Source organism: Theropithecus gelada, chromosome 19 (genome assembly GCF_003255815.1).
Source record: "Theropithecus gelada isolate Dixy chromosome 19, Tgel_1.0, whole genome shotgun sequence".
Taxonomy (NCBI): Eukaryota; Metazoa; Chordata; class Mammalia; order Primates; family Cercopithecidae; genus Theropithecus; species Theropithecus gelada.
In genome coordinates, this window is record NC_037687.1 from 36,246,729 (window position 1) to 36,303,578 (window position 56,850).

The 56,850-nt window shown below is 51.5% G+C and overlaps 6 protein-coding genes across 12 annotated transcripts in view; 3 read left to right on the forward strand and 3 right to left on the reverse strand.

Moving 5' to 3' along the window:
- Nucleotides 1–5,717: 5,717 nt before the first annotated feature.
- CADM4 (cell adhesion molecule 4) lies at nucleotides 5,718–10,390 on the forward strand (the record flags this gene model as incomplete). The annotated part of the gene is made up of 8 exons (XM_025365912.1): nucleotides 5,718–5,874; nucleotides 6,200–6,352; nucleotides 6,600–6,734; nucleotides 7,225–7,389; nucleotides 7,513–7,603; nucleotides 8,147–8,319; nucleotides 9,158–9,286; nucleotides 9,947–10,390. Coding segments are annotated over 8 exons (1,113 nt in total), but the record flags the coding sequence as incomplete, so codon positions are not given.
- A 2,467-nt stretch (nucleotides 10,391–12,857) lies between these two features.
- ZNF428 (zinc finger protein 428) lies at nucleotides 12,858–25,427 on the forward strand. The gene is made up of 3 exons (XM_025368970.1): nucleotides 12,858–13,795; nucleotides 17,774–17,978; nucleotides 24,767–25,427. Exons 2-3 carry the CDS (start codon nucleotides 17,903–17,905, stop codon nucleotides 25,264–25,266), a joined length of 576 nt encoding a protein of 191 aa, XP_025224755.1. The 5' UTR covers nucleotides 12,858–13,795; nucleotides 17,774–17,902; the 3' UTR covers nucleotides 25,267–25,427.
- Nucleotides 17,710–37,271, reverse strand: SRRM5 (serine/arginine repetitive matrix 5). The gene is made up of 4 exons (XM_025368969.1): nucleotides 37,145–37,271; nucleotides 36,703–36,802; nucleotides 18,558–20,324; nucleotides 17,710–18,491 (listed from the first exon to the last, which is right to left on the reverse strand). Exons 3-4 carry the CDS (start codon nucleotides 20,272–20,274, stop codon nucleotides 17,938–17,940), a joined length of 2,271 nt encoding a protein of 756 aa, XP_025224754.1. The 5' UTR covers nucleotides 20,275–20,324; nucleotides 36,703–36,802; nucleotides 37,145–37,271; the 3' UTR covers nucleotides 17,710–17,937.
- Nucleotides 33,888–37,496, reverse strand: ZNF576 (zinc finger protein 576). 5 transcript variants are annotated; one of them, XM_025368973.1, is made up of 3 exons: nucleotides 37,303–37,496; nucleotides 36,703–36,802; nucleotides 33,888–35,059 (listed from the first exon to the last, which is right to left on the reverse strand). In XM_025368973.1, exons 2-3 carry the CDS (start codon nucleotides 36,785–36,787, stop codon nucleotides 34,632–34,634), a joined length of 513 nt encoding a protein of 170 aa, XP_025224758.1. In that variant the 5' UTR covers nucleotides 36,788–36,802; nucleotides 37,303–37,496; the 3' UTR covers nucleotides 33,888–34,631. The 5 variants fall into 5 exon arrangements, with proteins under 5 accessions (XP_025224758.1, XP_025224760.1, XP_025224759.1 ...); XM_025368975.1 differs by having other exon boundaries at nucleotides 36,703–36,799; nucleotides 37,303–37,403; XM_025368974.1 differs by having other exon boundaries at nucleotides 37,250–37,308.
- A 713-nt stretch (nucleotides 37,497–38,209) lies between these two features.
- On the forward strand, nucleotides 38,210–41,984 carry IRGQ (immunity related GTPase Q). Its single transcript, XM_025367440.1, has 2 exons — nucleotides 38,210–39,081; nucleotides 40,493–41,984. Exons 1-2 carry the CDS (start codon nucleotides 38,552–38,554, stop codon nucleotides 41,832–41,834), a joined length of 1,872 nt encoding a protein of 623 aa, XP_025223225.1. The 5' UTR covers nucleotides 38,210–38,551; the 3' UTR covers nucleotides 41,835–41,984.
- Nucleotides 41,985–52,536: 10,552 nt separating this feature from the next.
- Nucleotides 52,537–56,850, reverse strand: part of PINLYP (phospholipase A2 inhibitor and LY6/PLAUR domain containing) — a 9,613-nt gene continuing 5,299 nt past the window's right edge. Inside the window, exons 3-6 of one of the 3 annotated variants that reach the window (XM_025367441.1) lie at nucleotides 55,938–56,054; nucleotides 53,281–53,433; nucleotides 52,942–53,082; nucleotides 52,537–52,774 (exon numbers count right to left, since the gene is read on the reverse strand). In XM_025367441.1, the coding sequence (XP_025223226.1) occupies nucleotides 52,629–52,774; nucleotides 52,942–53,082; nucleotides 53,281–53,433; nucleotides 55,938–56,054 (557 nt within the window). In that variant the 3' untranslated portion in view covers nucleotides 52,537–52,628. The other 2 variants (XM_025367443.1, XM_025367442.1) reach the window with 2 other exon arrangements.

Genomic DNA, 56,850 nt, shown 5'->3' on the forward strand with positions numbered 1-56,850 from the left:
AAAAACTAGCCGGGCGAAGTGGCGGGCGCCTGTGGTCCCAGCTACTCGGGAGGCTGAGGCAGGAGAATGGCGTGAACCCGGGAGGCGGAGCTTGCAGTGAGCTGAGATCCGGCCACCGCACTCCAGCCTGGGCGACAGAGCCAGACTCAGTCTCAAAAAAAAAAAAAAAGAAAGAAAGAGAAAGAAAGAAAGAGAAAGAAAGAAGAAAGAAAAGGAAGGAAGGAAGGAAGGAAGGAAGGAAGGAAGGAAGGAAGGAAAGAAAGAAAAGAAAAGAAAGAAGACAAACATCCCATCTGACACATGTAATTCATGCAGCAAGTTCCCCAGGCACTTATCAGGTGCCAAGCACTCTTCTAGGTACTAGGGGTGCAGCAGTAAACCCAGTGGATTATATTCCTGCCTTCCTAGAATATATATTCCAGTCATGGACGACAAACAGACAGTAAACAAATAAGCAAATTAATCTGATAATTCCAGTGAAATCTTTGTAGAAGAAATAAAGCAATGGTGAGGAAATAGCAAGTGTTTTGGGCCAGGCGCAGTGGCTCACGCCTGTAATCCCAGCACTTTGGGAAGCTGAGGCAGGAGGATCCCTTGAGCCCGGGAGTTGGAGACCAGCCTGGGCAACAGAGAATCTCTGTCTCCATAAAAAAAATACAAAAATTAGCCAAGTGTGGTGGGAGGAGCCTGTAGTCCCAGCTACTTGGGAGGCTGAGGTGGGAGGATGAGGCAGTTCGAGGCTATGGTGAGCCATGATTGCACCCCACTGCACTCCAGCCTGGGCAACAGGGCAATAACCTGTCTCTCTCTCTCTCTTTTTTTTTGAGACGGAGTCTCACTCTGTCACCCAGGTTGAAGTACAGTGGCTTGATCTCAGCTCACTGAAACCTCTGCCTCCTGGGTTCAAGCAGTTCTGCCTCAGCCTCCTGAGTAGCCAGGGCTACAGGTGTGCACCACCATGCCTGGCTAATTTTTGTATTTTTTAGTAGAGGTGGGGTTTTGCCATGTTGGCCAGGCTGGTCTTGAACACCTGATCTCAGGTGATGTGCCCGCCTTGGCCTCCCAAAGTGCTGGGATTACAGGCATGAGCCACTGCACCAGGCTGACTTTGTCTCTTAAAAGAAAAGAGAGTGTTCTAAAGGTGAAGGGATGAGCAGAGAGGGAAGGCCTCTCTGAGAAGGTACTGATATGATTTGAGACCCAAATGGGAACAGGAGTCAGCCCTGGGAAGATGGGGGTTGGGAGGTGGGGAGAAGAATATTCTAGGCAGAAGGAAGAAAAGGGAAAAGGCCCTGTTGGGGGAACAAGCTCAGCATGTTTGAGGGACAGCAAGGCTAGCGAGCCCAGAGTGAAGTGAAGTCAGAGAGGGGCCAGGCCATAAGCACCTTGAAGTCCCCGGGAAGGGGTCTCTATTTTACTCTACATGTTATGGGCAGCCCTTGGAGGGTTTTAAGCAGAGAGATGAATTGATCTGATTTACCTCTTTGAAAAATCCATCCGGCCACTGGGTGGAGAAGGGCCTTGGAGGAGGCAGACAGGGATGCAGAGAGACCCACGAGTAGCCTCTTGCAGAGTCCAAGTGAGGGATGGATGATGCTGGATGAGAGTGAGGGTAGGAGAGGCAGACAAAGGTGATGAGATCTGGGATATGTCTTGGAGGTAGAATGGACAGATATTGCTGATGGAATGGATATTGGGGATGAGGGAAAGGGAGAGAACTTGAATGATTTCTAGGTGTTTGACCTGAGCAACCAAGTGAATGGTGGTGACATTTATTGAGATTGAGAAAATTTGGGGAGGAAAATATCTGGGGCAAGGATTGGACACGTTAAGCTTGATATTCCAGGAGGTGCTAAATAAACCTCAAATAGTAGCTCAAATACCCAAAGTGCTATAGCTTCAGCTATTCAGGAAACTGAGGCAGGAGGCCTGCTTGAGCATAAGAGTTTGAGTCCAGCCTGGGCAACATAGTGAGACCTCATCTCTAAAATAAATTTTAAAAATAAAAATACCCAAAGTGTTACACTCAAACATCAAAGAAGTCCAGAAGTAGGAGTCCAGGGCTGTTACAGCGCTCTTCAGGCACCTTCCAGCTCTTGGTTCCGCCATTCCCACTGCCCTTGTCCTCATGGTTCAATATGGCTGCCTAAATTCCGTGCATCACACTGCTAGTTCCGGGCGGCACAAAGGTGACTCAGTAGAAAAAAGGGTTTGTCCACCTGTTTCAGGAAGTCCTCCCAAAATTGTCATGCAAAATTTTGGCCTGTATCCAACTGGACAAAATGTTATCAGATGGTTTTACCTTGCTGCAAGGAGACTGAGAAATGTCTTTTTCTGCTGGACATAGTGCAACCATAAAATACAACCAGTGTTCTTTTCTTTTACTGAGGAGAAAGGGAAAAATGGATGTCAGAATAGGAAGCCAGAAGTCTCTGTCTCCATCCCCCAGAAATAATCTTTTCTACCCCTCAACTCCCAAATTAGGTTACCTATCCTCTTACAGAGAACGCAACACTTCTGATTACAGTGATTGGTTTCTACCTTCCCAAAGTCTTAAAGGGCAGGGACCCCATCTAACTCATCTCTGACTACTCAGCCCCTGAAAACCTATGTGATACTCAGGATATACTCCTGAATGAATGCAACCCTGAACCTGAATATAAAAGACATGGATAGTTATCCAGCACTTAAAGACAAACAGCCAGATTTAATCATGGCATTTTCCTGCTTCAAAACCTTCACCGGCCCTTAGGATGAAAGTCAATCTCCTAGGTTGGCATTTGAGGCCCATCACAAGTGGATCTCACAACCCCCTGCCAATGACGGACACTTAATCCAGACAGCCGGGAGTGGATATACAGATGCAGGATACAGAATCAGAGATTTGGACGCAGATTTTGGCGCTGCCACTCTTGGCTGTGAACTTGGGCAAGTCATTTCGTCTCTGTGGGCCAATTTTCTCACCTATAAAATGGGAATGGGAGCAGGATGCAGTGGCTCAAGCCTGTAATCCCAGCACTTTGGGAGGCCGAAGCAGGCAGTTCACTTGAGTTTGCGAGTTCGAGACCAGCCTGGGCAACACTGCGAAAGTCCGTCTCTAAAAAAATACAAAAATTAGCCAGGTGGGCCGGGCGCGGTGGCTCAAGCCTGTAATCCCAGCACTTTGGGAGGCCGAGACGGGCGGATCACGAGGTCGGGAGATTGAGACCATCCTGGCTAACACGGTGAAACCCCGTCTCTACTAAAAAAATACAAAAAAAAAAAAAAAAAAAACTAGCCAGGCGAGGTGGCGGGCGCCTGTAGTCCCAGCTACTCGGGAGGCTGAGGCAGGAGAATGGCGTGAACCCGGGAGGCGGAGCTTGCAGTGAGCTGAGATCCGGCCACTGCACTCCAGCCTGGGCGACAGAGCGAGACTCTGTCTCAACAACAACAACAAAAAAAAATTAGCCAGGTGTGATGGCGTGCACCTGTAGTTCCAGCTACTGGGGAGGCTGAGGTGGGATCACTTGAGCCTGGGAGGCAGACATTGCAGTGAGCTGAGAGCGTGCCACTGCACTCTAGCCTGACCTTCTCTCAAATTAAAAATAATAATAATTGGCTGGCGCAGTGGCTCGCACCTGTGATCCCAGGACTTTGGGAGGCTGAGGCAGGCAGATCACTTGAGGCCAGGAGTTCGAGACCAGCCTGGCCAATATGGCTAAACTCTGTCTCTACTAAAAACAAAAATTAGCCCAGCATGGTGGTGCATGCCTGCAATTCCAGCTACTTGGGAGGCTGAGGCTGAAGAATCGCTTGAACCTGGGAGGTGGAAGTTGCAGTGAGCTGAGATCGCACAACTGCACTCCAACCTGGGAAACAGAGCAATATTATTATTATTATTATTATTAATAATGCCTACCTTACACAGGGATTGTGAAGATTAAATGTAAGTTATATGGGTAATGCCCTTAGCACAGGGACTAACATTGCAAGTACCTAATAATTGTTAGCTATGGGGGTTACTGTTATTTTGAAGACAACAGATGATGATAGTGATGCTGATGATTAGTCTTGGCTTTCAGTTTTCCTAAATTCTTTCCTCCGATGGTGCTAGAAACATCCCCTTTCTAATTCCCCACCTTGTTTTTCTGATGGATTAATCAGGGTAGGTTAAACGCCGTAACAGACACCCCTGAAATCTCAATGACTTAACAAAAAGGTATATTTCTTGCTCATATCACAGTCCTATACAGGCAGGTCATGGGGGACAGTCAGTCAGAGACCCAGGTTCCTTCCGGCTTGTGATCCTGCCCTCCTCTAGGCTCCCTGGAGTCCTCTCTGTTCAGTCAGTGTGAAGGATTATGAGGGAGATGGGTCAGGCTGCAAGAGGTATTTCTCTTCCACCTACATCCCATTGGCCAGAATTGGTCACATGGCCCCACCTAACTATAAAGGATGCTGGGAAGTATAGCCTAATTCTGTATTGTATCAGTTAACTTTAGCAGAGAACAGATCACCCACAACTTAGGAGTTTAAAACAACCACCACCTTATTTGTTCATGATTCTGGGGTTCAGCAGTTTGGGGTGTATCAGATGGGCAGATCTTTTATTGGTCTCAACTGGGGTCACTTGTATGGCTGCTGTCATCTGGTGGGGCAGCTGGGGCTGGATGATCCAGGATGGCCTCACTCACACAGCTGGCCGTTGGTGCTGGCTGCTGGCTGGGCTTCTCTTTCACTGTGATCGTTCATCTGCAAAGACACTAGTCTGGGTATTTTCATGTAACAGTCTTAGGGCAGGAGTGGAAGTTACAAGGCCTCTTCAGGCCTAAGCTCAATATCACTTCTAGCAAATTTTATTGGTCAAAGCAACTCGCAAGTTTTACCCAGACTAGTAGGGGGACAGAGTGTTTTCTCAATGGGAGGAATGGCAAAATCAATTTGCAAAGGGCACGTCCAGGAACAAGAGAATATTACAGCCATCTTTGCAAACGGGCTACAATATGTGCCCAGGTGTGAAAGATGAGGCTTGGTGAACACACAGCAGTCTCCCACACCTTGTGAACTCCTGCTTACTCTTTTTTTTTTTTTTTTTTTTGAGACAGAGTCTTGCTCTGTTGCCCAGACTGGAGTGCAGTGGCGCAGTGGCTCAATCTCGGCTCACTGCAACTTCCGCCTCCCCGGTTCAAACGATTCCCCTGCCTCAGCCTCCTGAGTAGCTGGGACTACAGGTGCATGCCACCACAACCAGCTACTTTTTTGTTTGTTTGTATTTTTAATAGAGACGGGGTTTCACCATGTTGGCCAGGATGGTCTCTATCTCTTGACCTTGTGATCCGCCCGCCTCGGCCTCCCAAAGTGCTGGGATTACAGGCATGAGCCACTGCGCCCAGCCTTCTGCTTACTCTTTAAGATCCAGATCCAATGGAGCTTGCTTGCAGAGCCCTCTCTGGCTACCCATCTCTCTAGGCAATTCTATAATAGTCTCCCCTTGCTCTGGGCTCCTAATGTGCCCTGTGCTGCCCTCATTAGAGCATATTTTACTAAATCTTGACTGCAGCTCTTTTAGAGTAGGGAGCAGATTTCCTCCCTGTCCTGGACTCTAGCCTGCAGGAAATGTTCAGTACAATGAAATGAATGAGGGGAAAGAGAGGAATTGGAGGTTTGGATGGGAAAGAGGGAGAAAGAAAAAATTGAAATGCAGCTTTCAGTGAGTCTGCTATCCTGTCTTTTTGTCTAATCGTCCAGGGGCAGGACAGGAAGTACAGACAGAGAACGTGACAGTGGCTGAGGGCGGGGTGGCTGAGATCACCTGCCGTCTGCACCAGTATGATGGGTCCATAGTTGTCATCCAGAACCCAGCCCGGCAGACGCTCTTCTTCAATGGCACCCGTGGTGAGTGCTGGGGACCAGACTCCTGAGTCTTAAAGGAAGAGAGGACTGGGGCCCAGACTCCCATGTCCTGAAAGAGGACACACCCGAGAGTTTGGTCTCCTGGGTCTCGGAGAAGAAAGGGCTGGGGGCCTGGACTGCTGGTCCTGCAGGCAGGAGGACTTGACTAATGCTGGGTTCTCAAGGGAGTAAATAGTTGGACACCTCAGACTCATAGGTATGGCTGGAGAAATGAGGCAGAGGGCTGGACTCTAAGCTCTTGTTGGATGGGTGGGACTTGTGAGGCCAGGACTCCCGAAATTCACACCTTCCCCCTCACTCTCTCTAGCCTTGAAGGATGAGCGTTTCCAGCTTGAGGAGTTCTCCCCACGCCGGGTGCGGATCCGGCTCTCAGATGCCCGCCTGGAGGATGAGGGGGGCTATTTCTGCCAGCTCTACACAGAAGACACCCACCACCAGATTGCCACGCTCACGGTACTAGGTAACGCCCTCCCCCTTGTCGGGTGCATCCTCTCCTCCTTTCTTCTCTGCTTCTCTCTTCTCCTGAGACTTTCAGACCAAGACTATTTTTAACATCCTGGATGGGCATCTGGCTCCTGACCTCTCCCCTTTGACCCCTGCCACCTGGGACCCTGGTTCCCTCTGGTCACTGGGAAACGGCAGCTTGATTGCTTTGAACCCACGTTCGTGCCTTTTTTAACCCCTTACTTCCCTTCTTCCTGCGGCAGTGGCCCCAGAGAATCCCGTGGTGGAGGTCCGGGAGCAGGCGGTAGAGGGCGGCGAGGTGGAGCTCAGCTGCCTCGTTCCGCGGTCCCGTCCGGCCGCCACCTTGCGTTGGTACCGTGACCGCAAGGAGCTGAAAGGTAACCTGGGCCAAGTGCTGATGAGGGGTGGGGAGGAGGTGGGACTTAGGAGAGGTTATATGTGGTTATATGTGGAGAGGAGCCACAGGTTTTCACAGACACTGGACATTCAGTATGTAGCGGTCGATGTCAAGCGCAGTGGCTCACGCCTGTAGTTCTAGCACTTTGGGAGGCTGAGATGGGAGGATTGCTTGAGGTCAGGAGTTCAACCTGGCCAGCATTGTGAGACCCCGTCTCTAAGTATATATATAGATTTATGTTTATATATATAGCAATTAAATGGATAGACGAGAAAGCATGAGCGTGAAAGAGGGAAGAGCTTTGGGAGGAGGCACGTGGCCTTGGTTAGGGGAGGGGCGTAGCTTGGAGGACAAGAGGCGGGGCCTGTGGGTAAGGGGTGGAGCTTGGCAAATAGCCTGCTTTGGGTTGGCTTGGGTGGGTGGATGAAGCCGAAATCGCAGCCTGACAGTGTCTGGCCGGGGTGTGGCAGGAGTGAGCAGCAGCCAGGAAAATGGCAAGGTCTGGAGCGTGGCAAGCACAGTGCGGTTTCGTGTGGACCGTAAGGACGACGGTGGTATCATCATCTGCGAGGCGCAGAACCAGGCGCTGCCCTCCGGACACAGCAAGCAGACGCAGTACGTGCTGGATGTGCAGTGTAAGTGCCCCGCGGGCCGGGACCCAAGGGATCCCAACGCCAGCCACCCGCAACCCGGGAGGGTCCCCCTTGTCCCGCGTGATGGCTTGGAAACTATTCTCCCTTCTTACTTTTGCCTTGCAGACTCCCCCACGGCCCGGATTCATGCCTCCCAAGCTGTGGTGAGGGAGGGAGACACGCTGGTGTTGACGTGTGCTGTCACGGGAAACCCCAGGTGAGCGCTGGGGACCTGGAAGAACAGGGACCAGGGACTTGAACTGGGTCCTAAGGAGGAGAGAGCTGGGGACCTGGACTCCTGGATCCTGAGGGAGGAGGAATCTGGAGGCTCGGACTCCCCAGTACTGAAGCTGTGCAGCCTCGGACTCCTGGTTGCTGAGGATGGAATGGCGTGGGAGGGCTAATTATTATTATTATTATTACTATTATTATTATTAATTGTAGTGACGGGGTCTCCCTATGTTGCCCAGACTGGTCTGGAACTGCTGGCCCTAAGCAATCCTCCCATCTCAGCCTCCTAAAGTGCTGGGATTACAGGCATGAGCCACCATGATCAGCCTGGGCTAGAATTCCTGAGACCTCGGTGATGGGTGGAAGTAGGCCCAGGACTGTTGGTTTTCCATAAAGTAAAGAGATAGCAGGAAGCCTCTTATTTGGAGGTCCCTGCGGGATGACAGTTGCATGTCTATATTCTTGACAAGTCAGAATTGGGTGCTGGCACCTGGGTTCCTAACTTTCACTATACTTTATCCCCACCCAGGCCAAACCAGATCCGCTGGAACCGCGGGAATGAGTCTTTGCCGGAGAGGGCGGAGGCCGTGGGAGAGACGCTCACGCTTCCCGGCCTGGTATCCGCGGATAACGGCACCTACACTTGTGAGGCGTCCAATAAGCACGGCCATGCGAGGGCGCTCTACGTACTCGTGGTCTACGGTGAGGGCAGGGCTGCGGGCAGGGCTCAGGGCGGGGGCGGGGCGCCAGGTGGCGGGGGCTGAGCTTGGGCAAAGAGGCCACGTAACTCAGGGGTTCGGCAGCCAACAGAGTTCTTGTCGTTTTGGGACCAGACTGGCCCGCGGGGCTCAAATTCGGGTTGGCTGCATTCTATTGCAGATAACCGAACCTGTCTGCGCCTCAGTTAACCCATCAGGAAAGTGGAAATAAACAATAGCACCTATATAACAAGGTTGTTGTGAAGATGATGTGAGCTAAATATGTAAAGTGGTTGGAATGGGCTCTAGCACACAGCTGTTCTGTGTTTAGCTCTATGACGGTGGGGCAGAAAATTTGGAAGTAGTTGGAAACCCAGCACTTTAAATACTTGGAGCGTTTTAGACAAGGTGGGAAGGGACTTGGACCTGTTTCTTGGACTTTGTTTCTTAGTGGAGGAAGAAACTTGAGTCAAAAGAAAAGGGATGGCCGGGTGCGGTCGCTCACGCCTCTAATCCCAGTACTTTGGGAGGCCTAGGCCGGAGGATCGCTTGAGCCCAGGAGTTTAAGACCAGTCTGGGCCACATAGCGAGACCCCCGTCTCTGCAAAAGAAAACAAGAAAAAGAAAAGGAAAATGCAACATGACTCAGGGGAGGGGTAGGGCAGTGTACAAACCAACAAGCATCTGTAAAGAGACTACAAGGTGGCAGTAATTTTTGAGGGGTGTGGCACATAAAAGGGCGCGGTTAGACGTGTGCAGAATGGCTTAAAAGTTTCGCAGCGATGGGGCCAGACTGGGACCGTCCTCTGATTACCTTGCCCTGTGCCCTGTCCCTCTGGCAGACCCTGGTGCGGTGGTAGAGGCTCAGACGTCGGTTCCCTATGCCATTGTGGGCGGCATCCTGGCGCTGCTGGTGTTTCTGATCATATGTGTGCTAGTGGGCATGGTCTGGTGCTCGGTACGGCAGAAGGGTGAGTGGGGCGGGGCCTGGACTCTGCGGTTGGTTGGTTGTGGGGCTCGGAAAGAGGCGGGGCCTAGGGCCAGGGTAACGAGAGGGCGGAGCCTAGGCGCTGGATTCCAAATCCCCCTGCACCTGGGGCCAAGATGACAAAGGGAGAGGGGCTTTCGGCACAATACTCCGAAAAGGGGTAGAATTTAGAAGCTGAATAAAAAGCATAGATTTGTGGGTGGGCGCGGTGGCTCACGCTTGTAATCCCAGCACTTTGGGAGGCCAAAGTGGGTAAAGCACTTGAGAGACCAGGAGTTCGAGACCAGCCTGGGCACCATGGCGAAGCCCCTTTTCTACTAAAAATACAAAAAAGTAGGGGGAAAAAAAAGAGCATGGATTTGAATAAAGCAATTTATTTTCCTAATTGCTGAATTCGCTGGGAGCAGAGCAAGGAAATACCTCCAACAGAAGGGATAAGGGTGGCACTTTTGGTGAGCTTTTGGAGTCTTCCTAATTCTGCTGTTACCTCTTTCTCTGCCTCTCCCTGTGTGTTTGGTTCGGTTTCTCCCTCTTCCTTCGTCTGGCATCTGCCTTGTCTGTCTCCCTCTTCCCCTATATTTCTGTCCAACTCCTGGGTCCACAAATATGTCCTCCCTGCCCTGGGGGTCTGTCACCCCCTCAGGTTCCTATCTGACCCACGAAGCCAGTGGCTTGGATGAACAGGGAGAAGCAAGAGAAGCCTTCCTCAACGGCAGCGACGGACACAAGAGGAAAGAGGAATTCTTCATCTGACCCTATCCCCCCCACTGCCAGCTGCAAGGAACCAGCAAAGACATTTACCAGAGTCTGGGATGGTGGGCTTCTCCCCCCACCACTAACACCTCAGACACTTGGGCAGGGATGGGGGTGTTGGATGCCTGGTCTCTGCAAGGGCCAGAAGTGAGGGCCCAGAGGTCTGGGTCCCCCAGAGGGCAGGGGCCAAAGGTCCAGATCCCCCAAGTCCAGGGAGGGCAGTAGGGATTGGGTTGGGGGAAGATAACTGGGGGAAGGCCAGGGCCCCTAGGCTACAAAACCAGGTCTTGTGGGGAGGGGGTCAGTTTCTGGGAAGGGTGGGGTGGGCAGGGAAGGGGAACACAGATTTCTTTGGGGGTCCTAGACCCCATGCCAGCCATTGTAAGAGTTCCACAGAGCTCTGGGCACCTCTTTGCAAAGCCATGTTTGCACGGTGGGGGGATGGGTGGGGGGAGGGCGTGGAAATAGGGATTCTGTGTCTTTGTGTCATGACTTTGATGGGGGCAGTGAGGGAGACAGCCCCAACCTTTTTCTCCAATCCCCCTTCCCCAGGTTCCTGGGCTCCCCTTCTCTCTACCTTCTCCCCCAACGTCTGTCCCATCCATATTTGTCTCTCTGTCCACCCACTCCTGGGGGGGCCTTCCCCATCTCTCCTCCAGGCCCCCCGGGGAGGGGGAAAGGAGTTTGGGGAGGATTCGTGGTCTTTATGGTTTTATATATAATATATTAAAAAATCAAAAGTCTGTATGAAAAATATCAGATTGCACCCCCCTCTCCCCATTCCTGGCTTTTGCCCCCTTTTTCTTGTTAAAAAAACAAAAAACAAAAAAACAAAAAACCACACACACATTTTGTACGGGGCGGGGAGGGGAATGGGGAGGGGGTTTGGCAATCTCACTAACCACCATTAAACTGAGGAGAGAACAAGTGTTTGGGGTGGCCGTGTGTCTGTCCTGCTGTTGTACCATTGGGAGGAGAACTAAGGGAGAGGGGAGGGGGGAGTGTGATGGTTGCTGGTGGACAGTATAGGCCAGGAGAAGGTCCTGACCTCATTGAGGGTATCTCGACCTCCCAAGAAACCTGGGTTTGGCCACTTCTTCAGCCAAATAGTCATGGAGTCTTGTCTTTTTGATAGCAACTGAGCTACCCCATTCCATGGCCCGGACCCTTACCCTGGCTTCCCCATACCCCAGACATTAGTCTCCAAGGGAACTTTGAATTAAAGTTAAGCTCTCAAAACCTTTGCCTAGCTCCCTATCACCTCTAGACCAAGTCAAAGCTCTTTAGTCTGGCATCCCAGGCCTCTCATTCATTCATGTACCTTTTAGATGTATTATTCTAACTTTAAAAAATAACCTCTTACAACGTGCCAGGTGCTGCTCAAAGTTCTAGAGTCCATGGTGAATAAAACAGGCAAATGTTAGGTGTTAAAGACAGCTCTGTACTACTCTGAAATCTGATCCTGCTCTAAGCACTGAGAACCCAAAATGAAAAAGGGCGACTGCATTCTTACCCTCATGAAGCTTTCATGAGGAAAACACTTAGAACAAGGAAGCAAAGAAAGTTCAGATTGTGATAGGAACTATTAATATACATGCAGAGTATGGTAATGTGGTATGCCATTGTCATTATGGAAAACTTCAAACCCACAGGAGTAGATGGGGCAATAAAGTCCCATGTACTTTTTTTGTTTGTGTGAGATGAAGTCTCACTCTGTCGCCCAGGCTGGAGTGCGGTGGCGAGATCTCGGCTCACTGCAAGCTCTGCCTCCCGCGTTCACGCCATTCTCCTGCCTCAGCCTCCCAAATAGCTGGGACGACAGGCGCCTGCCACCACCATACCCGACTAATTTTTTTTTTTGTATGTTTAATAGAGATGGGTTTTCACCTTGTTAGCCAGGATGGTCTCAATCTCCTGACCTCGTGACCCGCCCGCCCCAGCCTCCCAAAGTGCTGGGATTACAGGCGTGAGCCACCACGCCCAGACTTTTTTTTTTTTTTTTTTGAGATGAGTCTCGCTGGGTGGCCCAGGCTGGAGTGCAGTGGCTCAATCTCGACTCTGCCTCCAGGGTTCAAGTGATCCTCATGCCTCAGCCTCCCAAGTAGCAGGGATTACAGGCAACCCCCCATCACCTCTGGCTAATTTTTGTACTTTTAATAGAGGCAGGTTTCACCATGTTGCCCAGACTGGTCTCAAGCTCCTGACCTCAGGTGATCCACCCGCCTCGGCCTCCCAAAGTGTTGGGATTACGGGCATGAGCCACCGCGCCCAGCCCCATGTACTCTTCATGCCAGTTACAACCACCAAGGACTCATGGCCAATCCCAATTTATCTGTAACTCCAGTCATATGTGTAAGCGCTATTATGGAGAGATCAGGAAAAACCTCTCAAATTGACATCTGTACCAAGATATGAATGGTGAGCACAAGAGCAGGTATTCAAAGGTCAGAGGGAAAAGCATTTTCAGGCGGAGGGAACGGCAAGAGCAAAGGCCCGAGATGGCAGAGAGAGTTTGGCTTAAGGTGGAGCTGGACAGGAGTGGAGGGAGGAGGAAGTAGGTGGGGTCAGAAAGATAAGCACGGCCAGACCAGCTGTATAGCCCTGAGGCCATGATAAAGATTTTTGGACTTTTTTTCCTAATGGGATTCCTTTGGGAGTTTAAGCCGGAATGTGACACTTCCAGGAAGACTGGAATGTAGTCATAGATCAACTCTAACGTGGTCTATAAGACCATTTCCCCTCTCCAGTTCGGTTCTAGGCATACTATGCTGCTCTTGCTTCCTCAAACCATGCGCTTTTTTTTTTTTTTTTTTGGCCTCTGGGCCTTGGCGCTTGTTCACTCTGCCAGATCCATTCCCATTCTAGCTGGCTCCTATTCGTACTTGGCTTAAGGATCACCACCTCCTGGAAGCCTTTCTAGAACCATAGGCCAGGACAGGCGCCTCTTAGGCTCCCATAGTCCCCTGTGTTCCTCACTCCAGGTCTGACCTTCTGGGTAGTAGTTGTCTAATTAGGTGTGTATCTCCTTCGACTGGGGCGCCTTGAGTACAGGAGTATGGTTCACTGCAGAAACCATAGAATCTGCCAGCATAGGGTCTGACACCTAGGAGATCAATAAACATTTATCCTGGCTGGGAGGGGTCCTGACCCTCGTGCCCCTCTCAGGATGCAAACTGATCCCCAACGAAAGCAAGGTTACCCACTTCGCGTTAGTCTGCAGTTCCTGCGCGCATGCGCTTTGCTCAGGTTGCCCCGCCATATGCTAATCACTGCGCTCAGGAGTAAGGCCTCCTCGGGGAATATGCAAATCACTCCTTCCAGTTCTGGAGGCCTTTCATTGTCCCGCGCTAGGATTATGCAAATAAGCAGGCCTCGGGCCCAGGATCCAGTCCAAACTAGCGCCCTCCACCCCCAGCGCATCCCATTTTTATAAGTAGCGTTCCTGCCCCCCACACGCACGCGCGAACCCTTCAGCTTGTTGTTCCTTCGGGCCGCGGACTGTACCAAGTAAACCCAGGCAGCGAGGGGCAAAGCACGGCGCCCCCCGCGCGGGTCTCGTCGACGGCCCGACGCTCATAGCCCCTCTTCACACAGAGCTACAGGACTAGTCCGTCTCACCGCGCAAGCGCCCTAGGCTCTTCACGCCCCCTGCGCGCTCTCCTACCCTGCTTGCGACGCAGGCGCAGAGGCTGGGCGTGCAGCTGCCGCCGCAGAGCCGGAGCGGGGGCCGCCGGCGCCGGTGAGTGTCCCGGGCAGGGGTGCGCGGGGCATGCCGGGAAGCGGGCGCTACGGCCCCGCTGCATGATGGGAACGACGACTCCCGTCGCCGGGGAGCCGGCGGTCTGGGGCCATGGTGACCCGAGGGCTTCCTTTTCTCCCCCTACGCGGCTGTGCCGCCCTGGGGCATCCTGGGAGAACCGAGCGCTCCGCCTTGAAGCGCTGTGGGAGTCGGTCCGCTAGTCGTTGTAGGCCTGGTGCATCCTGGGAAAGAGTGTCCCAGATCCTCGTCGAGACCGGTTCCTTTTATCCCACACCTGCCACTGACTGTCTTGGAGGCTTGGAGCGCTTCCACACAGGGAGTCCGGGAAGGTGGTCGCTATAGGCCCAAGGCATCCTGGGAAAAACTGCCACAAGGAATTGTGGGAACTGGCCCTTATTGTCCTGTAGTGGAAGGTTTTGCCCTCGTCTCATTGCTCGAGCATTGGAATGGATGCCTATTGTGTTCACGCGGTGCATCTTGGGAATTGGCTGCTACAGACCCAGGGCATTGTGGGGTCTCCAGCACTGTGTTTGCCTTTCAGTTTGGCTGCCATAGGCGTGGTAGGAGTGGGCTTGTGAACCAAGGGATGGCCCTATCTGACGTCTGGAATACTCAGGAAGGGGCCTTGTGTTATGTGGGCTTGGAAAAGTGTAGGCTGATAGGCATTGTCTTCTGGTAACTTCATGGGACGGTCTTGATTGCCCCAGGTGTATGGTTGCCATATAAAATATACAATGTCTAGTTAAATTTGAATTTCAGATAAACAACTATATCCAAAAGATACAACCTTTTAGAAAAGTATGTTTCAAATATCACATGGAACATAGCTATATTAAATAACTGTTTAGGCCAGTTGCAGTGGCTTATGCCTGTGATACTAACGCTTTGGGAGGCTGAGGCAGGAGGATCACTTGAGACCAGGAGTTCAAGACCAGCCTGGGCAACATAGCGAGACCCCCTTCTCTACAGAAAAAAGTAAAAATTAAGCCTGGCGTGGTGGCGCACACGTGTAGTCCCAGCTCCTCTGCTAGGGGTGAGTAGGGTACCATGAGCATAGGAGTTTGAGGTTACAGTGAGCTAACCTTCCAACCTGGTTATGGGAATTACATGAGTTAAGACCTGGAAGCCCCTTTCCTACAGACCACCCTACTGCAGTCCAGCCTGGGCAACTGAGCGAGACCCTGTCTCTTAAAAAATATAAATAAGTAGGCTGGGCACGGTGGCTCACGCCTGTAATCCCAGTACTTTGGGAGGCCGAGGTGGGCGGATCATGAGGTCAGGAGATCGAGACCATCCTGGCTAACACGGTGAAACCCCGTCTATACTAAAAATACAAAAAATAGCCGCCGCAGCTACTCGGAAGGCTGAGGCAGCAGAATGGCCTGAAGCCAGGAGGCGGAGCTTGCGCCACCGCACTCCAGCCCGGGCGACAGAGTGAGAGTCTACCTCAAAAAAAAAAAAAAAAAAAGCAGGGCGTGGTGATGGCTGCCTGTAATCCTAGCTACTAGGGAGGCTGAGGCAGGGGGGAGGTTGCAGTGAGATCGCGCTACTGTACTCCAGCCTGGGCAAAAAAAGTGAGACTCCATCTCCAAAAAAAAAAAGGAGGAGGAGGACTTTCTTGACAGCAACAGTGGGTGTACTAAGACGCACAGACGGGAAAAGGCCTTGTGTGCACAGGGAGAGGTGAGAGGTCGGGAATGTCTGGAGTTTACAGAGGGGTGGGGGTGGGAGTAGTAATGACCACTCTTGATGGAATACCGGCCACACACCAGCAATTTCTATCAGTGAGCCTACTGAATCTTCAGAAAAACCTTTTGAGCTGAAATCATTTTATGAAAGGTGTGGCTTCCAATCCTAGTTCATCCACTTACCAGATGGTGACCTTGGGCTATTCACTTACCACCTCTGTGTCTGTTTTCTCATCTGTACAAAGGAGGTAATTCCAACCTAGTTATGGGGAGTACGTGAGTTAAGGCCTGGAAGCCCCTTTCTTACAGAGAAGGAAACAGGCTGGAGAAGTTAAGTTCTTCACTTGGTGCTACACAGCTAGAGCGTGGCAAACCTAGACACTATCTTGCCAATGGATACAGAACTAAGGCTGATAGTCACAAACTAGTACAGCCATACCAATTGTTTAAATATTAAAATACTTTCAGATGGGTTGGTGTGTCACTGCTACACAAGTACTCCCTGTCCCTAACTGCCACTTTGGACCCTCCCTGTGGTATTATATATATAAATATGTTGGTTTTTATCCACAGTTCCTGGCTGCTAACTCCTATAGCCTTTGTTTGTGGTCTCTTGTTATAATGTTGTGTACCTTAGGCCTGGGGCAGGTCTCAACTCTGACCTCCTCCTTCCCTGCATTTCCTGCCCCAGGGCAAGACTCTAATCTTCCCCACCTTCCTGACTGTTGGTCTTAAGACATTTTCAGAGAATTCCATACCTAATGCTGCTGTCTTAAAGCCTCTGTAAAAACCCAAGAGGACTGGGTTTGGAGAGCTTCCGCATAGCTGACCACATGAGGGTTCCTGTAGGGTGGCACCCCAGGGAGGGCGTGAAGCTCCCTGCCCCTTCCCTTATACCTTGCCCTACACATCTCTTCATCTTTCTTCTTTGCAATAATAAACCAGAAAATCTAAATAAGCATTTCCTTGAGTTCTGTGAGCAGCTCCAGCAATTTTTTTTTTTTGTAAGAGGGGTTATCCAGGCTTAAGTGCAGTGGCAAGGTCACGGCTCACTGCACCCTTGACCTTCCAGGCTCAAGTGATCCTCCTGCCTCAGCCTCTCAGGTAACTGGGACTGTAAGCATATGCCACCACTCCGGCTAACTTTTGTAATTTTTTTTTTTTTTTTGGTAGAGACAAGGTTTGCCATGTTGCCCAGGCTGGTCTCAAACTCTTGAGCTCAGGTGATCTGCCTGCCTCGGCCTCCCAAAGTGCCGGGATTACAGGTGTGGGCCACCGCGCCCAGCCTTATTTTCTTTAAAAAGTCGGGTGTGGTGGCTCACGCCTGTAATCCCAGCACTTTGGAGGGCTGAAGCGGGCGGATTGCTTGAGCTCTGGGGCACCATGGTGAAACCCTGTCTCTACCAAAAATACAAAAATTAGCTGGGCGTGTGGATAGCGTTGGAATGGAATTGGAGGGGACACCTAGCCTGTGTCTGCTGTGCAGTGTGTGGGGAAAAAGCCCCACACATTTGGTCACAGAATTCTGTGTTGATGATTGTTATGGTGGTAGTGTGAGAGTAGAGGAAAAACATAGTTTGAGGGTTTTTTCCCCATAACACTCCCCCAACCCCAGACCTCCCCATGGTCCAGCAACTAAAGGGTTAATGCCTGGCATCCGTCCCTGCTCCACTCTCAGTTCTGATTGGTGCCCACACCAGTCTCCACTATTGAATATTTGGAGTGTCACCTCTCCCTGTCCCACTGAATAAGAACCAGAAGGCAGCCTTCTTGCCCACATGGGGAAATTAAGACCTAGAGAGGGGGCCAGGTGCTGTGGCTCACGCCTGTAATCCCAGCACTTTGCGAGGTTGAGGTGTGTGGATCACCTGAGGTCAGGAGTTCAAGCCCAGCCTGGCCAACATGGTGAAACCCCATCTCTACTAGAAATACAAAATTAGCTGGGCGTGAGGACACACGCCTGTAGTTGCAGCTACTTGGGAAGCTGAGGTAGGAGAATTGCTTGAGCCTGGGAGGTGGAGGTTGTAGTGAGCTGAGATCGCGCCACTGCACTCCAGCCTGGGCAACAGAGCGAGACTCTGCCTAACTGAAAAAAAAGACCTAGAGAGGGGCAGGGCTTGTAGTCAATTCCCTGTAGACAGTCAGGGACACAGCTGGGGTCCTCTGTGCCCCACCCCAGCAATGAGCACACAGTTGGGCTTAGGGTGGGGATGGGTGCTATGTAAAAATTTATTGAATCATCACAGGCCTTTCCTTTCCCCCTATCCAGCATCCCTCTCTACCTGCCAACATCCTGTATTAGAGAACTTGTGGCCGAGGTGTGGCTGTGGAGAGCTGGCCGGGGAGGGACGCTGCTCAGCTGCTGCTCTGCTCCTGTCTCCTGTCCCCTCTCCCGGCCATGACAGAGACCCGTGAGCCAGCTGAGACTGGGGGCTATGCCAGCTTGGAAGAAGACGACGAAGACCTTTCCCCAGGTAAGGTGGCCTTAGAGGTGGTGGCGTTGGCTTGACTGTCATCCTGGCTTAGGGTTTGGCCTCCACTGGGAAATGTTGATGGGCAGTGGCTGCTTGTCTTGCTAGGGGTTCTATTCTGACTGAGACTCCTTGTCCTGGTAGGGGATCTCTTCCAGTCGGGACTTCTGGGGACTGTAGATTGACTGGGGTCTCTCTCCTTGCTGGAGGTTCTAGATTGGCTATGATTTCCTTCCTTGCTGGGGGTTCTAGATCGGCTGTGAGCTTTCTCCATGCTGGAGGCTCTAGGTTGTCTGTAACCACTCTGCCTACTGGGGCTTCTAGATCGGCTGTGAACTCTCTCCTCGCTGGGGCTTCTAGATTGTCTGCGCTCTCTCTCCTTGCTGGGGCTTCTCCATCGTCTGTGATCTCTCTCTTTGCTGGGGCTTCTAGATTGTCTGCGCTCTCTCTCCTTGCTGGGGCTTCTCCATTGACTGTGATCTCTCTCTTTGCTGGGGCTTCTGGATTGTCTGTGCTCTTTCTCCTTTCTGGGGCTTCTAGATTGGCTGTGATCTCTCTCCTTGTTGAGGCTTCCAAGTCGGCCGTGATATTTCTCCTTGCTGGGGCTTCTAGATCGTCTGTGATCCCTCTCTTTGCTGGAGCTTCTAGATTGTCTGCGCTCTCTCTCCTTGCTGGGGCTTCTCCATTGACTGTGATCTCTCTCTTTGCTGGGGCTTCTGGATTGTCTGTGCTCTTTCTCCTTTCTGGGGCTTCTAGATTGGCTGTGATCTCTCTCCTTGTTGAGGCTTCCAAGTCGGCCGTGATATTTCTCCTTGCTGGGGCTTCTAGATCGTCTGTGATCCCTCTCTTTGCTGGAGCTTCTAGATTGTCTGCGCTCTCTCTCCTTGCTGGGGCTTCTAGATCGGCTGCGATCTCTCTCTTTGCTGGGGCTTCCAAGTTGGCTGTGATCTCTCTCCTTGCTGGGGCTTCTGGATCGGCTATGATCTCTCGCCTTGTTGGGACTTCTAGATCGGCTGTGATCTCTCTCCTTCTTGGGACTTCTAGATCGGCTGCGATCTCTTTGCTTGTTGGGGCTTCCAGATTGACTGTGACCGTTCTCCTTCCTGGGGCTGCTAGATCCTCTGCGATCTCTGTCTTTGCTGAAGCTTCTAGAATGGCTATGACTTCTTTCCTCGCTGGGGTTTCTAGACCAGTTGTGACTTCTTCCTCTTCTGGGGGTTCTAGGTTGATTTTGACTTTTCCCCTTGCTGTGGGTTCTAGACTGGCTATGTCTTCCCGTCTGGCTCAGAATTCCCTTCCGGGTACGACTTCTTGCCCTGCTGTGGTTTCTCTTCCAACTGTGACTTCTCGTCCTGCTGTGCGTCCTCTTCTGACTGCCACTTCTTGACCTTCTGGGGCTTCTAGATTGACTGTGACTTTGCGGCCTGCTGTGGGTACTGGCCTGGTTATAACTCTTGACCCTGCTGGACGTTTCAGTGGGGCTGTAACTCTTTTCCCTACTGGGGATGATTATCTGACCGTAGCTCTTCACCATCCTTGATGACGATGGAGATGGGCTGTCACTCTTCTCCTTGGAGGGAATTCCAGTCAGGGTTTGACACTTGGCTGTACTGGGAGTTACAGCCAGCTCGGAACTCCTCCCCATACCTGAGCCTCCTGGTGGGCGGTAACTCTTCTTGCTCATATTTCTAGGCTGGCTGTCACTTCTTTCCCTGTTGCTGGTTCTAGGCCGGCCGTAACTCTTTCCCCGGCTCCGTTTTTGCTGTGAAGTGGGAGTTCTCACCCTGCTGGCCATGCCTGGTCTGGCACCATGAGTTCTTATCCTGCCAGGAGTGCTGGCCCTGCTGGGTGACCTCTTGGAGCTTCGGCTTCCCCTTCTGCCAGGTGTCCTACCCCGGCTGTGTGTGCCCCTCTGCTGGTGGCATCTCACGCCGCTGGCCTTGCTGGCTTTGCTGGTCCTGGTGTCGGTGCTCACCCTGCTGGGTGTTCTTGCCTTGCTGCGGACTCGGGACCTGCTGCTGGGCAGGTTAGAAGGGGCTCTTTTTGTACTGGTTGATTTGGTGGACTTGGAACTGCTTGGGCTCACGACCAAGTTGGGGGATGTCGCTGGCTTGGTGGGCACTAAAGATCTGTTGGGCGTTGCTGATTTGGTGGACTTCAAGGAGGCAGGAGGCTTGGAATCCGCAGTGGGCATGGAGGATCCACTGGGTGCCGGGGACATACTGGGCTTTGAAGATCTCTTAGGTGAAGACATGGTGGGCGCAAAAGGGCTTGTGGTCCTGGAAGTCACAGTAGACATGAAACACCTGGTAGCCGTGGACGATGACCTGATTGCCTGTCACAGGCCAACTGTGTGAAGTCACAGTGGGCACTGAAGACTCTGCAGGGTGAGTGGTATGAAGTCAGAGGTGGGAGGAGAGGGCAGGTGTCCCACCCAGCCTTGAGGCTGGAGATATTTCCTCTGGTTTGCAGCCATTTAGCAGATGTCTTCTGAGGCTGACTCATGCCCAGCATTGCTGGGGACAGAGAGATGGGGCAGACCCAGGTCCTGCCTTTGAGGAGCCCATAGTCAGTGGGTGGGGAGGGGGTCACTGCCCAGAGTGGTCAGGGTATGGTGGAGAGCGGAGCAGGGGCCGGGGAGCCCATATGAGAGAGACACTGACTGCCTGGGGAGTCAGCAAGGACGTCACAGAGGAGGTGACATGAGCAGGAGTTTTGCCAGTAGAGAAGGAAAGGGTCAGGCAGGCTGGAAGCGGTGGCTCACACCTGTAATCCCAGCACTTTGGGAGGCCGAGGCAGGCAGATCACCTGAGGTCAGGAGTTCAAGACCAGCCCAACCAACATGGTGAAACCCCATCTCTACCAAAAATATAAAAATTGCCGGGCGCGGTGGCTCAAGCCTGTAATCCCAGCACTTTGGGAGGCCGAGGCGGGCGGATCACGAGGTCAGGAGATCGAGACCATCCTGGCTAACACAGTGAAACCTTGTCTCTACTAAAAAATACAAAAAACTAGCCGGGCGACGTGGCGGGAGCCTGTAGTCCCAGCTACTTGGGAGGCTGAGGCAGGAGAATGGCGTAAACCCGGGAGGCGGAGCTTGCAGTGAGCTGAGATCCGGCCACTGCACTCCAGCCTGGGCTGCAGAGCGAGACTCCGTCTCAAAAACAAAAACAAAAACAAAATATATATATATAAATTAGCCAGGTTTGGTGACACACGCTTGTAATCCCAGCTACTTCAGGGGCTGAGGTGGGAGGATTGCTTGAACCTTGGAGGCGGAGGTTGCAGCGAGCCAAGATCACACCACTGCATGCCAGCCTGGGTTACAGCGAGACTCTCTCAAAAAAAAAAAAAAAAAGAATGGGTCGCCCAGGTGGGCAGGGAGCAGAGGCTAAGGCTTTGGGGAGGGAGATCAGGGTCTTGGGGCCACTATCATTCATTGACCCACATGTCCTCTGCTGGGGACCCCAAGATCATACCTGCCCTTGAGGATTTCTCAGTCAGATAAAGCAGATACCCTGAGGGGCAGCTGACTACAGTCAGCTTCTAGGACAGTAACAGGAGGAGGTGCTGGGGCATCGTAGAGAGACCTGGCCGGGAGCCTGGGGCATCAGGATGGTGGCTTCACAGAGGACGGAGTTTGTGCTGGGTCTTGAAGGATGAGTTAGGGGGTCACCAGGTGGACAGAGTGGGGAATAGCCCATGCCAAGGCCTCAGGAAACGATTTTTTTTTTTTTTTTTTTTTTTGAAACAGAGTCTCGCTCCGTCGCCCAGGCTGGAGTGCAGTGGCACGATCTCGGCTCACTGCAAGCTCCGCCTCCCAGGTTGACACCATTCTCCTGCCTCAGCCTCCCCAGTAGCTGGGATTACAGGCGCCTGACGCCATGCCCAGCTAATTTTTTTCTATTTTTAGTAGAGATGGGGTCTTACGGTGTTAACCAGGATAGTCTCTTTCTCCTGACCTCGTGATCCACCCGCCTCGGCCTCCCAAAGTGCTGGGATTCCAGGCATGAGCCACCGCGCCCGGCCAGGAAACGATTGTTAAATGGCGGGAACCAGTAGGAGAGAGCTGCAGGGGCAGATGTTCAGAAGAAAACGGTTATAACCCGTTCTGGGCTGGTGATGCTGGGAACCCACCAGGAGGGTGGTAGAAAAAATGACTGGCTGCCTGGGATGAGGAGGTCTGGGACGGCCTCACCAAAGAGGAAGGCCTCCCACTGGGTCCTAAAGGATGGTGGGAAAAACTAGGGCAGGACATTCCCACCAGAGGGAGGAACAGTGTGTGTGAAGCCTCAGAACAGGCTTTTCAAATTCCATGCAGAGATATCCATGCCATAAATATGTCGTAAGTACTTTCTTTGTACAAAGGAAGTGTTCTAGATGCTAAGGCCACAGCAGTGAACCAGACAAAATCCCTGCTGTCGGGGACAGGCAGTAAACAAGCACACAAGCAAATGCTGTATGCAGTGAGTCAGAAGATGGAGAAAAATGAGCCCAGCGCGGTGGCTCATACCTGTAATCGCAGCACTTTGGGAGGCTGAGATGGGTGGATTACCTGAGGTCAGGAGTTTGAGACCAGCCTGGCCAAGAAGGTGAAACCCCGTCTCTACTAAAAATACAAAAATTACCTGGGCGTGATGGTGCGCACCTGTAATCCCAGTTACTTGAGAGGCTGAGGCAGAAGAATTGCCTGAACCCAGGAGGTGGAGTTTCCAATGAGCTGAGATCACACCACTGCACTCCAGCCTGGATGACAGAGCGAGACTCCATCTCAAAAGAAGATGGAGAAAAATCAAGCAGAGTAAGGGGCATAGGGAGTGCTAGGGAGTGGCCAGGGTGTCACTGAGAAGGTGACACTTGAGAAGAGACATGGAATGGAGAGTGACATCGGCAGAAAGGATGGCAAAGACCCTGAGGCAGGTACGGGCCTGGGGTGTCAGGGAAGGTGAGGAGCCTGGTATGAAGAGCCTTGTGGCCACTGTGATGACAGGGTGCAGTAGCAGGATCCTCTGGGTTCTGGGAGAATCTGAGGAATGGGGCCGGGATGGATACAAGGTAAGGCTTTTGGCAGGCTCCTATCACTGAGGCCAAAAAAGCTGGTACTTCCCACACTGTGGTCACGGGGACCCCATCCCCAGCCATTACTCTGTGCGCCCCCATAATGGCAGCTGATGTCGCCCTTTTCCATATATCAACTTTAAAATTTTTCCCCTTTTTTCTTTGGAAACGGAGTCTCGCTCTCTCACCCAGGTTGGAGTGCAGTGGCTTGATACTGGCTCATCGTAACCTTTGCCTCCTGGGTTCAAGCAGTTCTCCTGCCTCAGCTTCCCGAGTAGCTGGGACTGTAGACACCCACCACCCTATACCAAGAAATAAATTGGGTTTCATGATGTTGCCCAGGGTGGGTCATGAACTCCTGAGTTCAGGCAGTCCGCCCACCTCAGCCTCCCAAAGTGCTAGGATTACAGGCCCTTTTCTTTAAACCTAAACTTGTCCTAGGCATGTCCTTGATAACTGTGAAATCACAGTAATATCTCACCTATAAATAAATATTTTAATTTTAATTTACCTATATATATATTTCTCTCTCCATGGCCACAGATATAAAAGTACATCTGTGTGTATGTATGTGTATGTGTTTTAATTTGCACAAATACCTTTTCAAATGGTTGTCTCCCTAAAATGATCCAGTGTCGGCCATGGCCCAGGTTCAGCTTTTCCTGCCAGAGCTGTGTAACCACAGGGGAGTAAGTCGTCTAGCCTCCGTGCGCCTCAGTTTCCACATCCATCAACTGGGGATAGTAATAGTATCACCCTCAAAGGGTTGTTGGGGATTTAGTGAGTTAATGTATAGGAACAGGGCTTCTAGAATAGCAAGGATGCTATTGTTACTGGTGGTTTTTTACTACTCCTGCTTTGTCCTTCCTAAACGCCCCCAACCCACCTCCCCATGGAGTTTTTTTTTTTTCCCCAAGACGGAGTCTTGCTCTGTCATCCAGGCTGGAGTGCAGTGGTGCAATCTCAGCTCACTGCAACCTCCGCCTCCTGGGTTGAAGCAATTCTCCTGCCTCAGCCTCCCGAGTAGCTGGGATTACAGGCACCTGACACCACACCCAGCTAATTTTTGTGTATTTAGTAGAGACAAGGTTTCACCATGTTGGCCAGGCTGGTCTTGAACTCCTGACCTCATGATCTGCCCTCCTTGGCCTCCCAAAGTGCTGGGATTACAGGCATAATCCACTATGCCCAGCCAAAAAAATTATTTTTAAGAGGTGAGGTCTCACTCTGTCACCCAGGCTGGAAGGGAGTGGTGCAGTCATGGCTCAAATGCAGCCTCAAACTCCTCGGCTCAAGTGATCCTCCCGCCTCAGCCTCCTGAGAAACTGGTACTACAGGCAGTGTGTCACCAGGCCTGGCTAATTTTTAAATTTTTTATAGAGACGGAGTCTTGCTATATTGCCCAGGCTGGTCTCAAACTTCTGGGCTCAAGTGATCTTCCCATCTTGGCCACCCAAAAGTGCTGGGATCACAGGCATGAGCCACCATGCCCAGTCCTGTCCCATGCAGTTCTTAGAAGACATTCATTTGCTTGACACAAAGATACAGGGAATCTACCGGCTGCCAGCCTTGTTCTATGCCATGGGGACTCATCTGTGGGGAAGAGAAGGGTAGTGCCCAGGCTACCCTGGTCATACTATGGCAAGTCTGAATGTGAGGTTCAGGGAGGGGACAGCTGGGCCTAGCCTTCTTTCCTCTGATGCCACTGTCTCCCCCTGTCTTTCCCCCTCCAGGCCCTGAGCATTCCTCTGATTCAGAATACACTCTCTCAGAGCCAGACTCCGAAGAGGAAGAAGATGAGGAGGAGGAGGAAGAGGAGACCACTGACGATCCCGAATATGATCCTGGCTACAAGGTGAAGCAGCGCCTTGGGGGGGGCCGTGGTGGCCCATCCCGCCGGGCCCCCCGTGCAGCCCAGCCCCCGGGCCCCCCGGCTCAGCCTTGCCAGCTTTGTGGCCGCTCACCCCTTGGGGAGGCCCCACCGGGAACCCCACCCTGCCGGCTCTGCTGCCCTGCTACAGCCCCCCAGGAAGCACCAGCCCCTGAAGGCAGGGCACTCGGGGAGGAAGAGGAGGAACCACCTCGGGCTGGGGAGGGCCGACCAGCTGGGCGGGAGGAGGAGGAGGAAGAGGAGGAGGAGGGAACCTACCACTGTACGGAATGCGAGGATTCCTTCGACAACCTGGGGGAGCTGCACGGGCACTTCATGCTGCACGCCCGGGGTGAGGTGTAGGCAGAGCCCCCACACAGGGAGCTTGGCAGAAGGGGTGGGGTGGGAGGAGGGGGCCTGAGGAAATTCGGGTTGTGACAGTGGTCATGGGGGATGGGGTACTGCCGGTCTGTGTTGTCTTAGAAGTAGATGTGTGATGGCCAGAATAAAAGCCAAAATCTGTATCTGTGTGTGTTGGTTCAGACAGAGAGAGAGAGAGAGAGAGTGTGTGTGTGTGTGTGTGTGTGTGTGTGTGTGTGTGTGTATGTGTGTGTGTGTGTGTATTTCCCCTGTGCTCCTTCTTGGGGAACCTCGGGGTCTTTTGGGAAAGATAACTAACATTTACTATGTGCTTGTATTTGATGGTATTTCCATAGGCTCTAACAATAGAATTTCATTTCTCACTCACAAAATAGTGCTGGGTGAGTCATTTGGGGACCCAGGCCATCCCTTAAGCCTGTTGTCTCCCCCATGGTGCAGACTGGGTGGCTATGGCCTGGGTCCTGCTGACAGAAGAGGACAGGGAACCTGGTAAGGTGCACGTGTTGTCTTACAAGCCCTGGCCTGCCAGGGGCACACACTGGTTCTATTGACACGCCTCTGCTGAGAAATTAGATACGTGGCCACAGCTAACTGCAAAAACAACCTGGGAGAAGCAGTCTAGCCAAGCGCCCAGAAAGCAGAAAACGGTTCGTGGAGGACAGCTAGGGCTTTCTGCCACATCGCCTAGGAACTTCCACAAAGAGGACTTTAATTATAATCACAGCTACGCTTCCTCAGCGCTTCCTGGGTGTCTGGTGCCAGTCCAAGGGCTTTATATATATTGACTCATAGAAATGGTGCATCTAGGAACTTACAAAAATAGAACCTTAATGATAATTACAGCTGCCATTTTCCGAGCACTTACAGAGTGCTGCACTTAATTTGCATGAGATTATCAGCTTCTTAGAATAACCCTGGGAGATAGGGATTGTGATCCATTAATTCATTTAACAAATATTTTTGAGTACCTGCTGTGTGCTAAGCATTGGGAACACACCAGTGAATAAAATAAAATCGTTGTCCTCATGAAGCTTACATGGGAGTGGGTAGAGGCTGCTGGTGAAGACAGACATAAACAAGTAAGATACAGCATATGCTGGGTGCTGACAAATGCCGTGAGAACAATAAAGCACTGAAAGGAGGCCCGGCATGGTGGCTTACTCCTGAAATCCCAGCACTGAGGTGGGCGGATCGCTTGAGCGCAGGAGTTCGAGACCAGTCTGGGCAGCATGCCAAAACCCCATCTCTACAAAATACAGAAAATTATCTGGGCTAACAATGGTGCACGGCTATAGTCCCAGCTACTAGGGAGGCTTAGATGGGAGGATTGCTGGAGCCTGAGAAGTCAAGGCTGCAGTGAGTGGTGATCATGTCACTGCATTCCAGCCTGGGCAACAGTGAGAACCTGTCTCCAAAAAACAAAAAAAAACTGAAGGGAGGCCAGTGGCTCACGTGTATAATTCCAGCACTTTGGGAGGCCGAGGTGGGAAGATTCTTGAGGCCAGGAGTTGAAGACCAGCCTGGGCAACACAGTGGGACCCCATCTACAAAAAATTAAATTAGCAGGGCATGGTGGTGCATGCCTATGGTCCCAGCTAGCTATTCAGGAAGCTGAGGTGGGAAGATCACTTGAGCCTTGGAGGTTGAGGCTGCAGTGACCTGTGATTGTGCCACTGCTCACTGCACTCTAGCCTGGATGATGGCAAGAATTTGTCCCAACAAAAAATTTTTAAAAAGGACTGAAGGGAGAACTGTTCTGGAAGGAGGCTGCAGTTTTTTTTTTTTGTTTTTTTTTTTTGAGACAGAGTCTCGCGCTGTGTCACCCAGGCTGGCGTGCAGTGGCGCGATCTCGGCTCACTGCAAGCTCCGCCTCCCAGGTTCAGGCCATTCTCCTGCCTCAGCCTCCGAGTAGCTGGGACTACAGGCGCCCGCCACCACGCCCGGCTAGTTTTTTGTATTTTTAGTAGAGACGGGGTTTCACCACGTTAGCCAGGATGGTCTCGATCTCCTGACCTCGTGATCCGCCCGCCTCGGCCTCCCAAAGTGCTGGGATTACAGGCTTGAGCCACCGCGCCCGGCCCGAGGCTGCAGTTTTAAAGAGTGTAGTCCTCCCTGAGAAGGCGACAGATCTGAAGCCGGGGGGAGTCATGTACATCAATGTGGAAGAACACTCCAGGCCAGAGGAGCCTGCCTGGTGTGCCAAGGAGGCCAGAGCTGTAGGGATGAATCCAAGGGTGGCAGAGGATCAGCTCTTTACAGCCTTGCCAAAACTTGGGCTTGGGCTCTGAGATGGGAAGTATAATTCATAATTCACAGAAGCTTGGCACCGAAGCTACTTTGAAAATAGAAGCCTAATTATAATAATAGCTATCATTAACGGAGAATTTACTGGGCAACCAGCCCTGTTCTAAGGCGCTTTACATGTGTTAACTCATAGAAGGTTAGAAACTAAGAACCTTCAAGAATAGAACCTGAATTACTGTAACGGCCATCATTAAGTCAGCGCTCACAGTGGACCAGGCCCTGGACTCAGTGCTTTATGTGGACAATCGCATCAGATGCTTACAAGGTAGGGACTGTTATTTATTTACTCATTCACCCAACAATGATTTATTGAGCACCTATGAGATGGCAGGCACTGCTCTGGGAGTTGGAAATATAGCAGTGAACACGATGAACAAAAACCCCCTCCCGGCTGGGCGTGGTGGCTCACTCCTGTAATGCCAGCACTTTGGGAGGCCGAGGTGGGCATATTACGAGGTCAGGAGATCGAGACCACCCTGGCTAACACAGTAAAACCCCGTCTCTACTAAAGAATACACAAAATTAGCACGGCGTAGTGGCTAGCGCCTATAGTCCCAGCTACTCAGGAGGCTGAGGCAGGAGAATGGCGTGAACCCAGGAGGCAGAGGTTGCAGTGAGCCGAGATTGCGCCACTGTACTCCAGCCTGGGCGACAGAGCGAGACTCCCGTCTCAAAAAGAAAAAACCACCCTCCCTTTGTGGAGGTTATAATGGGGAAGACAGTAATCAAGTGTTTAAGTAAAATATACAAATTGTATGGAATGTTAGATAGTCATAAGTGCTATGGAGAAAAGAACAGGGTGGGAAGCTTGTGTGTGTGAAGGTTACAGTTTTAAGTAGGATGGTCAGGGAAGGCTTCACTCAGGTGGCATCAGAGCAGAGACCTAGAGAAGGAGCAGGAGTGAGCCTTGTGGCTGTCTGGGGACAGTAAGTGCAATGGCCTGAGGTGGGAGCCCACTTGGGGTGCTTGGGAAGAAGACACAGGGCCACGAGGCTGGAACTGAGGAAGACAGGAGGTGAGGTCAGAAGGTAGCAGAGAATCAGGGACCATATACTGACTTTGGCATTCTCTCTGAGTCTTGAGTCCTCTGAGTAATCTGAGTGCTCATAATAATCTTTAGAGGCTACTTTTATTATTAGCAGGGCATGGTGGTGCATGCCTATGGTCCCAGCTAGCTATTCCGGAAGCTGAGGTGGGAAGATCATCATTTTATAACTGCTACAACAGGCCAGGCATGGTTGCTCACGCCTGTAATCTCAGCACCTTGGGAGGCCAAGGCAGGTGGATTGCTTGAGGTTGGAGTTCGAGACCAGCCTGGCCAACAAGGTGAAACCCCATCTCTACTAAAAATACAAAAACTTAGCTGGGTGTGGTGGCATGTGCCTGTTGTCCCAGCCACTTGGGAGACTGAGGCAGGAGAATCGCTTGTACCTGGGAGGCGGAGGTTGCAGTGAGCCCAGATCGCACCACTGCACTCCAGCCTGGGCAACAGAGCAAGACTCTGTCTCAAAAAAAAAAAAAAAAAAGAGACCAGGCATGGTAGGTCACACCTGTAATCCCAGCACTTTGGGAGGCTGAGGCGGGTGGATCACCTGAGGTCAGGAGTTGGAGACCAGCCTGACCAACATGGGGAAACCCCATCTCTACTAAAAATACAAAATTAGCCGGGCGTGGTGGCACATGCCTGTAATCCCAGCTACTCGGGAGGCTGAGGCAGCAGAATCGCTTGAACCCGGGAGGCGGAGACTGCGGTGAGCTGAGGTCATGCCACTGCACTCCAGCCTGGGCTGGAAACTCCCAACTCAACAACAAAACAAAAACAAACAAACAAACTGCTACAACAGAGGCACAGAGAGGTTGAGTTACCTGCCAGAGGTCACGGAGCCAGTAAGCTGCAGAGCCCTGGTTTGTACCCAGACAACTGGATGCAGGCGCATCCACTCTTAATCACCAAGCCACACGCTAGAAATGACAGTCTAGTACCCACAGCCACCATCCGACTTCCAGGAGTGTATCTGGTCTCCACCGAGCTATTGAGTTTTTTTTAAGTTACGTTGGTTACCAATGTTGAAAAATGGGTAATTTCACATTAAAAAAATTGAAGTTTCTGGACTGTCTTGAAAATTCTAAGATCTGTATTGCTGAATCCCCGATCCCATGGGGACAGTAGTTTGTTGGTGCTGAGTAGGAGTCACTTTCTGGAGGGGAGGCATTCACTCTTATGTGCCCGGTCACCACTGTCCCACATCTGGACACCCCAATCCTGCCTGCTTGGCCCTGAAGAGCATCTGCTTTTTTTTTTTTTAAATGTTGGGTTTTTGTTGTTGTTGGTTTTTTTCTGATGGAGTCTCACTCTGTCACCCAGGCTGGAGTGTAGTGGCGTGATCTCGGCTAACTGCAGCCTCTGTATTCTGGGTTCAAGCGATTCTCGTGCCTCAGCCTCCTGAGTAGCTGGGACCACAGGCACGGCACTACTACCCCTGGCTAATTTTTGTATTTTTAGTAGAGATGGGGTTTCACCATGTTGGTCAGGCTGGTCTCAAACTCCTGACCTCAAATGATCCACCAGCCTTGGCCTCCCAAAGTGCTGGGATTACAGGTGTGAGCCACCATGTCCGGCCAACATTTGCATTTTTGACACCTATTACAGGATTTCAGACCAAAGCATTTTTCAAAACCTACATTTCTTATCCCAGAATCTCCAAACCTGACAGTGATCCACGCTGAACTGACTTTCCTAGCCACTATAGCTTCGCATCATGGAACCTCAGAATCATCAGCAGAAATTCCGGGCTCGTTAAAACAACAGTGTCTCAGTCCGTTTGTGTGGCTGTAACGTAATACCTGAGACTGGGAAATTCATAAAGAACAAAGGTTAATTCCTCTAGTTTTGGAGACTGGGAAGTTCCAGGTCGGAACCAACAGATTTGGTGTCTTATTAAGGGTTGCTCTCTGCTTCCAAGTTGGTGCCTTCTTGCTGCATCCTTACACAGTGGAAGGTGGCAAAAAGGGACGAACGCTGTGTCCTCAGATGGTAGGAGAGATGGAAGGGGAGAAGGCCTAGCTACTTCCCTTGTGTCCTTTTATAAGGGCACTTATCTTGTTCATGAGGGCAGAGCCCTTATGACTCCGCAATCTCCTAAAGGCCCCACGTCTGAATACTATCACATGGGGTCTTAGGTTCCCAACATATGAATATTAGGGGGACACAGACATTTAACCATAGTACATGGATAAGTGTGATCATAGGTTTTATTTCCTGGAGCAGCACCCCATCCTGTCTTCTGCTGTAAGACAGGATTTCTAAGGACAGATACAGAGAATTTCCATCATTGGCAAATATTCCTAAGGATCACAAGAGACACTGTAAATCAGGAGTTGGGTCATTCAGCCAGCACCCATTCAGGATATGGAATCAGGCCAGGCATTTCCCAAAGAGGATTTAATACAGGGAATAGTTACACAGGTGTTAGAAGGCTGAAAGTCAGCCAGACAACGGGGGCTCACACCTGTAATCCTAGCACTTTGGGAGATCGAGGTGGGCGGATTGTTTGAGCTCAGGAGTTCAAGACCAGCCTAAACAACGTGGTGAAACCCCGTCTGTACAAAAAATTAGCTGTTCATAGTAGTGCACACCCGTAGTCCCAGCTATAGGGAGGGAGGCAAAGGTGGGAGGATCATCTGAGCCCAAGGAGGTCAAGGCTGCAGTGAGCCGAGATTTTGCCACTGCACTCTATCCTGAGCTACACAGTGAGACCCTGTCTCAAGAAAAAAAAAGAAAAAAGAAAAAAAATGAAGGCCAGGTGCAGTGGCTCACACCTATAATCCCAGCACTTTGGGAGGCCCAGGCGGGCGGATCACTGGAGGCCAGGAGTCTGAGATCAGCCTGAGCAACATAGTGAAACCTCATCTCTATTAAAAATACAAAAATTAGCCAGTTATAGTGGTGCACACCTGTAATCCCAGCTACTCGGGAGGCTGGGGCTGGAAAATTGCCTGAACCCAGGAGGCGGAGGCTTCAGTGAGCTGAGATCACGCCACTGCACTCCAGCCTGGGAGACAGAGCAAGACTCAAAAGAATTTAAAAGAGTGCGCAGTTTTTTACTAACATGATGGCAGTGGTGCAGGTCAGGCCGCAGGAGTCATGTTGACCTATTTTAAGTTTGAGATCTCCATTTGTTTATTCAAATGGTTATATCTTATGTCTGGGGTTTGGGCTGCAGATAAAAATGTGGAAGTCATCAGTGATGCTATTTAGAGAATCTGTGACGTCTGGAGAGAACAGGAAGCCCAGAGTGTACTTGGGCAGGCTGCTATCTTGGGAGAGCATGTGGGATTAGATCCTTAGGTTTGGGTTTAGGGGAGCCACTGTGGGGGTAGTGTGAATATATCCGGGTTGGAAACTTCTTTTTTTTTTTTTTTTTTTGAGACGGAGTCTTGCTCTGTCACCCAGGCTGGAGTGCAGTGGCCGGATGTCAGCTCACTGCAAGCTCCTCCTCTTGGGTTCATGCCATTCTCCTGCCTCAGCCTCCCGAGTAGCTGGGACTACAGGCACCCGCCACTTCGCCCGGCTAGTTTTTTGTATTTTTTAGTAGAGACGGGGTTTCACCGTATTAGCCAGGATGGTCTCGATCTCCTGACCTCATGATCCGCCCGTCTCGGCCTCCCAAAGTGCTGGGATTACAGGCTTGAGCCACCGCGCCCGGCCTGGGTTGGAAACTTCTGAGCGTTCACCAGGAGCCAGAGGAAGTATCTGGCTCTTTGTGAAGTTGGTATCTTGAAAAAAACTGATGGTCTACTAACTCCAACCAGTCTCCCTATAAGTCACCCCAGCAAAGAGATCCAGGGTAGCCCTGTCCCAAAACACACACACACATCCTACCTACCTACCTGGTAAAGGTGGTGGTTCCCAGGATCGAAATTTCTGCTTCCAGACTCAGAGTAGGTTGAATGTCTTATTAGACCAGAGGTTGGCAAACTTCTCCTGCAAAGGGCTAGATGGTAACTATTTTAAGTTTTGGAGGCCATAAGATCTCTGATGCAACTATGCAGATCTGCTGTTCTAGGCAAAAGCAGCCATCAACAATACATAAGTGAATGAGTATAAAACTGTGTTCAAATAAAATTTTATTTGCAAAACCAGGCAGCAGGCTAGAGTTGGCCATAGTTTGCAGACCCCTGTCTTAGGTTGTAAATTCTGTTGCACGTGACAGAAACCCAGAATAATGATGGCTTAAATTAGAAGTTTCTTTCTTTCTTAGATAGCAATATGGAAGTGGGCTGGTATGGTGGCTGTGCTCCCTGAAATTGACCAGAGACCCAGGCTCCTGCTGTCTTGTTGCTCTGCCATCCCATGTGTCGTTCTTGTCCTTATGGTCTGAGATGGCTGGATACTATGTCCGTATTACAGTTAGGAAGGTGGAAAAAAGGTATGTCCCTTTCTTTTCTTTTTTTTTAAAAAGAGTCTCACTCTGTCACCCAGGCTGAAGTGCAGTGGCATGATCTTGGCTCACTGCAGCCTGTCTCCCAAATTCAAGCAATTCTCCTGCCTCAGCCTCCCAAGTAGCTGGGGTTACAGGTGTATGCCACCACCACTGACTAATTTTTGTATTTTTAGTAGAGATGGGGTTTCACCATGTTGGCCAGGCTAGTCTCAAACTCCTGACCTCAGGTGATCCACCAGCCTCAGCCTCACAGAGTGCTGGGATTACAGGTGTAAGCCACTGTGCCCCGCCGTCCCTTTCTTAAGCTTGAGTGTTCTACCCAGGAATTTAGCCAGAATCAGTCACATGGCTACATCTAGCTGCAAAGGAATCTGGGAAATGTAGTCTTTTCAGCTACCATGTGCTTAGCTAAAAACTGAGAGACAGTGATCAGTCTACCACATCCACCTCACCTGGGCTTTAAAAACATCCCTCAACATAAACAGAGTCTATAAGTATTATATGCAGGGCATTGACCATTGTCTGCAAGTGCAGGGCAAGTAACTAAGGGGGTAAAACTGGCCTGGTGGGACTCATCTCCAGTTGAGGATGACACCCACTGTTCCCCTCCAGCCTGTTGTAGCTTCTGCCCTGCCCCTGCTGACAATGTCACCCTAGGTTGGGCCTTTCAAGAGAGCTGAAAATAGGATCTTAATGGGAAATCTCCCAGTGTTGGCCAAATAAAACCCGAAACAGAAGGTATCTCTGTTTGATTCCAAACCAGTTTCCCCACAAAGCGAGGCCAACTCTGGCCTGAGTTCCCCCACCTGCCCACACCCTTATGTTCTCTGGAAATTCCCACTCAAAAGCCAGAGCTCCCTGTTTAGACATTTTAATATGGATGTTTTCTGTTTTTAGATACTATTCCTGTTAGCTTATTCATACCATTTCACCTACACATATGAAAAAATATTTCATGACCAGAATGATATACAAAATTATTTAAATGAGACATAAATTATCGGGGGACTAGTGCCATCTAGTGCCATGGCCCCTCTGAGTGAGGTTGGCAGGGGGTGGGAAAGAGACACAAGGACTCCAATTGCCACCCCCACTCATTTGGGGTCCAGCTCCCAACTGTGTTGCCCCATCCCCAAAAGCCCAAGTTGCTCCACATCTGGAACTCATCCGGTGGCATTACAGGCCAGCAACACCTCACCTTCCCTGCCCCCATTCAGGCAAAGGTCCAGGGCATTTTGCTTCCATTGCCCATGGCATCCATCTGGGAAGAATGAAGGGTGATGACACAGTCTGCAGCTAGGTGTTTAACTGGGAATAAGGGAGACACAAACCATTTCTCTCCCGCACTCCATTCCCATTTTTTTTTTTAACGAAAGATCTCGTTATTGTCTGATTTCACTGTCTCACGAAGGCCTTGTGTCCTCCAAAGACTGAAGCTCTAAATGAGAATCTTCTGGGTCCTCTTTATTAGGAGCCCTCTGCTTTCCCAGGGGAGGGAAGCAAATCCCTCAGGGCCCCCGGAATTCCTGCACCCCGTATCATGGGTGAGTCCTACTGGCCACAGAGCCACCTGTCACCACGGAGACGCTTAAGCTGCACTCAGAGCTCCCCTCGGGCATGCCGAATGTAGTGTTGATGCAGCCCTGCTTCCTGAGCAAAGTCCTGACCGCACTCTGTACAGGCGAAGGTGCCAGGAGGGGCACGGGCCTCATGCATCTGGCGGTGCCGCCTCAGAGAAGCAGCCTGCCCAAAGGTCTTGCCACAGTCAGGACAAGGGAAGGTGGGCTGGGCAGTAGTGGTTGCAACCAGTGGGGTGGGCTTGGCGGCTGGACCGTGGCTGCGCTGGTGGGTGATTAAGGCTTTGGAGGAGGGGAAGGAGCGGGCGCAGGTGAAGCAGATGAAGAGGACCCCCTGCAGCTTCTGGGCCACGAAGTCCGCTGGGTGCTCCCGCTTCATGTGACGCTCCTGGAACTTGGAATCTGCGAAGGTGATGAGGCAGCGGGTGCACTTCGGGGCCCCCAGGTGGCCTGAGAGATGTGCGGAGAGGTCAGGGGAGGCCGGCAGGAGTCTCCAGGACCTCTCCTGAACCCCAGAATCATACCAACAATTAACATTGAGTGTGCTATGTGCTCGGTTCTATGCTAATGCTGGACAACCAAACAGGAGAACTGTTCTTGGACCTATTTTATGGATGAGCAAACTGAGATTCAAAGAGGTTAGGCAAGTTGCCCATAGTCAATGAGGCTAGGAAAGGAAATGGTGGAGCCAGGGTTGGAACCCAGAGAGTCAGCCTGCCCAACAGAGGGGTATGGTGATTACAGCACAGCCTTTGGAGCCAGACTGCCTGGGACTGAATCTCAGCTCCACCACTTCCTAGGCAATTACACCAGTTTCCTTATCTGGAAAATGGGCTAATAAGAGTATCTACTCCATAGGACTGTTGGACGGAATAAATGAATTGCTGTACAGTCATTTGCAATTATGACTAATGATAACAGAGAAATCCAGCCCGACATCCAGGATATGGCCTGGTACTCACAGCTAGACCTTGGTGTTCTGTTGAACATAAATTTTCACAAAATATCAAGGACAGACAAGGTCATGCTGTGACTAGAATGAATCAAGACAAGACTACATCATAATAATGTCTGAGCACAGACAAAATATGAATGCTGTCCAAGCAGAAAAATGACCAAACATCCTCCTATCCTGGCTCATGTGAATGTCTGCTGCTGCTTTATCAGTCAGAGCTTGAGCCTTGCCTTCTTCCTTCCTCCTTCTGGACAAGATTTATTACAATAGCCAATCACAGAATTGCCCCTGCTTCCTGGTAGCATCCAATCCACAGCAAAACAATTTTGCTCGCACATTCCCCAAAATCACCACCCACAAGCCCAAATCCTATGTCATTTTTACCACTCTTAGTGAGACACCCCACAGTTCCCCCATGGTGTGTGTTCTTCATTGCAGCGAGAAATAAACCCAACGTGATCAACTGCACGTGTGTTTCCGGTAATCTCAGGCTCAAGGGCATTGAGACTACAGCTCTTGTTACAAATACCTCTCTCTGCCTCAGTTCCCAGTTTAAAGGGCCTATTATTAGAAGGACTGAATGAGATAATGAATGTTAAAATCGTTCATAATATGAGAATAAATACACCTAGCTCATAATAAAACAGCAGGAGGTGTTGCTATTACATGGCAAACTGGCTACCATCATTAACCCCTAGCTTTCCCCTTTGCTGCAGTTAATCTCATAACCACCCTGTGAGGTGGATAGTGCCACCCTCTTTTGACAGTCAGGGAAACCAAGGCTCAAGTTACACTGAAAGTCTAGGACACAGTTGGGACCAGAATCTTGGGGCTTTTCTCCCAATAGAACCATTCCCAGCCACGTCTCCAACCCAAGCCTCTCTTGGAAGCCACCCTATCCCTCTGAATGCATAAGCATTGCAATCCTGCTTATGTGGCCAGAGGAGGGTGAGTACTCTGGCCACATAAGCCGGTGTGAGGAGATGCACTTCCTGCTAGGGCAGCTCAGGGACCATTACAGCCCCTTCTCAACAGGCAAAACTCTGTGGCGCCTTGGACACTGAAGCGCCACAGAGATCTTCTTAGCATCAGCTCCTGCACCCCACCCTCCTCTAGCCAGCCAGCCATGTGTACTCACAGATGTTGCCTCCTGGGCTCTGGGGACTTCTCTCCTCGGGTGAATCCTGCTGCTTCATGATCTCTTCAGAGTTCGGGTCCTCCATGGTGCTGGGACCCTTCTAGTCAGGAGAGGAGCGTGCATGAGTGAAGCTGTTCATCTGTTACCAGTCTTACAGGGCACCCTAAGTCTATGACCTTTGACATCGCCATAGGCTCTCCTTGCCTGCTTTTGACCCTTACGACATACTATCTCCTTGAACTCTAATTGATGGAGTTCTTGCTAAGAGAAGCTTCAAACCTCCCAAAAGACTTCCTGGGTTTGGGACTCAAGAGTCTTTTCACTGGTGTGACCTATGACCTGCTGCATCAAACTAACTCCCTGAACTCAGCGTGGGAGTCTTGATCTTTGACACCAGCGTCATCCCAGTCTCAAGTGTCTTGGGGCAGGTAGTGATACCCACCCTTTATTCCAGTTCTTCCCGGGAAACATCCTCTGACATCCTGTGATTTTTGTTCCGCCCAGAGCCCCCGCCTCCCACGCGCACTAGCAGCTGCTATCCCGCTACCCTCAAGCGCTGCCTACAGGTTCCTGCTCCCAGGCCTCAGTTTTCCTCCGTACAGCAGAGGGCTGCCTTTCGCTGCGCCTGTCAGTCGCTAGCTACAGCCCCGCCACCCAGAGGGAAGTGGGATAGCCCACTCAGTCTCAGGGCCCCCGTGGTTTCCGCGCCCTTTTGCCAGATGAGCCTCTCGGAGCCGAGATCCCGGATTTGGCATCCGGCAGTAGTATAGTCGCACCAGTCCGGTCCTCAAAATAACGGGAGGGGTCCTTCTCTGCACTATGGTGCGTTATGATGACGTTCACCCTCCCGCGGCGTAGGTACCGAAGCTTTTTGCGCAAGTCTGGGTAGGCGCTCGTGGCGCGCAGGCGCGTTGACTCCTTCATTGTTCGAGGCCCTGAGGCCGCCGAACAGGGGCGTGAGCACTTCGGCCGTTCTGCGCAGGCGCTGCGAAGGGCTAGGTCTCTGCGGTAGCGCTTCCAAGACACACCCCCTTGGAAGAGGGAGTGACGTCAGGTTAAAGCTACTGGGACGCGTCCCGGCATCTTTAAATCACCGCGCCCTGGCCTCTTCGGCCTCCGTCCGCTGCGGCCGAGGGGTCGGGCTTCTCGGTTGCTGACCCACCGCCACCGACTGCGTCCATCCCGTGGGTCGGGTTTTTGCTCGGTTTGTGATGTGGAAGGGGGAAGGGGAAGGATAAAAATAACAATGTGTCCGAGGGAGGAGGGACTGGAAGCCAGATTTCTGAGGTTTTATTTTTATTTATTTATTTTTGAGAGAGTGTCTTGCTCTGTCGCCTGGGCTGGAGTGCGGTGGTGTGATCACTGCCCACTGCAGCCTGCAACTCCTGGGCTCAAGCGATCCTACCGCCGCAGCCTTCCGAGTAGCTGGGGCTACCGGCGCACGCCACCATGGCCCGGCTAAATTTTATTTTTTGTGGAGACGGAGACTCTACCAGAGAGTCCCACATGTTGGCCAGGCTGGTCTCGAATTCCTGGCCTCAAGCGATCCTCCCGCCTCGGCCTCCCAAAGCACTGGGATTACAGGCATGAGCCACCGCGCCTGATTTCAGAGTTTTTGAAGCAGAAAGGGAAACGTTTCCATCTAGAAAGAGGGCGGACAGACAGGGCGCCTGGAATCCCTGGGGAATAGGGTCTGGGCTCTGGATTTTTTAGGTCCTGGAGAGAGACACTCAAGAACCGAAGGGGACCGGGGGGAGGACTGAGGCCTTTGTTCCGAGTGGGGCGGCTAGGAAAGGAAAAGGCTAGGTGCTCCCTGACCCAGGTCTTCTCCACCCGTTGCTTTCCAGCCATGCCTCCGCCGCAGGGTGACGTGACCGCCTTGTTTCTGGGGCCTCCTGGCTTGGGGAAGTCCGCGCTGATCGCGGCGCTGTGCGACAAGGATGTGGAGACGCTCGAGGCCCCCGAGGGACGGCCGGACTCCGGGGTTCCCAGCCTAAGAGCTGCGGGCCCAGGCCTTTTTCTGGGCGAGCTGAGCTGCCCACCTGCAACGCCGGGGCCCTGGGCGGCTGAAGCCAACGTGCTGGTACTGGTGCTGCCCGGACCCGAGGGGAACGGGGAACCCTTGGCTGCAGCCCTGGGAGAGGCAGCGCGGGCCGCCCTGGCCCGAGGGACCCCGCTACTGGCTGTGCGGAACCTCCGTCCTGGGGATTCACAGACTGCGGCCCAGGCCCGTGATCAGACAGCAGCTCTGCTGAACAGCGCGGGGTTGGGAGCTGCGGATCTGTTTGTGCTACCGGCGAACTGCGGCAGCAGCGATGGCTGCGAGGAGCTAGAGCGCCTCCGGGCGGCGCTGCAGAGCCAGGCAGAAGCGCTGCGGAGGTGAGTGCTTTCTGGCTTGGTCCCTTAGTTGAGACCCTACACACCTAGGTCCTATTTGAGATCCATGAGATCCCTCCCCCAGTGAGTTTGGGGCAAAGAGCTTAGCTCTATTATTATTTTTTTTTCCCCGAGGGACAGGGTCTCGCTACGTTGACTAAGTTGAATTTGAACTCCTGGCCTTAAGCAATACTCCTGCCTCAGCTTCCCAAAGTGATAGGATTACAGGCGTGAACCACCACACCCGGCCTTTTTTTTTTTTTGAGACAGGGTCTCACTCTATCGCCCAGGCTGGAGTGCAGTGCTGCTATCCTAGCTCACTGAGGGCCTCCACCTCCTGGACTCAAATGATCCTCCTGCTTCAGCCTCCAGAGTAGCTAATAGGACAGGCTGCAAAACAGGATCTCACTGTTTCCTCAGGCTGGTCTTAAATTCTTGGCCTCAAGCCATGCCCCCACCCAGGCTTCCCAAAGCCCTAGGATTAAAAGGGAAAATCTTAACACTTTATCTGCTGGGGCCCTGAGGCTCCTTTTTCTAGGCCCTGCCCCAAGCAAGGTGATCCACCCTCCCTGGCCTCCCAAAGTGCTGGGATTATAGGCGTGAGACACTTTGCCCAGCCCCCTGGAAGATTTTACCTGAAAACTCTAATCCTTGAGCCCTCCCCACCATCAGTTTGGTTTTCAAGTGACCTAAAGCCACACCAGCAATGAGGATCTTGGGGCATCCTCATCCACCTCCTTTCTCCAGCTCCCTCTCGTTTCTGTGCCCACTTGCTGGCTACCTCCTGAATTTGCTCTACCACCTGCCAGCCTCCTCATTTTACAGACTTTAAAATGAGGCTCAGAGAGGGACAGTCCCTTGTCCTAGTACACTATCATCTTTTTTTTTTTCCTTAGCCTCACCTGGTGGGGAGTCACCTTAGCCACTCCCCCTTGGTAAGAACTAGTAGATGAAATTTCTCCCCTCACTGACCCTCCTTAGGCCCAGCCTCTGAAAAGAGTGCCTTGGCGACCTTGTCTGTCTCAAATAGTGCTGGACTTGTGTTTAGGCCACAATACAGTTGCGATTCTTTGTTCTAGGCCCCACCCTCTGTGAGCTTTGTCCCACCCAGCACAGCCGACCCTTGGAAAAACCCCGCCCCCAAATACTGTATTCCATGGAAGTCTTAGCCCAATCCCCATTTTAGGCTAGAGTGGGAAACCTGACCTTTAAGTCCACCTGTCCAGTAATCAAGACTCCATTATTGCTTGAAGCCCCGCCCATATCATCATGGCCCCTCCCCATGGCCCTTCCCTTTCCTATCCCTGCCCCATTCTGGGATCATTAGGAAAGCTCCGCCCTTGTCATTCATAGCCCTGTCCATGTCACCCAGCCCCTCTTCTGCCTTTGACCCTGACCCTTCTTGTCCCCACAGGCTCCTGCCCCCGGCCCAGGATGGCTTCGAGGTGCTGGGTGCAGCAGAGCTGGAGGCTGTGCGTGAGGCCTTTGAGACCGGCGGCCTGGAGGCTGCGCTGTCGTGGGTGCGCTCAGGCCTGGAGCGCCTGGGCAGCGCACGGCTAGACCTGGCCGTGGCCGGCAAGGCTGACGTGGGCCTTGTGGTGGACATGCTGCTTGGATTGGATCCTGGCGACCCAGGTGCTGCGCCTGCTTCGGCGCCCACGGGGCCCACTCCCTTCCCGGCCCCAGAGCGCCCGAATGTGGTGCTCTGGACTGTGCCTCTGGGCCCCACGGGCACTGCCACCACCGCGGCCGCAGCCTCTCACCCAACGCACTACGACGCCCTCATCCTCGTCACCCCTGGGGCCCCCACTGAGAAGGACTGGGCCCAGGTCCAGGCCTTGGTGCTACCAGATGCGCCTCTTGTCTGTGTGCGCACAGACGGCGAGGGCGAGGATCCGGAGTATTTGGGAGAAGGCAAGATGGAGAAACCCAACGGCGAGAGCTTAAAGAACGCAGGCGGAGGGGGATTGGAGAATGCACTCAGTAAGGGAAGGGAGAGATGTAGCGCTGGATCGCAGAAAGCAGGCAGCGGGGAAGGTCCTGGGAAAGCTGGCAGCGAGGGTTTGCAGCAGGTTGTCGGCATGAAGAAATCAGGTGGTGGCGACTCAGAGCGGGCCGCCGTGTTAAGCCCGGAGGACGAGACGTGGGAGGTGTTGGAGGAGGCACCGCCGCCAGTGTTCCCCCTACGGCCTGGTGGACTCCCAGGGCTATGCGAATGGCTGCGGCAAGCGCTCCCCCCAGCCCAGGCAGGGGCGCTGCTGCTGGCACTGCCACCAGCATCTCCCAGCGCTGCCCGAACCAAGGCTGCAGCGTTGCGGGCCGGGGCGTGGAGGCCAGCTCTGCTGGCTAGTCTGGCAGCGGCGGCGGCACCACTCCCAGGGCTGGGCTGGGCATGCGACGTGGCACTTCTGCGGGGTCAGCTGGCGGAGTGGCGACGGGGCCTGGGACTGGAACCCGCGGCACTGGCTCGACGTGAGCGTGCCCTGGACCTGGCTCCTGGGGAGCTGGCAGCGCGCGCTCATTTCCCAGGCCCGGTGACGCGCGCCGAGGTCGAAGCAAGGCTGGGTTCCTGGGCGGGCGAGGGCACTGCTGGGGGCGCAGCACTGGGTGCTCTCTCCTTCCTGTGGCCTGCGGGTGGCGCAGCGGCGACAGGTGGCCTGGGCTACCGAGCGGCTCACGGCGTACTGCTGCAGGCTCTGGATGAGATGCGGGCTGATGCTGAGGCTGTGCTGGCACCCCCTGAGTCTGCCCAGTGAGAGGTGGGAGGGGGCTTAAGGGTCCAGACTGTGGCAGGGGATGCCTGGGCTTAATCCTGGGTGCTTGAAAGGGATGTGGACTCTGATTTCTAGCTGGGATGTGTGACTTCTCATCACCTGGATTCAGAGAGTCTGGGGGACAGGAATCCTAATTTCTTTTTTTTTTTTTCCTTTTTTTTTTTTTTTTTTGAAACGAAGTCTCTTGTTGCCCAGGCTGGAGTGCAATGGCGCGATCTTGGCTCACTGCAACCTCTCCCTCCCAGGTTCAAGCGATTCTCTTGCCTCAGCGTCCGGAGTAGCTGGATTTACAGGTGCCTGCCACCAAGCCTGGCTAATTTTTGTATTTTTAGTAGCCTGTTGGCCAGGCTGCCCTTGAATTCCTGACCTCAGGCGATCCACCCGCCCGGGCCTCCCAAAGTGCTAGGATTACAGGCGTGAGCCACCGTGCCCTGCCAGGAATCCTGATTTCTTTGGGAACCATGGTGCATGACATCCAGACCCTTCTGTCCTGAAGGGAGTTGGTGGCCCAGAGTCTAGCAGGGACTATGTCTTTGTCTCCTAGGGAGTAGAAACTGGAGTTACTGGATGTTTAGTCCTCCAGGGGAGGGGAGAAGTCCTGTTTCCTAATTGGTGGGGAGGTGTCCATGACTGGTACCTAAACTCCAGTATAGGGGAGGGAGACCTGAGCGCCCCAGGGAGCTGGAACTCTTGGGCTTCAGAGCCTCAGAGGGAAACAGGGTCTACATTTCTCTGGGGGAAAAAGCCTGCACACAGGTCCCCAAGGAGCAGTGGGCTTTGAGTCTTGATGGGGTGGTGGAGGCCTCCAGGGTCTCAGACTCCAGGGTCCTAAGATGGCTGTGGACCTTGGTTCCTAATTCTTGGGTAAGGGGAGGTCTGCATCTGGAGGACGGATCAGGGGGCTTGTGGGAGAAAGCTGGAGACTTCTTGATCTCTCCTGGGGAGCGGATGGGTTTCTACAATTGCCCTCCAAAAGTATGTAGGGAGGGTGGTCCCACAAAAATGAGGTGAGGTGGGTAAGAGGTCTGGGCATGGTGGGCTCTAGAAGTAGCCAGGGACCAGGAATGAGGCCTTCTGGGTGTGGAAGGGCAGGAAAGAATACCTCAGAGACAGCTCCTCCAAACCTTGTATTGGGATCCCGGCAACTGCCTCTGTGAGTGTGACTGGGAAGGGATATGACTGCCTTCATCTTCTAGGTGCTGAGCAATTCAGATGATCTCTGGGGAGTCTGTTTCTCTGTCTCTCTTCTTCAGGAAAAGAGTCTGTTTCTCTCTTTTTTTGGCCTTGGTGTTTTGTGCAACTTCCTTTTTGGAAGAACAGCTGTACTGCTGCATTGGTCCAAACACTTCTGTATGGACACCTTAGGTATCCCCAAGAGACTCTGCTTTCTGATGTACATAGAGGGTACTGCGCTGAGCCAGGGGCCCACCAAATGAGTGGCCAGGCATTTGAGACCATGGGAATATGCCAGGAGTGAATGAAGCAAAGGCAGAAACCACAGTGCCTGGAATGTTCTAGGCTGCTAGCCACATGTAGGGGAAAAGCTGCAGGTTACAGAATTCTTCAGTGTCAAAAACAGAAAAGGAGGATCTGAGAATCCAAGTGATAGAATCCCTTTTGTTGTAGACAGAAAGAGCAAAGTCCAGAGAGGGCAGGCTTGAGGCCCTGAGGGTCTGGCCCTTGCTTATTCTCATTCCCTGCCCCTTCCCACTCCTGTCCAGCCTGATAGGCTTTCCTTCCTTTTTTTATTTTTTATTTTTTTGAGATGGAATCTCGCCCTGTCACGCAGCCTGGAGTACAGGGATGTGATCACCGCTCACTTCAATCTCCTCCCAGCTTCAAGCGATTCTCCTGCCTCAGCCTCCCAAGTATCTGAGATGACAGGCATGTGCCACCACACCTGGCTAATTTTTGTAGTTGAGTAGAGAAGGGGTTTCACCCTGTTGTGGCCAACAGGCTGGTCTCAAACTCCTGACCTCAGGTGATCTACCCGCCTCAGCCTCCCAAAGTGCTGGGATTACACGTGTGAGCCATCATGCCCACCTGACTTTCTTTCTGATGCCTGAGTGCCACCTTGAGTCCTGCCTGGGGACCCTTGCACCTGCTCTTCTCTTTTCTTCAAGGCTCTACTCACAACTTCCTGTTCTACTCTCAAACCTTCCTGTGACTCGCTCAGTCAGATCTCAGCTCACATATCCCCTCAGAGAGGCCTTCGCCTCCCTGACCACCCTATCTGAAGTAACTCACATGCCCCCATTCATTTCGGCCAGTTGAGTTTCCTTGTAGCAATTATTACTGTCAAAAATGATCTTATTTATTTACCTATTTATTGGCTTTTGACCCGTTGCCTGTCCTGTTCTCTGTTGTTCCCCCAGTATCTAGAACAATAGGTGACTGATACAATAGGTGCTTCGTAAATATTTTTTACTATTATTATTATTATTTTAGAGACAGGGTCTTGCTCTGTTGCCTAGGCTGGAATACAGTGGGATGATCGTGGCTCAGTGCCACCTCCAACTCCTGGGCTCAAATGATCCTCCCACCTCTGCCTACAGAGTAGCTGGGACTGTAGGTACACAGCACCAAATTTTTTGTAGAGACGGGTTCTAGCTTTGTAGCCCACACTAGTGTTGAACTCCTGGCCTCAAGTGATCCTCCTGCCTTGATGGGATTGCGGGTGTGAGCCACCACACCCAGCCTACATGTTTATTTCATTGATCAGTGTCAGAACTAGGATTGGAATTTCGATTGTTGATCTCTTGCCACAAGATAGGAAAATGGAGCAAGATAAGGAGAAACAAGCATTTAATTGGAGAGAACACCCTTGTCTGAGGTCAGGGGCCTGGGAAGCAAGCGCAACTTTGCCACTGTCACTGTGTGTTACTTGGACAGTGCCTTATTTTCCCATCTGTGAAATGAAAGGGCTGGACAAGAACCTTCAAGAGTTTTGAGATCCTGTCTCTCTTAGAAGCTGAAGACAAGGGTGACTGATCCAAGGGGAGATACTCAAGGGATGGTACCACTGTCTCCCCCACTGCTGACACAATGTGTCCCATCAAAGTTGAGTTATCTACCATGGGGAAGAGCACTTGGTTCTATACTGAATGGCTCCAGGCATTTCCATGAAAGCTCTTTCAGCTTTAGGGGAAGAATATTCATACATATCTGTAATATCCACTACACCTCTTTGCCCCCTCATATTAGTGTCTAAGCCCTGCAATCAGGCATGTCAGCCACCTGATGGAATGGGAGAGCTTCAGGGCAGCACTGTCCAGTAGAAGCAAAATGCAAGCCACATATATGTCATTTTAAGTTTCTTTTCTTTTTTTTTTTTTTTTTTTCAGATGGAGCTTCACTGTGTCACCCAGGCTAGAGTGCAGTGGCAATATCTCGGCTCACTGCAGCCTCCGCCTCCCAGGTTCAAGTGATTCTCTTGCCTCAGCCTCCTGAGTAGCTGGGATTACAGGCATATGCCACCATGCCTGGCTAATTTTTGTATTTTTAGTAGAGACGAGGTTTCACCATGTTGGTCAGGCTGGTCTCGAACTACCGACCTCAGGCCACCCGCCTCGGCCTCCCAAAGTCCTGGGATTACAGGTGTGAGCCGTCACACCCAGCTAATTTTTATATTTTTATTTTATTTATTTATTTTTTGGAGACAGAGTCTTGCTCTGTCACCCAGGCTGGAGTGCAGTGGTGCGATCTTGGCTCACTGCAATCTCAGCCTCCCAAGTAGCTGGGATGACAGGCACGCACCATCATGCCCAGCTAATTTTTGTATTTTTAGTAGAGATGGGGTTTCACTGTGTTGGCCAGGCTGGTCTTGAACTCCTGACCTCAGGTGATCCATTGGCCTCATCCTCCCAAAGTGCTGGGATTATAGGCATGAGCCACCACACCCAGCCTAATTTTTGTATTTTTAGTAGAGATGGGGTTTCAGCACATTGGCTAAACTGGTCTTGAACTCATGGCCTCAAGTTATCTGCCCACCTCAGCCTCCTAAAGTGCTCAGATTACAGCCAAGTTTTCTAATAGCCACATTAGAATAGTAAAAGGAAACAGGTTAAATTTATTTTAACATGTTTTACTTAACCCAATGTATCTAAAATAGCTTTCAACATATGGTCGTTTTTTGTTTTGTTTTGTTTGTTTGAGATGGTGCTTCGCTCTGTTGCCCAGGCTAGAGTGCAGTGGCACAATCTCAGTGCACTGCAACCTCCACCTTCCGGGTTCAAGTGATTCTCCTGCCTCAGCCTCCCGAGTAGCTGGGATTACAGGCACCCGCCACCATGCCCGCTAATTTTTGTATTTTTGGTTAGAGATGGGATTTTGCCATGTTGCCCGGGCTAGTCTCAAACTCCTGACCTCAGGTGATCCGCCCACCTCGGCCTCCCAAAGTACTAGGATTACAGGCGTGAGCCGCTGCGCCTGGCATCATTGGTATTTAAATGAGTTATGTTACATTCTTTTATGCTGTCTTCAAAATCTGGTGTATATTTTACACTTACACCAAATCTCAATTACCATGATACATTTTCATCCAAAATGCTTGACCTGTTTTTCAATTTCATAAAATTCATAGTTGGAGAAGTAGATTTACATATCCAAGTTGTTCCAATTATATAATAGTTTTCCAAAAACTGAGATGGGTGTCAATTTTTTTTTTTTTTTTTTTTTTTTTTTGAGATGAAGTCTCACTCTGTTGCCCAGGCTGGAGTGCAGTGGCGCGATCTCGGCTCACTGCAAGCTCCGCCTCCCGGGTTCATGCCATTCTCCTGCCTCAGCCTCCCAAGTAGCTGGGACTATAGGCGCCCACCACCACGCCCGGCTAATTTTTTGTATTTTTAGTAGAGACGGGGTTTCACCATGTTAGCCAGGATGGTCTCGATCTCCTGACCTCGTGATCCGCCTGCCTTGGCCTCCCAAAGTGCTGGGATTACAGGCGTGAGCCACCGCGCCTGGCCGAGTGTCAATGTTTTAAGTAGAGATGCGGGTCTTGTTACGTTGACCAAGCTAGTGGGTTTTTTTGTTTTGTTTGTTTTGTTTTGTTTTGTTTTGAGACAGAGTCTCACTTTGTCACCCAGGCTGGAGTGCAGTGGGCATGACCTCGGCTCACTGCAACCTCTGCCTCCCAGTTTCAACTGATTCTCTTGCATCAGCCTCCTGAGTAGCTGGGACTACAGGTGTGTGCCACCATGCCCGGCTAATTTTGATATTTTTCTTAGAGACAGGGTTTCACCACATTGGCCATGCTCATCTTGAACTCCTGACCTCAGTCGATCCGCCCACCTCAGCCTCCTGAAGTGCTAGGATTACATACATAAGCCACTACGCCTGCCACCAATCTGGTTTTGAACCCCCGGCCTCAAGTGATCCTCCCACCTCAGCCTTCCAAAGTGCTGGTATTACAGGCATGGGCGACGACACCTGGCCTCAGCTGTTCAATTAAAAGTAAATAAAACTTAAAATTCTATGTTTCATTGACAGTAGTGCAGTGTTAATACAGAGTAGCCACATGTGGTTAGTGGCTACAGTATTGGACAGTGCAGGTACAGAATACTTCTATCAACATAGAAAATTCTATCAGTCTAGCTCTAGGGGCAGATAGTCCTTCTACTGACTTGGGCAAGTCACTCCACAAATGGCATCTACCTCACATGGTTATGGTGAGAATTCAGTGTGTGTATGTATGTGCATGCATACAACATGCATACACACACATAACAGTGCACCCTTTCCTGAAAAGCCTGACACAGGGAGCTCAGACATGAGTGCCACCCACCCCTGGGCAGCACCAAGATGGCTCTAGTCCGGGCGCCTTTGTCTCACCCCCATGCCTTTGCTCGGAGTGTGCTCCTCATTTTTCTGCCACTTTGACTCTGTCTCTGATTTGGTCCTGTCTGACATCACTGCTATATGCTTTGCTGCTCTCAATTTCCTCTGCCCTCATGCCAGCGGGAGTCATGCCAGAGATCATATCTGAGAAAGCAAGACAATTTTGTGTGTGTGTGTCTGTGCCCATAGAGGAGTGCTGGTTGTGTTGATATAGTTGTAGATTGGTTGTGTTTACATCGTTGTATATATTGATATGCTTGAGTGTTACGACTTCTTTTGGGGATGGTCGCCTTTTAAATCATGACTTTTGATGGGATTGAATTTTAGTCTTTGTGAAGACATAAGTAGGCATCTGTCTCTGGGAGCATCCAAGCAGAAAAGACTAAGACTCCCTTGTAGACAGATCACTGGCCTCCATTGGAGTGTGTCTGCATGGCACCACAGGGCTGGAAGACCCTTGGAGGCAGGAATTCAAGGAAATGTATGATGAATTTTGGCACTGCCATCAGAAGCAGAACAGGCATGGAAAACTTGGGTGAGTGGACGAGACAACCTCATCACCACAGCAGAGTTCCATACATTCCTGAATAATGATGGAGGGATTTGTGTCCACTGCAGTGGGGAACCATGAAGGACACATCAAGGGTGTGGTTGGCCTATGGTGCTCTTTGGAGGAATGAATAAAAATGAATAGAAATCCTATTGCGTGTCTGTTCTTTTGGAGTTTGAGGGAAAAGAAAGATCCTTGAGATTTTTTTTTTTTTTTTTTTTTTTGAGACAGAGTCTGGCTCTGCCGCCCAGGCTGGAGTGCAGTGGCCGGATCTCAGCTCACTGCAAGCTCCGCCCCCCGGGTTCCCGCCATTCTCCTGCCTCAGCCTCCCGAGTAGCTGGGACTACAGGCGCCCACCACCTCGCCCAGCTAATTTTTTGTATTTTTTAGTAGAGACGGGGTTTCACCGTGTCAGCCAGGATGGTCTCGATCTCCTGACCTCGTGATCCGCCCGTCTCGGCCTCCCAAAGTGCTGGGATTACAGGCTTGAGCCACCGCGCCCGGCCTCTTGAGATTTTAACTGGGCTGGAAACCTAGACTCCAGCATCTGGGCATAGGAGGGATGGTGGGGAATCTGCTGGGAAAAGACGGGGCTGTGATCAAGAGAATTTATCAGTATCTGAGTTTTACCACCTTGGAAGGAGTGCAGGCAGACTTACTGTTTAAACATTGGGAGCTTATGATGGTAAAGCGCCTTAGCTCTGGAGCCAGCTGTACCCATTAATGACCCCAATTGGGCCAGCCTTTCTGTAGCCATGCCCTTGGATTGTTGCTCTCCTTTTAGACTTGACTATGTGGTTTGCTTCAGCCACTAGAACAATAGCAAACATGATACAAGCAGAAGCTTGAAAAGTACTTAAGCAGCCGGGTGCGGTGGCTCACACCTGTAATCCCAGCACTTTGGGAGGCCGAGGCGGGCGGATCATAAGGTCAGGAGATCAAGACCATCCTGGCTAACACAGTGAAACCCTGTCTTTACTAAAAATGCAAAAAATTAGCCGGGTGTGGTGGTGCACACCTGTAGTCCCAGCTACTCGGGAGGCTGAGGCAGGAGAATAGCTTGAACCTGGAAGGTGGAAGTTGCAGTGAGGTGAGACTGCGCCACTGTACTCCAGCCTGGGCAACAGAGCGAGACTTCATCTCAAAAAAAAAAAAAAAGTGCTTATGCACTGGGACTTCCTCTTTTGCTCCCCTTGGTACCCCTACCACCACTGCCACATCCAACCCCCAGGCTGGCTGAGCATGGTGGCTTATACCCATAATCCCAGCACTTAGGGAGGCAAAGGGAAGAATTTCATGAGCCCAGGAGATCGAGACCAGCCTGGGCAACATGGCAAGACCCCCATCTCTACAAAAAAGCAACTACAACAAAATTAGCCAGATGTGGTGGTGTGTGCCTGTGGTCCCAACTACATCGGGGAGGCTGAGGCAAGCAGATTGTTTGAGCCCAGTCGAGGCTGAAGTGAGCTACGATGGCTCCACTGCACTCCAGCCTGGGTGACAGAGCAAGACAATGTCTAAAAAAATAAAAAGAAGAAAAGAAAAAGAAAAGACCTGGACTAACCTGCTGGGTAATAAAGAGAAAAGAGACACATGGCCCAGTCATCCTTGATCCTCGCCACCCATAGCCAACCGACCTCTGGAACAGAGCTCCCTAGCTGATAGGCAGCTGAACCCTGCTGAGACCAGCGAAACAACTGCCCAGCTGATCCCAGACCAAGTGGCAACCCAGAGAATCATCAACTAAATAGGTGATTGTTCTAAACCACTAAATTTTGGAGTGGTTTGTTATGTAGCAAAAGCAACTAATAACAGACTTGTTCTCTCTGTGTGTGATGTGGTCTCTTTCTGCCCAACAACATGACTCAGTGATTAAAATCTTAAACTCTGCCACTTTTTAGGCTGTGGGACCTCCAGTGTGACAGCCCTCTGAGCCTCCGATGTCTCCTGAAAACAGGGATGCGAATAATAGTGCCTATCACATAAAGTAGTGAAAATAAAATGAAAAACAGCTTCTAAGGGGTCATGGTGGTCATTTGTGCTGTTAATGAAACATGTCCAGTTCTCTGCCTTCTGACCTTGGGGCAGGATCTCACTTCCTGGTCCCCATGTGGCCAGGTGGGCCATGTGACTAACTCCATCCAGTGACTAACTCCATCCAGTGACTTGTATTAAGTCACTTCTGGATCACAGCGTGTGATTACCCATGGTAAACTTCCCATGACACAGAAATTGGCCACATTCAAATTGGTGGATGCTTTATTTATTTATTTATTTAAGACAGGGTCTCTGTCAGCTAGGCTGGAGTGCAGTGGCAAGATCTCAGCTCACTGCTGCCTCCACCTTCCAGACTCAAGCAATCCTCCCGCCTCAGCCTCCCAGGTAGCTGGGACTATAGGTGTGCACCACCACGCCTGGCTATTTTTTTTTCTTTTTTTGTATTTTTGCCCAGATGGGTCTCAAACTCCTGGGCTCAAGTGGTCCTCCTGCCTCGGCCTCCCAAAGTGCTGGGATGACAGGCGTGAGCCACCACACCCTGCCAGTGGCTGGTTTATGACTATAAGGAGCAGAACACCCTCTGGATAGTGCTAGGGTGAAGGAAAAATTAACCTTTTGAGAATGGGCAGTCATTCATCAAATATCCACTCCTCTCCCTCCCGCTGGAGGGGGAGTATATTTCCCTGCTCCACTGATGGGTTTGACCATTTGATTTACTTAATGGAATTTTAGCAGACCTAACCTTAGCAAGGGCCTTAAATGCCCTTGGCTTTTGTGCTCCCGTGATGTGCCATGAGAACATTTGCCAGGGAGCTGCTGATCCCAGAAAATTGTGGAATCTCATGGAAGAGACCTGAATCCTCCCAAACTGGAACCAAAGCAGCCATCCCACAAACCCTTAGAAGAATGCTTGTTGGTATAAGTCTCAGTTTTCATGTTGGGAGGCCTAGGTGGGTGGATCACTTGAACCCAGGAGTCTGCGACCAGCCTGGGTAACATGGGGAAACCCTGTCTCTACAAAAAAAAAAAAAAAAAAAAAAAAATCACAGGAAATAGCTGGGCGTGGTGGTGCATGCCTGTAGTCGCTGCTACTAGGGAGGCTGAGCGGGGAGGATCCATTGAGCCCATGAGGTTGAGGCTGCAGTAAACTGTGATGGTTTCACTGCACTCCAGCCTGGGAGACAGAGTGAGACTCTCTCTCTCAAAAAAAAAAAAAAGAAGTCTCAGTTTTAGGATGATTTGTTATACAGCATTACTACAGTGTTAGTTAATACAACTTTGTTGTTTTAAACCACTGAGATCAGGGACTTGTTTTGTTACTGTAACATCATCTAGTCTGTCCCAATTGATGTCAATGTTTAGCACCTGTCAACTAATGGCCACTCAGTAAGTGGCAGCTATTATGATGATTACTGTTTACTCAGGCATACATTGTCTTTAGAATCCACATGGTCTTAAAGGTGCTAGGCATTGCACTAGGCGCTTTTTAAATTGTCTTTCATTTGACTCTTACAACAACCTTGAGGTTATAACTATTAATATCTACATTTTGCAGACATGAACATTGAGGCAAAAAGAGGAAGCAGTTAATTGAGAGAGATGATCATGGACTCTGAAGTATACCAGACTTGGGTTCAAATCAAGGTTCTGATCCTCCCTAGTTGTTTGACCCAAGGCAAATGACACCCACAATCTATGCCTCAGTTTGTTCATCTGTAGAGTGGGGTTAATAGTATCAACCTCACAGAGTTGTTATGATCATGAAATGAGGTATAGCATGGAAAACACAGCACAGGGACCTGGCAAAGAGTAACCCCTTCACAAAAGGCAGGGCCACCAGGAATGGTGACTCACACCTTGTCCTCCCAGCACTTTGGGAGGCCAACGATCGCTTGAGCCCAGGAGTTCAAGACCAGCCTGGGAAACGTAGTGAAACCGTGTTGCTACAAAAAATAAAAAATTAGCAGGGCGTGGTGGTGCACGTTTGTAGTCCCAGCTACTAGGGAGAACAAGGTGGGAGAATCACCGGGCATGGTGGTGCATGCCTGTAGTCCCAGCTACTAGGGAGGCTGAGGTGGGAGAATCACTTGAGCCCGGGAGGTTGAGGCCTCAGTGAGCCTTGAATGCACCACTGCACTCCAGCCTGGGTGACAGAGTGAGACCCTGTCTGAAAAAAAGAAAAAAGAAAGAAAGAAGGCAGGGCCTTCCCTCTCTTCCTCAAAAGGAGAGGATTTGAAATGAGGATTGAGACCCCTTATTTCCTGCATTCTATCTCCTCAAGATACATCACACCACAAGGACTCAGGCTTGCTCTATTAACTTTTTTATAGGCACACGGGGAGTTACAGGCTGAGGACAAATGGGGACTTCACACCACGTATATCTTCCTCGGTTCAGATAGCTTTCCAGGGGGAGTGAGTACACTCTGTATGGTGGAGGAAGAGGACATGGGTGCCTGTGGGCAGTTCAGCACCAGGCTTGGCGAAGCACATACTCTCTGTAGCACAGCCCCGCATGGCAAATCTGGGTTTGAAGATACCTGAAAGGGAGATTTCAGACTGGAATCAGGGACCTCAGCCCCTTCTTCCTCATAATCCCAGAACACATCCTCACCCACTTCTCTGGAATCCTCTCCTCCCATGGAACCTAGAAGTTTGGGCCTCTAGTTCTGTTTCCTTCTCGAGAGATCCAGGCACCACCACTCACCAGCCTGCACGTGTCCAGATAAGGAGACGCAGCGGTTTTCCTGGCCAGTACAGCGGGTCATGGGCCCCATGCATTTGTCCCTAAAGGTTGCAGTGCAGGCGGGGCACATCAGGCCATTCTCAGTACGATCGGTCAAGGGAACTGAGGATGAGGATGAAGTGTAAGGTGAATTAGGGATGTTTAAACCGTTCCCCCAACCTCCCAACAACCCCGGGGAACACCAGGGTTGTTAACAGACACTGCATTTTACAGGTAAGGAAACAGGCTCAGAGCCGGCAAGTAGCTACAGCAAGGGTCAGTAGAGACCCAGAGCACACACCACGCACCACGGGCTCTTACCGGACAAAAAGGCACTGTTGCAGCCGTCGCTCTGGCAGCAGAAGGATCTGGTTACCATGTAGTCCTTGGGGCCCATGGTGGTGGATACAACGCCGGAGTAGCAGTCCTGGGACCTCATGCAGCCCTTGTAGGTGTGCACCCACTCCTTGCCGTCTGTGGGATGGGGACAGGCAGGATGGTGCTGGCTGACCACTCCCTGGCCTCAACCCCTGCCTCAAGGTCTCACCTAACCCTAGGCCTCCCCAGCCCCACAACTTCCTGGGGTGGTCTCTTTCTTGTTTTTCTTTCTTTTTTTTTCTTTTTTTTAGACGGAGTCGCCCAGGCTGGAGTGCAATGGAGCGATCTCGCTCACTGCAACCTCCACCTCCCGAGTAGCTGCGATCACAGGCGACCGCCACCATGCCCAGCTATTTTTTTGTATTTTTAGCAGAGACGGGGTTTCACCATGTTGGCCAGGCTAGTCTCGAACTCCTGACCTCAGGTGATCCCCCCCACCTGGGCCTCCCAAAGTGCTGGGATTACAGGAGGGAGCCATTGCGCCCGCCCGGCCAGGGTGGTCTCTTTCAAGTCCCCTAGAGCCATGCGGCCTAATCTGTCTGAGGCATGGCCTGGAGTGGTTTCTTAGGTAGCCCTCCCTCCCGCTGCCATAGCCCCTAGTCGGCCTTCGGTGGTCTCTTCCAGCTCCCCATTGCCAACCTCAGCCTGCCGGATGTGGTCCCTTCCACCCCACCCCACCCACGGCCACCCCTCTCTCCCTGTCCTGCCGGGATTGCTCTATTTCAGGCCGCCTATGGCCACCCCCATGCCTTCGTGAAATGGTCTCTTCCAGCCTCCATAACTCCCCGCCACTCCCCCGCCCACCCTGTAGTCTCTTTCAATGAACCCCAGTCCCAGCAACAGGCATCCTCCTCTCTCAGATCCTGCCATGGTCACTCCTCAGACCTCCCATCAAGGGTCTCTTGTTGCCCCTCTTAGCTATTTTCAGGTCTATGTTTAAGGTGGGTTCTTCCAGCCTCCCCGGCCTTCCCCCTCCCCACCATGTGGTGGTCTCTTCCTACCCAATTCACTGGTTCCCCCTTCACCCCATCGAGGGGTCCCCCAGCTCCCTCTCCTCCCTTCCCCAGGGTGCGTTTCCTCTTCTATGTCGGGATGGGGGGGTCTCTTCAAGCCTTTCAGGTCCTTCCCTAACCCACCAACGGTGGCTGGGTGATCTTGTATCTCACTTTCCTTTCACAGCCCCTCCCGACCAGTGGTTTCTCCCTGCATCCGAAGTCACCTTCATTCCCTCACCAGGCCTCACCATCTCTCCTCCTGTGACTAAAAGTCTCTTTCAGCTTTGTATAAACATCCCTGTTCCCCACTGGTCTCTTCCATTGCTCCCTTTCTCCTCCATCCTTTTTCAGGTCTGGGGTGGTCTCTTTCATTTAACTCATGCCCATCTTCTCTCTTCCATTTTATTTTCTGAGACAGGTTTCCCTCTGTCACCCAGGCTGGAGTGCAGTGGTGTGCACTTAACTTACTGCAGCCTCGATCTCCCAAGCTCAAGTGATCCTCCTGTCTCAGCCTCCCAAGTGGCTGGGACTACAGGCATGTGCCACCATGCACAACTAATTTTTTTTCTTTTTCTGTAGAGATGGGATCTCTTTTTGTTGTCCTGGCTGATCTCAAACTCCTGGGCTTAAGCGATCCTCCCATCTCAACCTCCCAAAATGTTGGGATTACAGGCGTGAACCACCGTGCCTGGCCTCCCTTTTATTTTGCTCATCCACATCTCCCCCTCCCTGTCTCTGCTTCTCCTCTTTAAGATGATTTGCTCAGCCAGGCACGGTGGCTCATGCCTGTAATCCCAGCACTTTGGGAGGCCGAGGCGGGAGGATCACTTGAGGTCAGGAGTTGGAGACCAGCCTGGCCAACATGACGAAACCCCGTCTCTACAAAAAACAAAAATTAGCCAGGCGTGATGGCACGCACCTGTAATTCCAGCTGCTTGGGAGACTGAGGCAGGAGAACTGCTTGAACCCGGGAAGTGGAGGTTGCAGTGAGCAGAGATTGTGCCACTGCACTTCATCCTGGGTGACAGAGCGAGACTCCGTCTCAAAAAAGAAAAGAAAAATGGTTTGTTCCATACTTCAAGGTTATCGTCCCTCTCCTGTTTGGGGTGGTCCCTTTTCTGTCTCTCCCACTACTCCGACACTCCAACATCATCTCTCCTCCCTCTGCTGCCAGGAATGACCTCTTCCTTTTAACACTCTCCCACCCCAGCCCAGCCTCTTCCTTCTCTATCCACTCTCCACCATTTCCACCTCCTGCCAGTTAGATTCTTCCCCTCTCACTATTTCTCTGCCCCCCCACACAATGTCTTTCCTTACCCCTCTTCTGCCTAAGAAAGTCTATTAACTCTCACCCCTCCCCCCGTTTTCCTTCTCTTTAGGACAGTCTCATTTTCAGAATCCCGTGACAATAATGATTTCCATCACACCATTTATTTCTCTTCCCTCCATCTCATGATGGTCTTTCCCTCTTTCCTGCTCTCCACTAATTTCTTCCCACGCTCCCCCATCTTGAGAACCATGATGATCCCCCCTCAGCATGGTAGTCTCTTCCACCCTGAAGGTACACCCCATCTCCCCACCAGGTCCCAGGCCACATCGTCTTACTTGAAGTAGCCTTCCCCACCAGGAGCACACATGTGTCCTTGTCGCTGCTGCAGGTCCTCATTTGGCCATGGCACCTGCTCCCGGGTGCCTTACATATTTCGCAGCGTAGTGGGCACCCTGCAGTGTAGACAGAAGGCGAGGCTGTAGTCATGGGTGGTGTGGTCTTCGGACCACAACTTTGACTTAGGACTTTTGTGTCCTGAGAGAGGAGGGACCAGCAGCTCCCTGGTTTTTCATGGTCAGGATGTTGACCGCTGCCCAAGGAACTGTCCAGAGTAGGACGAAGAAGCAGTGGTGATGCCAGCAAAGCTGCTTCCAGGGACGGGAAGCGACTCCACCATGAAGCCTGTTTGCCTAATTACGTGGCTGGGGATTTTGGATGCCAGGGTCCTCTGAGAAAGCTCAGGGGCAGGGAGGGGTTGTGGTGGAGGTTTCCATGGACTTTTGTGAAACTTCAGGTCCAGCTGGTTCCTGAATGTGGGATTCTCCTCCTTGAAGGTACCACGTAGGTCTTGTAGACAGCGGGAGCTCAGGCAGGGGGCCCTGAGGCTGGGGACTGCATCCCAGGTCAAGGAGGGAGAGTGAGGACCAGGAGGGCAGAGGACTTGAACTTCTTGGTCCTGAGAGAGGGGAAATCTAGGGGCCCAGATACCTGGGTCCTGGGGAAAGTGAGGCTTGCCTGGACTCCTGTGTGCAGGGGAGGAGGGGACTGGGGCCTGAATTTCTTAGTCTAAGGAGAAAAGAAATCTCTTTCCCTCTTTAAAAAAATATATATTATATTCCATCCTGGCTAACACGGTGAAACCCCGTCTCTATTAAGAAATACAAAAAACTAGCCGGGCGAGGTGGCGGGCGCCTGTGGTCCCAGCTACTCGGGAGGCTGAGGCCGGAGAATGGCGTGAACCCGGGAGGC

Coding starts and splice junctions, on each gene's coding strand:
- ZNF428 (XM_025368970.1), top strand. CDS start 17,903: ATGACAGAGACCCGTGAGCCAGCTGAGACTGGGGGCTATGCCAGCTTG. Junction 17,979..24,766: donor CGACGAAGACCTTTCCCCAG/GTAAGGTGGCCT, acceptor TTCCCCCTCCAG/GCCCTGAGCATTCCTCTGAT.
- SRRM5 (XM_025368969.1), bottom strand. CDS start 20,274: ATGTCTACTGTGACTTCCAGGACCACAAGCCCTTTTGCGCCCACCATG. Junction 18,492..18,557: donor CAGCAAGGAGAAATATCACG/GCCGACTTGGAA, acceptor GAAAGGAGAAAG/AGCACAGACAATCCAGAAGC.
- ZNF576 (XM_025368973.1), bottom strand. CDS start 36,787: ATGGAGGACCCGAACTCTGAAGAGATCATGAAGCAGCAGGATTCACCC. Junction 35,060..36,702: donor GAGCCCAGGAGGCAACATCT/GTGAGTACACAT, acceptor CACATCTCTCAG/GCCACCTGGGGGCCCCGAAG.
- IRGQ (XM_025367440.1), top strand. CDS start 38,552: ATGCCTCCGCCGCAGGGTGACGTGACCGCCTTGTTTCTGGGGCCTCCT. Junction 39,082..40,492: donor CAGGCAGAAGCGCTGCGGAG/GTGAGTGCTTTC, acceptor TTGTCCCCACAG/GCTCCTGCCCCCGGCCCAGG.